Source organism: Condylura cristata, unplaced genomic scaffold, assembly GCF_000260355.1.
Source record: "Condylura cristata isolate star-nosed mole 26May11 unplaced genomic scaffold, ConCri1.0 scaffold00005, whole genome shotgun sequence".
NCBI classification, from domain to species: domain Eukaryota; kingdom Metazoa; phylum Chordata; class Mammalia; order Eulipotyphla; family Talpidae; genus Condylura; species Condylura cristata.
In genome coordinates, this window is record NW_004567106.1 from 45,010,383 (window position 1) to 45,062,384 (window position 52,002).

The 52,002-nt window shown below is 41.0% G+C and overlaps 1 protein-coding gene across 1 annotated transcript; it reads left to right on the top strand.

The window, feature by feature from the left end:
* Window positions 1-17,056: 17,056 nt before the first annotated feature.
* PIK3CG (phosphatidylinositol-4,5-bisphosphate 3-kinase, catalytic subunit gamma) lies at window positions 17,057-45,055 on the top strand. Its single transcript, XM_004676925.2, has 11 exons — window positions 17,057-17,122; window positions 19,177-21,183; window positions 24,657-24,722; window positions 24,835-25,060; window positions 26,460-26,563; window positions 27,922-28,068; window positions 29,653-29,743; window positions 30,543-30,673; window positions 31,608-31,719; window positions 32,894-33,051; window positions 44,189-45,055. The coding sequence occupies exons 2-11, from the start codon at window positions 19,189-19,191 to the stop codon at window positions 44,465-44,467; spliced, it is 3,309 nt and encodes a 1,102-aa protein (XP_004676982.1). The 5' UTR covers window positions 17,057-17,122; window positions 19,177-19,188; the 3' UTR covers window positions 44,468-45,055.
* Window positions 45,056-52,002: the final 6,947 nt, after the last annotated feature.

The window sequence follows — 52,002 nt, forward strand, 5'->3', positions numbered from 1 at the left end:
GGGGGTGGGGGGGTGGTGACCCACATGGCGCAGCAGACCTCTCTTGTCTCACCTGCTGCTCCCCTCAGCAATGTACTTTGTCAATCTGCCTGTTCTGCTCCCCACTCTGTAGAGACAGAATCTTCTCACTGCCCCTGCACCTCTGGCCTGTACTGCAGTTCTGCATGCATAAATAAATAAACCTTTTAAAAAAATAAAAAGAAGGCTATAGCTTCTCCACACTCAGTGGTAGGTACAAACATACATGTTGCCATGTAGTAGGAATTTCTTAATAATCAGCAAGCAAAACCTGGTCACTCTAAGACTCTGCTCCCCATCTTGGGTAATGCACCCCATAAGCACTTTGCAAGCAGAGTCCCTCCATGTGGCAGCGGAAGCACCTGCGAGTAGGGGCAGCACTGCCTGGTCCGTCAGGTGGCAGTGTGCTGTTCAGGGGAAACGCTGGGCACTAGACCTCGGGTCCTAACTCCAAATATGCTTTGTTGCTGGACCTGATTCTAGGGTTTATTTATTCAAGGGAGATAGAGCCAATTAACTATTTATAACTAACCACTTATTTTTAGAACTATTACGTTAGTCAATGATGTATTATTCCTAGAGTCCCTTGTGCTAATCAAATTGCCTATACCGAAACCACTGATGCTAATAACTTCCTCGGAACAGAGGCTCATAGGTCAAGGGCTTAACGTGCTAATTAACCCACCCTGCCAGCAAGGCGAATTCTTGGATGAAGCATCCTGAAATGTTGGTTTAAGGCCCCATGAATTTGGACTAATACTCATTTACACCCACATATATCACATACTGGCGTATTTTAAAGTAAAAGTCACACATAGACAACATAACATTCAGGTTCTTATTTTTGTTGTACCTTCTATGTTAAAAATAAAACCAAATCCTCACAGCATGGGCTATGTTCCAATAACCTTTTGCTACATAACAAATCATCTCAAAACTTAATGAAATCTAATGTATAGCATGGTAATAATAGCTGATATTATATACTCAAAATCATTAATATATAGTTGGATTATATTATATGTGTGGAAGTTGCAAAGAGTGATCTTAAATATTCTTACCACAATATGCCATGGAAATTATATGGCCTTGTGATGTCTTATCTAATGCAGTGGTGGCAATCCGTTTACAAACTGTATACCTTAACTGAATACCTTAAACTAGAAGAACATTATATGTCAACTGCAGGTTAAAAAGTTAATGAACTAGGGCCCTCCCTGGTGGCGCAGCGGGTTAAAGCACTGCACTAAGAAGCCTAAGCCACTTCCCCATGAGTTTGATCCCCGCCTGCCCCAGAGGAGATCCACATGGCCAGGCAGACCTCTCCTGACCCGCCCGCTGCTCCCCTCAGCAGTGTACTTCGTCAATCTGCCTCTTCTGCAACCCGCTCTGTCCCTGGTGAATCCTCTCACCTCCGCATCTCTGGCCTGTACCCCAGTTCTGTATGAATAAATAAATAAATCTTTAAAAAAAAAAGTTAATGAACTAAAACAACAATAATCGTCATAGGTTGTGCTCACAAATGCACCATCGGTTCACAGGCAGGGGCAGCAGGGACCCTTCTGTCCCCAGCTGTCTAGGGCCTCAGCTGAGGAACAACAGTGGAGCTGGAGGGGCTGAAGTCACAGAAGGTTTCTGGACTCTCCTGTCTGGTGCTAGGACTGAGTGGCTCAGACAGTCTCAAGGGAGACTCATCTGAGCACCTACAAGCAGGGGCTCATGACAGAGTGGTCACTGCATCCCAGAAGGAGCACCCCGGGGTGAACGATCCAAGAGAAGTGAAAGGCAGAAATCACACAGATTCAGTTGCACCAGGTACTGTGGTGACAAGCGAGTCAGAAGCTCCCCCCACACACGCCCTTCAAGAGAAGGGGATCAGACCCGCCTCTAGACGCGCAAAGGAGAATGTAGGATGAGCCACCACAGTCTCCATCTCTGGAAGACAGGACCTGTGTGGACTAGGACTCAGAATTCAAGGGAAACAGTCTCCGGCCTGTCCTCAAATAACTCAGAATTTAGTTGTGGATGTTGAAAAATAAACTAATAATTACAACACAATAAATCAGGGTCTTCAAAATGTCATTTTCCATTTGTTTTTGTAAGTAAACTTTTATTGGGACATAAAATTATCTGATGCTTTGTTTATGACTGTTTTAATGTTACAATGGACAAAACTAAGTAAATTTATGACAGACAGCACATGGTCTGGAGAGCCTAAAATATTTACTTTCTCATCCTTTGAGAAAAAAAAATACTAACCTTAGCATAGGTTCTAACATAAAATATCCTGACAGAATTGAGGAGGGGAAAATTAAATTTTCTGTGGGGATTTCCAAGACAACACAGAAAAGGTAACATTTACCCTTATTTTATCCAGTGATTTATTTGCATTGTTTCAGAGAAGGTAGTGTTGAAGCATATGAAAGGAATAACTAAGAGTTCACCCAGCCGACGTGCTGGGGAAGGGATAACAAGCACATAAAATATATATAAGGAAATGAAAGAGGATGGTATTCAAAGAACTATAAAAAGCACAGTGTATTAGACCATGTGGTGGACATTCCCAGGCCAGAAAAGAACGAGAGCAAAAAACAAAGTTTGAAGCATGGAAAAGCTCTCATGAGCGAGCAGCAAAGATGCACCCAGAGAGCTGGCACAGAAGTGAACGCAGGACGATGAACGCAGGACGACATACTGAAGCATGTGCACGGCACGCTTCCCTCACTCACCAGTTTCGTCTTCTCGAATCAATGGTCTAGGACAGCAACTCCATCTCACTCCTCTTTGTCCCCTTATTCTCCTTACTTTTCTTCCTAGCACTTAATACAATTACCACTATAGATTTAATTGTCCGCTACCTTATTCCCCTATCAGATAATAGTTCCAAGAGCTGGATTTGTATCCGTTTTGTTTACTGCCATCTGAATATAGGTAATACCATGGGAAGATAGGAGATTTTTTTTTTCCAAGAAAAAATTTAAGTAAAGGTACAAAATAGGTGCTCCCTGGTGGCGCAGCGGGTTAAAGCACAGCACTGAGAAGCTAAAGCCACTTCCTCATGAGTTTGATCCTGCCTGATCTGGAGGTGACCCCATGGTGCTACAGACCTCTCCTGACCAGCCCGCTGCTCCCCTCAGTACTGTACTTCATTGATCTGCCTGTTCTGCTCCCGACTCTGTCCCTGGTGAGTCCTCTCACCGCCCCTGCACCTCTGGCCTGTACCCCAGTTCTGTAAGCATAAATAAATAAATCTTTTTTAAAAAATTTATAAAGGAACCAGAGCCTATAATTCTCACAACCACCCTTCTCCCTACCCATTCAATGCCACAGATAAATCATTGGTTTCAAGATCTCCACATTCAGTTCTGGCAGCTGTAAAACTCTAGGCTTCTCTCCTGAACTTAGTTCTCAATGTCTGCAATCAAATAGTTCTCCTTTACCAAATTCGGGGTTTCTTTATCCCCCTAAGGGCTCAAGTTCAAATGACCAGAGACTGAGTAAAGACTGAGGCAATCCCTCTGTATGGCGATTGCGGTTGTAGGGTCTCTGCATATTTCCATTATTCCAAAGAAGCTAGAAATCTCTCTTACATAAATTTAGAGGATTTTTTTTAATTGGTAGCCATGATGGCAGATTTTGAGTCAACTGGGCTGAACTATAGGGCCCCACTGCCTTGCCCAAAACTAGCCTATGTATTCCTGTGAAGAATACCTGTGTAAATGTGGTTAACATCTATAATCAGCTGACTTTAAGCAAAGGAGGTTGCACTTGATAATGTGGGAGGCCTCAGATATTCAGTTGAAGGTTTTAAAAGCAAACCACCAAGGGCAACGCTGGTGGCACAGGGGTTAAAGTTTCAGTGCCGTCAAGCAATCGCCAGCCACTGCAGCAGCAGAAGTTCAATTCCGACCAGGATGCTGACCCATGTGGCACAGCAGACCTCTCCCGTCTCTCACTATTCCCTCAGCAGGGTACTATGTAGATCTGCCTGTTCTGCTCTCCAGTCTCTGATGAATCCTCTCACCCAATGCACCCCAGGGCCTGTACACCAATTCAATAAGTAAAAATATATCTTTAAAAAAAAAAAAGCAAATCACTGAGAAGAACAAATAATCCTGCCTCCAGATGTAACATCAAAATCCATTTCCAGCCAGCCATTTCAGACTTGGAGCACACATACAGATCCAAGTAAATACATACACTTCCCATTTCTCTAAAGAACCTTGATGGATAAAGTAACCAACCCAAATTTTTTGTGTAACTCTACATAGTCCAAACAAAACACATGAGCTGGTTTCACTTGTGAGCCACCAGTTCATAAATTCACTTTCCTTCCAATGCAGCCCACCTGTCAGGGGCCAGCTCCACACACACCTGGCCATTCCTAACACCATGAGCTTCTCTCCACTGGGAGAGCTCACCCCACTTTTATCTTGTTAGTCAAATCCAAGGCTTCCTAAAGCTCTTTTCTTTCAGGGAACTTTGACAATAATCAGATGTCCTGATGATGGGCACACCTTATATTGTAATGTTTGTAAACAGGAGGTGTTGTGTTATGCCACATTTATGATCTTTCAAATTGCTCTCAAAGTATGATCCCCTTGTTTCTCAAATAAAAAAGTCCTCACCTTTAGAGATTGTCTGCCATCCGTCTGTATCTTGTACTGAAGACAAATTGCTCTTGAAAATGAAGGACATGAGTGCCAGTCTCAACTCTGCTACGAGTTCAGGGGATCACCTTGAGAAGATCACCAAACATCTCTGGGCCGAAGTTTCCTCATCTGTGAAACAGAGCAGAACCATTTAATTGTTAAGGTTTGCTTACTGTTCAACTTGTACTAGGCATTATTCTACAAACTTTACATGTATTCACTCATGTAGTCCTTAAAACTTTACAAGGTAGGTACGACTGTGTAGAGTAAATTAAGACACAAGTGTGAAGAACTTGCCCAAGGTAGGCTTGCAAGCAATGGGACTTGGGCCAGAATCCAGACAGTCTGGTTCCTGAGTCCGTGTTCCTAACCACTACATCACATATAATGTGTATTGCCAAATTCCCAGAGGGTCTAAGTTTCTGATTCTACTTTCAAAATCACTTTAAAATACTTTTATTAGGACCTGTAAATCCTTCTAATAATGACTCAATAAATGTTATAAATGAGTCACCTCTTTTTTAGTTAATCTCAATTTACCAAAATGATCACGATGCCCCATCAGGTTGATTTTCACAGTGCACTAGTGATGATGGATTCTAACCACAGGACTGACTTGGCTATGTAATCCCCTGTCCTCACTAACTTTATCTTACACCATTTGTTTCCTGCAAAGCAAGATCAACACATGTCTCTAGAATTAGTTTCTAAAGCAAGGCATTAAAAATGTGTCACATACTACTACAGATCATATCAATAGATTGAATCACACAGGTAGCACAAGCTCAGAATAAAATGTAGATTTTTGCCAGTAGGAGCAGAAACAATGAACTTAAAATATGGAAGTAGATACTGTCAATAATTCACTCATCTCCCCTTGCCCCACCCCAGAGGTCTTAGAACAGGTCCACATTCTCTGCCCAAGGGTGCGCTCAGCCTTAGTTTATCACAGGCAAAAGTGTCAAAGAGCAGGGCAGCCGTCAACTAGTGAAGAATAAATAACCGACCTCTCCCTCCTCCATCAGTGGGATGGTTCTGCATATTTTCCTGGATCATTGGGTGGCTGAGCCCCCATGCCCACAAAGGTCATCAGTGTGGCCTTTGTCAGCTTTCACTCTCCCCTATCTCACCATCTCCTCCTTTCACCAGGCCTCCTGGGGTCATCTCCCAAATACACTACTTGCAACTAAATAAATCTTATTCTCAAGGTTGGAGGTACATAAATGAAGACACTGAACCTTCTCTTTCAAGTTTTCTCATTTCTACTTCCTACTTTCTAACGCTGCAATCTTCAAATCAGTATGGCTCACCGTCTCCAGAGCAGCCATACCATGAGTCTGCTCTTTGAGATGTCACCAGTGTGCATGAGAAAGCCTTGCAAGGCTGTATAAGTACATGCACGTACACACACACACATGTGCAAAGCAAAATAACTGGGGCAACATTTCTCAAAATGTATTTCCATAGAATCTTAATAAATCTTATGTGAAAAACTATTTTAATGTCAAATTCTGGAAATGCTGGGTTGACTAAAGGTCAGAGAGAGATGGCAAATACCATGATTCTGTAGTACAAAGGGAAAAAGTCCTATTTTTCATAAATGACATTATCTTGTTCTTGAGCCTCTATCTCCAGCAACAGGGAAAAGTTAAACTTGCCAATTAAAAGCCCCTCAGTCTTACCTACTGTAAAAAGTCTTTTGGCCTAAATATTTAGTCACCCCAAAGTTCAAACTTGCTGTTTGAGTTCCTGTCCTCTCAAAGGGTCAAAGTGCCTCTCACAAGGTGGCTTCAGGTGCAGAAGCAAGTTCCCCAAGCCGAGGCTAAGGAAAGGCTGGGCGGCCCGTACCCTGGAGGATCCTCTATGGAATTTGGTGAGTTGGGCCCAGAGCATCAGGACTACTGGAGACAGTGTCACAAATGCAGCCTCCAGGCCCTTTCTCTGTGTGTTTTGATTCAAGGAAATGGGAGTGAAGCCTATGAATCTATGTTTTGACAAGCTCCCTGGAGGATTCTAAGGGAGCCGGGCTAAAATCTGGCACTTGGGAAACACTAGCATAGTTCATCCTGTTTCCGACCAAGCTTTGAACTTCCTGCTGTACTGTAGAAGAGGAAAGATTCAGCCTCTTGTACCACAGTGAGGTGTATGCACAGGCCTTAGTATCGCCTCACTTTGATTCACCATGAACAACACAGGGACATTAGGGGCAGGGATATCATGTATCCACGTGAATCCTGGTGGCAAATACAATGACAGTGCAAATATGGTAATCCCAGAATTTATAAAGCAGGAGTGAGGAAACAAATGAGATAAAGATCCTCTGCTATTTATTCTGGTTATTTCAATACCATTATGATGGAGGAATTTCTATGAAAAACCATTCAAAATCCCTGAGAGGAAAGAGGAACAGCTTCATGGAGAAAGATAAAAAGAATTTGCTTTCACTAAAAACTGCCTCTAAAATTCTGAAAGTCACATCTGATTTAAAAGCTGCTGTAAAAAGAAACTATTATTTTTCTATAATCATGTAACTTCAAACATTAGCTAAAATGGTTGCTGTTCGTCTGGTGTTTTATATAATTAGAAAACTTTACAGTATCACTTGAAGCATTTTCAAATTGAATATTGTAGCTAATGAATTAAAAAGAATTGACTGTATGCCACTTAAAATTGATTTCAACAAAATCTTTCACCCAAAGAGGCTTTATAGTTCAAATCCCATAAAGTTAAATTTAACCTTATCATATCTAATCCAAAACATTATGTCTGCTTTTTTCTTGCAGGAGAACCTTCACCTCACGTACAGTCAGAGTATGTGAGTTTGGGCTGCAGATGCAAACAACTCCAAGATTTCATTCAGCAGTGCATACACCCATGCTCACCAAGGAATTCGATACTTTCAGCCCAACAGGGTCCTGGAGTACCAGGACAGTGTGTGGCTCCAAGTTCTCTGCAGCAGACTACAGGCGTTGTGGCAACCGCGAGACACCTCTGCTCATGTTTCAGTGGCCAAATGGATCAAGAGGATCACCCTGTAGTTACTAACGGTACCATAAGAATGGAAGAAATGCAGCCATTTTCAATAAAATGGAGGGAATTTGAAAGAATTAAACACAGTAAAGGAAGTCAGAAAGCTAGCAAGTACTGGACATTTACACAGCAGACAATACGACAATGTAAAACTTTCAAAAACCAGTTGTCATTAGTAACGTCCTGAGGGCTGTGTGGTAAAGAGGGAGTGAGAGGGCTCCCCTGGTGGTGCAACGGTTTATATGCAGCATTGCAAGCTAGCACAGTCACTTCAGTGTGAGTTCGATCCCTGCCCCGGAGGTGACCCACATGGCATCGCAGACCTCTCCTGACCCGCCTGCTGCTTCTCTCGGCAGTGTGCTTCATTTATCTGCCTATTCTGCTCTCCACTCTGTCTCTGGAGAATCCTCTCACCGCCCCTGCACCTCTAGCCTGTACCCCAGTTCTGTATGCACAAATGAATAAATCTTTAAAAAAAAAAAAAAAGAAGGGGAAGGGAAAGGGACAGGCTACAAAAAGAAGGGAAGTGTTTTTGTTGACTTAGACAATGACAAGTTCAACTAACTGGATTCCTTAGTAATCTACTACTCTCTCCATCCATTTATATATTTTCTGTGCACTGCTAACTAGAATTCTTAGCAAGTGAAGGAAAAGCTGCATTATCATAGAGGAGTTTGGAGAAGGCAATGGGGAGGGCTGTCAGTTTCTGATTTTGTAAAAGCCTTTACTAACACTACCTCTACACCATCCATATATTGTTTTAGAGACAAGCTATGGACATAACGTGGATGACTGCCTCAAGCTGACTGCTGTATTCTAAGCGTCTCATAATGGAAATAGCAATAGTTCATAATGTACGGCGGTACTTCCATTTCATCAAGCTCCTCTAAGCTTTGTCATTTCTAATAGTTGCCAAATTCCTTGTCTTTTGTCCCTGGGCACACAGCTAGTTGTATTTGCAACCGCCCTTGGTGCTACGTGGGTCACGTGACAGAGTCCTGGCAATGGAATATGGACACAAGAGATGTGAGCCATTCTCAGATGCAGTGGGGCACTCAAAGCCCACGGAGGGAGCAGAGTCACTCATACGAAGAAGCGAAGTGTGTCCTGAGTGAAAGCTTAGAGAGGCACCGCTCCCAGCCAACCGTTTGGGATTATGATGTGAGAAAGTGAACACCACTGAGGTTTCATTATAGTGATTAACACAGTTAGCACATCCTAATGAATCCATTAAGATCACTGCTCTTCTGTTAAAGAACCGAGGTTCTCTAAAAGGCTGAAGTGAAAGGGATGGTATACAGAACATACCTCTATAAAACTGGTAATTGAAAACAGAAGGCCCAGGGGGCCCTAGAGAAGTACTCTAACACCCTCCCCACTCCAACCCTGACTGCTCACAGTTTGCCTCTTCTGATTATTTAACTACAAAATGCTTCTTGCAGTGGCCCTGTCAGGAATGCCATGATTTGGGCCCAGCCCATGCTCTCTAAGCCTTTTTTCCATTCTGAAATACTCAAGGATCTTTCACTCTCTTCTGAACATTAACTGCTGGCTACCATCCCTACTGCTAGAATGCCCTCTCCCCTTGCCACTGCCTGCCCAATTCTACTTGTCCTCCCTGCCAACCAGTCCTACTGGGATTTTCCCTCTGGAAGTCTCAGCTGGAAAAGACGGCGTCCTATGGTGAATTTCTGTAACCTTTCCTGCTGGGTGACGATAGGTAGGCACCATCTCTGCCCCACTAAGGTGCAAGCTCCTTTGCAGACAGGGATGCCTCCACTCACGATATTCAGTAATAAATGTTTAGTGGTACCTGAACAAGGGGGAATGAACTCAGACACCTATAAGGAACTGATGGAATTCTACCACATCAGCTTGGACTCCCCTCCAAATGAATCCTAATGTGATTATGTTTCCTGCCTGACACTGCCCGTCTGCTGACCTTCAGATACATAAAGATGGAACAACCAGGGAGGTCAGTGCCTGTGAGTGGCAGATACCATGGTCCAGCACTCTCCGCCTAAAGCATCCAGATTCACACAGAGAGGTGTCTGCCAATGACTTGGAGAAGAAAAAAAAAAAGAAAAACACTCTGAAGTTAGAGAGTATGAGAAGTTGTTTAAATTTCAAATGTAAGCAACAATAATTTTTGGCAACTGCAACATTTTAAAACTTTGGTGATACACACGCAAAGAGACCAAGTGTACAACTTGAAGAAGTTTCGCTTACTGGTACTGGGGTCACCAGCCCTTCACCAAAACCAGAACATTACCAGCAAACCCAGAAGTCCCTCTCTCTCCTCAAGTCAGCGAATACTATTTTAAAAGAAAAAGAACAAACGGAGGAGAGAGGGTAGAAAAGAAAAAAGACACAGAGACTGGCGCTGCCCCAGGCATCTACTTCTAAATAAAGAGAGCCAGTCGAGAAGCCAGTTGGGGCAGCCGCCAGGGGACTCCAGTCCTGACTCAGACTCCCAGCAGGGTCTTCCCCAGCTGCAGAAAATGCTCAGTGGAACTAAATGGACCCATAGCAGGAAAAGTGCACCGAGCTTTGGTGGTGAGGAGACTTCTTCCTACGTAGAGAGCAAGGAGGACACAGAGCCAGCCCTGGCCTGGCGTACCTGCCCACGAGATGGTTTGGCCTCATCCTCAGGGAACCTACTGCCATGCGCCCCTGGGACCTAAGCGCAGGCAACAAGGTCCCGCCTGCCTGCCCTCCCACTGCAGAATTTCGTGGAGTAAGGGCTGCGCCCTGCAGTGTCCTCTCAGGCAGGGCAGAGCTCAGTTCAGACCCAGGGCCCACCTTCATCTCCCCCAACTCCTTCCAGCCCCCCTCATTCACCTCCAGTCCCGCGCCCCCAACTTCCCATCCACAGCCCACGCTTTTTCTTAACATGGAAGGCAGGGTATCCTGCCAGCGGGATATGACTACTGCCAGACTCTAAGGTGGGATCTCAGGGCTTTGGAAGAAACAAAACCCTACAGAAAGTTCTAAGGAACAGGTTTAAGGTGCTACCACGGTCCTCAGGACCAGCTTTGTTTGAGAGCCAGCTTCCTTCTTTCAAGCCAATTCTCTATCTTCCTTGCTCCTAGGACAGTCTGCTATGCCCCTGAAAAGGAAAATCCATCAATGAAGGAACGATCTTTGTAAGTTTCATTCTTCTAAACAGCAATGTCTGTCAGGGTGATGATGTGTGAGAGGTAGATAGATAGATAATTAGGCAAGTGTGTAGGTAAATATTAATAGATAAAAATACTTAGCAGTGAGTCTGGGTATCCATCATATGGGAGGACTTTTTGTGATGAAGGTATGGTACAGGCAGTTTGGGGTTCTATACATCCATCAATATTTATAACGGACCAACAAAGAACCAGCAATTTGATTCAGAGGGGCTATCACATGGCTATTCTGAAGCATTGTGGCTCCTTTGCAATGTTGGTCAAACTGCTTTCCTTTCCAAGTTCCGCACCACTTTCTTCCCCCATGTCCTGCTGGGAAGTGTGGAGAAAAGGCAGAAGTCAGGGCTTTGGGTTAGGTGGTTAAATGGGAGGGAGGGGAATGTCTGAGTCTTGACTAATCTGAGAGGACTGAGGATCACCCCTTATTCCTTTTGCTTTGCCTTAATGCTAGGAAATTGCTAATTTTCAAAAAGAGATATTCAAGACAAACCATCCATTCCATAAATATTTATGGAGACCTTCATTCTGTATGTGTTGGGGCCCTGGAGGATTCAGTGAAAAGGGCAACCACTGTCCCAAAGAACTCATACTCTGGCAGAGAATGCAGCTGAGTAAACAGCTCCCCTCCCTGGAGAGAAGCCCTGTGAATCGGGCCACTGACAGCGGTGCAGACCCATGCACTGCCGGGGGCCTCATGCCCATCACCTGTTATTGGGGATAACAGTAGCACCCCTCTCTCTGGGCTGTTGTGAGGATTTAAATAGTGAATATGCTCAAGGGCTTAGAACAACGTAACACACAGAGAAAGTGTTAGGGGCAGCTGTTTCGTGGCGGTGTTGATGTTATTGTGCTGCTGTGGTGACAGTTACGATGGGAGGAAAACTGCCTTAACCTTGTGCTTCCCTGAAGCAGGAAGCCCATGCAGCAGAGGCTATAGAAACGGAGCAGTGCAAAAACAGGACTTGGTCGAGGGGCGGAGGGTATGAAAAGAGCAGCATGGAGAGGCGCCCCGGGGTGGAGAGTGAGTGTGACTGCAGGAATGGGGCTTCAGTGTCCAGGTGGTCTGGGAGAGGAGGCAGACAGGATAGACGAATGAGGAATAGAGCAAAAGGGTCTGATGGGGCACACACAGAATTACACAGTGGAGTATCACTCAGTTATTTAAAACAGTGAAATCCTGCCATTTGCAACGAAATGAAAGGGCCTGCAGGGTGTTCTGCTTAGTGAAATAAGTCAGACAGAGAGAGTCAAACACTGTGATTTCACTCATATGTGGCACGATAAAGAAACAAATCAAACAAATAAACTAACAAGATAAAAATAAGCTTTTAGACTATAAAACTAACTGAATGAGTGTTACAAGAATAGCAGAGGGGAAAGAGTAGGGTGAGCTGAGTAAAAGGGGTCAGTTGGATGAGGTACAGAGTAAGCAGATGTTGATTCATAATGATATTCACCAGAAGCCTATGTAATGTTATAAACTAGTATTGTTTCAATTTAAAAAATCAACAGAAGCACCTTTTACAGAAAATCACAAAGCGCTTGCTAATCACTACTTGCAACATTTAACTAAATAAGGAAAAAGTACACTCAGTAGCCAACTGCTGATAGTAAGAATAGAGAACTCGTAGAATGTTCCAGTGGTTCCCAGATCTCGCTGTGAAAACCCTGGGCTGTGTTCTTACAGCTCCTTTCCCAGAACCTGCCGCAGCCCACTCTACTCTCATGACATAGCAACACCCTACCCCTCTAAGGGCATGTAGGACTGTGGCTGACCACCCCCAGCCCCCACCCCCAGTGCCCCTTTGTTGCCATCAGAGCTCAGACATTTGTTCTGATCTCCATCTCTCTCTGGTCAGTCAGGATTTACTTAGAAGGTAAATCCTGACTCGCTTAAACCATTCAGGTAATTCTAGCCCTTTCCTAGTGATTGGCTGAGGGACAGATACCGTAACTGCCATAATTCTCATCAGAGACACAGGGAACCTAGGAGGCTCTGGGAAACTATTCCTCTCTCTGAAAAAGAAAAACACAAGCTGACATGCTTCTTCTTCCTCTTCATGTTGTATTGTCAAATAACATATGGCCTCTGGAGCCTCCAACACATTATCTGGCATAGTATAGTTAGGTAAATTTATGCTCCTTTGAAAACTGAAGATTTAAAACAAGTGCCCATGAACTACATAGAGAGATTGTTGTGTCTCCAGTAGATTAGGAAGCTGAGAGTGATGAATTAGCACAAAGTTAGACCCAGACTGAACAGGAATAAGCCAAGGTTTTGTGATCACAACTGCTTTTAACACAATACAGGATTCTTTTTCATCTCAACAAATAAAGACTGAAAAACTCCATAAAGATTGGCATTTGTCTCAGACAACAAAGCAAGACATGTAGGCAAACTGTTAGTTTAAAATGCCTTTCTGATAATTTTGTTAGCATTCTGTAAGTCATTTATGTCTTAGCTTAAAGAATGTGAAAATATGAACTCTAGTGTTTTTTCTGGCTACAAGATACGTACATGTCTGAGTCAGATAACCCAGACCCTCCAAGAACCATAACTAACAACAGAACTTTCCAACCAAGGTGAACCCCAAAAGCATTGGGCTATAGGCATTACTTCACGATGAGGAGCATCTCTAGCTGACCCATGTTATAACAGTCAGTTTGGGATGCTGTGATGAAGCACCATTGACTGGGTGCCTTCTAAATAACAGAAATTTACTATTCACAGCTCTGGAGGTGACTAGTCTTGCATCATGGATTAGGATGTCACCTTGGTCAGGTTCTAGTGGGGTCACTGATGGCCCTATTCTCCTCACATCCTCACATGGTGGAAAGAGTACAAGAGTACTCTGGGGTCTCTTTCACAAAGACATGGAGCCCATTATGGAGGCTCCAAGCTCATGGCCTAATCACTGCCAAAGGCCCCATCTCCTAATACTGATACCTTTGAGATGAGGATTTCAACATATGAACTTAGGGACTAGGACATAAACATTCATTCCGCTACCCAGTGCCAGACTGTTACTGTAAACATGTGGCAAGACATAAACCATGCTTGAGAAGCACGGACCTGTCTTTCCATCTCTCCCACTGCTTCTTTTACAATCTCCCCATGTTAGCAAACTAATTTGTTCATGTTCCCCCAGGCCTTTTGGTTTAACACCTTCCCTTGTGATTCCTCTTGCCTTAAATCCAGGGCCTCCCTCTGCATATTTCAAGATGTCAATAATCCCAACCAAAATGACCTCCTCCAGTAAACTGTTATGCTACGTAATGAACAAAACATATTCTTAAAACATTTGGTCTGTACAGAATATCACATCTCACCTCTCAACTCGTTATCTGTATGCCTTGTCTCTCCAACTAGGCCAAAACAATTTCTCTGAAGCCCACTCCAAAGAGGCTGCCTCATAGCAAATAATTGCTACTCTTCTTATCGACCACTGATATATCTTACTGTGTTCTTACTTTCAAATCTGACCTATCTTGTTTCTGTGATTGTTGGATTTTTGGCTATTAGATTGTATTTTTTTAAAACTAAATGTAGGGTATATCAACTATATATAAAACATGGTGCTAGATGTGTGGAAATTCACAGTTGGGAAAAAAAAGGAAAAAGAAATGTACTAATTAAACAGAACAATGATGAGGTCTTCAGGTCATCTAACCTAAACTTTCAGGGGTAAAGAAACTCTACTGAGTAAAGAACTCCTCTGTTGGAGGATTTATCCACATAAAGGAAGGAGCCATTTGCCACTATTTCTGCCTTGGCGCATTTACTACATATATTCAAATTTTAGTGGCTATATTAGGATTTGGGGAAGAACTGAGTAGTTTTAATCCCAAACCACCAATTAAACCTGAAGTATTTGCAAGTTTAGTCACAGAACAGATATCTTTACATAATTGGACTTAGCAGAGCCCAAGAGTGAGATTGTAGCATTTCTGAAATAACTGATGAGTGTGTGCAGGGGTGGTAGTGAGTGGGGGAGGGCATGGTGGAGCTCGGGCCCCTGGATGTGATGAGCCAGGTCAGAGAAGAAATCTGTTGAAAGGTCTGACAAACACATTCTTCTATTCCCAAGTCCCTCACCAGCCCACATGCTCCTATGAGCCTTCCCACATTGTCTGAGTGAAGCACTACTTGGCAAGCTCCTATGATGGAGTTTCTTGATCCCTCCCTCAAAAAGAAAGCCAGTTTTGAGAAAGCCACTGGGCTCCTAAGGAAGTATTCTCATGTAGGAATATATATTGGGGATCTGATAAGCTGCTGCCATGTATTTGGAGACAACCTTTGAATTAAATGGTTCACTTACTGATGTCAGCTATTATAGTACTTGTCAAAAGGTAAGTTTCAAGGGTTGTGTGACAGGAGATAGATCAAAGGACCATTTATCTTGATGTTATTATAATTCAGAGGAACTCTTAATTATCGTCTATCTATCTATCTACCTACCTCTAAGAAACATCCAACCCAGCCTACCTGTTGTCCCTGGGGTTCAGCTGAAGTCCATGAGAGTGCAGGTAGGAACTCTAGTATAGGAAACCCTGGGATGGAGGAAAGAGGGTTCTGGCTCAGGATCAGAGTATATTTGGGATTCTAGACAGCATTAAGGTTACCTGGAGGATACCAAGTTGCTCAAAAAATTATTTCAGATGACTTTGCTGTGGACTCTCTTCACCCATGGGAGTCTGGCACTCTCTCCCAGTGGTTCTATCTCACTAGTGGAGAGAGAGGGGTCAGCTCTGCCTTTTTCCCATGATACTGAGACAGGAAGGGCCCCAAAGAAGGGCAGGGCAGGACTCAAGGACAAAAATTTTGCTGTTCCCACAGGCTGATAAACAAGAGGTTAAAAATGTGATGATTCTAGACCCAGGCACCTGCTGCCATAAATTTCCTTGGCCCGTTGTTTTATTTTTACCATTTCTGAGCCATCTTGCCGCAGCTTATTAAGTAAGCTTCTAAAATGAGGGAAAAAGGAATCACAGACCTTGAGAATAGACTGGTTCACAATGGAGCTGTGAGTACACAGCCTCCATGAGGTATTCACCTTGGAGAAGGTCTCAAGCCCTGCACAACCACTGAGCTGCAGCGGATGGGTGCTACAATAAGCAACAATAAATGGACATTGGCCAAGTCCACTGTCCTTGCCTTCTCAGCCAATAAAGTTTAATTCCTTTGTTCTCGGACCCCAGCCCTGAAACCTATCTAGACCTCTAACCCCAGCACCTCAGGAAGTCTTATGTACAGAGAGGTTTCCCAGAAGTAATCTTTCCTTGCTTTTTTGCTGATCAATAGACACTGACCCTATACCTGCTTCACCAATGTCTGTGGAGTCCTCTTTTCAGTTTTGACCAGAGGGTCTCAAGAGCCCTTCCCCAACTTGAGAATAGGACCCGTCGGTCCATACCTCTGATTCCCAGCACAGTGGTTGTTCTCTCCAGCTGAACCTCCTGAGTTGCTGGGGGGGTGGGACAGGGCTAGGCGGCCCCTGGATCCTCTCCCTCAACCAGTGACAATACCAAGGAAGTCCTTGTATTTTGTCTGCAGCCAACCATTGCTCAGTCTCCACCCCCAAGACCCACAGACATACATACACAGAGTAGTAGTTTCAGTTTGAACCAGGGACATATTATACTCTGAGTGCTCTGAGGAGAAAAAAGAGAGATGTTTCACCAAGTTAAGGAAGGGAGCTACCAGAAGTGTGCTCTCTCTTAGAAAATGTTCGACTGGACAACTCACTAAGCTCTTTTCCCACCCCTCTGTTATAACATCTGAACAAGTGTTTGCTGATGTTTGAATTCCACCAGGAAAAAATTAGTTGAATGGAGTTCACGGGGTTAAGGGGTTTAATTTGGCTCCTACAATCTTTCTAATTTAGTCTGTTTTTCTAACTTGTGCTTGTTAAGTCTTCTACTTAAAAATAGAAGTATACTGCATGTGGCTATTTCATGAATGTGTGTTTCTTGTTTGTTGGAGCTAAGTAATTTTAATTTCAGTCTCATGATTTTAAAAAATAGTATAATGTGTAAAAATATATACATCTATGGTAAACATTGCTGACTCTCATACTTTGCCGTCTGTGCTGTAACAGGAAATGCATTTCTGACACTTTTTAAATGAGCAATCGCACATATAATCAACTTGGTTAAAACTTCCTTCCTGGTAACTGCAACACTTCCTCTGCATCTGGATATGAAGGGAGACCCAGAAAAGCGGAAGAGCTAGCAGCCTACGGGGTAGATTTGAATTTGTTTTGTTTTCAGAAATTAAACAAATGATCCTTCGGCATCATCGCCTCCGCTGCTTTATCAGGTATTGCTTCCTTCTATTTTTTGCCCTTTGTTGGGACTGACCAGGAATAGCGATACTTCCTTCTCCGCTAGAATATTTTTATCTGGACTTGTTGTTTGTTCTTGTGATGATACTACCATTCGGTTCTTCTGAATCGGGTTGAACCTAGATGCGTGGAGCAATAGCTTTGCAGGTGCTTCAGTCCTTTTTGTTTTTATTTGGGAGGAAAAGGGACAGCACAGGGGCTTCATGATCATAAAAGTGCATGCCTAGTGTTTATTATACTGAACAGTGTTTCTAATATCCTCAAGCAAAGGAGAAATCTCCATAGCCTCAATCATGAAGGACAGCAGTGAGTATTTAGTCAAACCCATTTTCTTCTGCTTCTTCTATCTTGTAAGATTGTTTGGTGTCACTGAGGCAAAGGTACTGTGCTTTATCTGCCTGTGCCTACATTTTACTTCAAGTTAGTGTCAATCTTAATATGTCTTATCGTTCTCTTTTTGTTCTATAGTGTAGGAAAAGACCAATCATAAATGTTTCAAGTCTCAAAGAGACAGTTTTTGGGAACAGTTGGCTTCATGTATGTACTAAGTATAACTTTGTAATATTTTAAGAAAAAGTATATTGGCTTTTTAAATAAGTTTAAGATTTGAATGTAAGTTTGGAGCTAAAGAAACATCCTTATCTTTTTGATTTAACATTTCTTTTTTCAGTATACATCAAATAGCTTTTCTTGAAATAAGTAGTGTGAGTCTAACATTGGTTGTTTAAGAAAGTAAATTATATTTTGAAACATTACTTTTTGTTTTGACAGTTGAGTCTTAAAAATATATGGTACAAGGTATTAATATTAAATATTAAAATGAAATGCCTTATTCATATTTTAATTTTAATATTTTTATTATTTCAATGGTTATGAAGAGTTTCTTCCTCCCATGCTTTAAGCAGGGAAAGTATTTCTTAAGTATGTGTGGTGAGTGGATAAGCTGATGACACCAAATTTGATTTTTCACTACAGAGATGAAAATATTAGAGCAAAAGAAAAAGTTAAATAAACGACTGATGTCCAAGCAGCAGGTCAGTGGAGTCCGGAAGTCCTGCCTTCCATCCCGTGACTTCTCCACTATCTAAAGTAGATGTAATAAACTGGTACAGTTTAAATCATCTGAAAATTAGTATTAGAGAATAAAGCCTGTGTGACTTCCCTACAATATTGTCCTAATAGAGCAATAAAGTCAGAATTTCATAATTGAAAACTTAATGTTCTTGATTACAACATGCCAGTTCTGAGACTGTTCTGTTTTCTGAATGAAATGCAGACTGCCTTTCCTAACAAGAAAGAAAAAAATTGCAAAGAAAGACAGGAAGTTGACTAAGGAGTAGATTCTGGGTCTAAACAGCTTGAAAAAAGAGAACATGAAGTGATGTTGGTTAAGGTATCTGGGTCCTAAGGAGCAATGTGAGGCCGAACAATGAGGAAATAAGCCAAAGGGCTGTTTTCAAAGTGCAGTGTTTCAGTAGTTCATATTGCACCTGTACACTAGGACTTGACCCTGTGACTATACTCATGTGTTTTCAGTGTGCTCAATAACAATCACCACGCTGAACCACTGTAATATTGAACATATCAGACAACGTGCTGTGGCTAATATGAGTACTTTACGTATCTTTTTAAAAAAATATATTCAAACATAGAAAAGCAAAATGGTTCACGAACCCCCATAAGCCCGTTGCGCATACAGAATAACTATGTATTGCCTTACTTACTTCCCCCTCCCCCGCATCCGACAGAGGGACACAGGCCCAGAGCGCACAGAACTAGCCTGTCCCTCAGACACTCAGCGGCACTAGGACTAGAGGCCGGGACCCCAAAGTCCCTGTGTCCTTGTGCACCCACCATTCTTGTACACCCTGCTTCTCTTTCTGCCATCTCACAGGCAACTGTAAAGGGAGAATACCTTTCCGGTGAAAAAGCCTTCTGTTTCTCTGCAACCAGGTTGCACGGGGCATGGAGCTGGAGAACTATGATCAGTCCGTGGTTCTGAGGGAGGACAACCGCCGCCGGCGCCGGAGGATGAAGCCTCGCAGCACCGCGGCCAGCCTGTCCTCCATGGAGCTCATCCCCATCGAGTTCGTGCTGCCCACTAGCCAGCGCAACAGCAAGAACCCCGAAACGACGCTGCTGCACGTGGCCAGCCACGGCAATGTGGAGCAGATGAAGGCCCAGATTTGGCTACGTGCGCTGGAGACCAGCGTGGCCGCTGACTTTTATCACCGGCTGGGCCCGGACCACTTCCTCCTGCTTTACCAGAAAAAAGGGCAGTGGTACGAGATCTATGACAAGTACCAGGTGGTGCAGACCCTGGACTGTCTGCGTTACTGGAATGTGCTGCACCGGAGCCCCGGCCAGATCCACGTGGTGCAGCGGCACGCACCCTCGGAGGAGACACTGGCGTTCCAGCAGCAGCTCACTGAGCTGATAGGCTATGACGTCACCGACGTCAGCAACGTCCACGACGATGAACTCGAGTTCACGCGGCGCCGCCTGGTCACCCCGCGCATGGCGGAAGTGGCGGGCCGTGACCCCAAGCTTTATGCCATGCACCCCTGGGTCACGTCCAAGCCCCTCCCGGATTACCTGTCCAAGAAGATTACCAACAATTGCATCTTCATTGTCATTCACCGCGGCACCACCAGCCAGACCATCAAGGTCTCGGCGGATGACACTCCAGGCACCATCTTGCAGAGCTTCTTTACCAAGATGGCCAAGAAAAAGTCTCTGATGAATATTCCAGAAAGTCAAAATGAACAGGATTTTGTGCTGCGTGTCTGTGGCCGGGATGAGTACCTGGTGGGTGAAACTCCCATTAAAAACTTCCAGTGGGTGAGGCACTGCCTCAAGAATGGGGAAGAGATTCACCTGGTGCTTGATGCGCCCCCTGACCCAGCCCTGGATGAGGTGAAGAAAGAAGAGTGGCCACTGGTGGATGATTGCACGGGAGTCACCGGCTACCATGAGCAGCTGACGATCCACGGGAAGGACCACGAGAGCGTATTCACCGTGTCTCTGTGGGACTGTGACCGGAAGTTCAGGGTCAAGATCAGAGGCATTGACATCCCTGTCCTGCCCCGGAACACTGACCTCACAGTTTTTGTGGAGGCAAACATCCAGCATGGGCAGCAGGTCCTTTGCCAGCGGAGAACCAGCTCCAAACCTTTCACAGATGAGGTTCTCTGGAATGTGTGGCTGGAGTTCGGTATTAAGATCAAAGATTTGCCCAAAGGGGCTCTACTGAACCTCCAGATCTACTGCGGCAAAGCTCCAGTACTGTCTGGCAAGGCCTCTGCGGAGGCTCCCAATTCTGAGTCCAAAAGCAAAGCTCAGCTTCTCTATTACGTGAACCTACTGCTGATAGACCACCGGTTCCTGCTGCGCCACGGGGAGTATGTCCTGCACATGTGGCAGATATCAGGGAAAGGCGAGGATCAAGGGAGCTTCAATGCTGACAAACTCACATCCGCAACTAACCCAGACAAGGAGAACTCAATGTCCATCTCCATCCTTCTGGACAATTACTGTCACCCAATTGCTTTGCCTAAGCATCGGCCCACCCCGGACCCCGAGGGAGACCGGGTTCGCGCAGAAATGCCCAATCAGCTTCGGAAGCAACTGGAAGCCATCATAGCCACTGATCCCCTTAATCCTCTCACAGCCGAGGACAAAGAATTGCTCTGGCATTTCAGATATGAAAGCCTTAAGCACCCGAAAGCATATCCTAAGCTATTTAGCTCAGTAAAATGGGGACAGCAAGACATTGTGGCCAAAACCTACCAATTATTAGCCAGAAGGGAAGTCTGGGATCAAAGTGCTTTGGATGTTGGGTTAACAATGCAACTCCTGGACTGCAACTTTTCAGATGAAAACGTAAGAGCCATTGCAGTTCAGAAACTGGAGAACTTGGAGGATGATGATGTTCTGCATTACCTGCTACAGTTGGTCCAGGTAGGGGATGCCGGGCAGTCAGTGGCGCACTCTCCCAAGGAACTGATTTGCATGTGTACAGGCACCCCATTCAGTTATCATCTATTGTCCTTTGTCCAGAAGGTCACAGCCAGTCAAAGTAGATGTGATGAAGTTGCCTCAAAAAGTAGCAAACTGTCTTTGAGAGTTGCTAACATTTTAAGACATCAGTATTTGTCTTTTTAGAAGGCTTGACCCTTTGGGAGTACTTTGTCCTTATTTATTATATTCATGATAGGTTTAATTTATTGCGCCATGGCCCCAAGTGGTTTACATGCTTTTCCTGTGTTCTTTAACTCTCCCAATAATTGCAGTGGGCAAATTAACCTTTACATTTTATATGCAAGGAAACTGAGGCATGGAGAACTATGTAATGTGCTCAAGGTCACAGGCTTTTAAAGCAACAGACTAGAATTCAAAACCATGAGGTCTGACTCCAGGCCATTCTGCTCTTTTCACTGCCCACTCTCACCCACCTCCAGTATTCTGTGTGTTCTAGAGATAAAGCTCTTATTCTGAACATATTAGTCACAGTTTGTGGACACCTCATCAGGATGGGACCTTGTAAGCCTCTCCTTTTAGACAAACCTGGTAGTTCTATGCTTCTACTCCAGTTCTCCTGCCTTTCCCAAGTCCAGGGAGGATAAGTGATTTGCCTAAGGCTTAGGTTGGAAGTTAGAGAAAGGAGGAACTGTTCCCAAGGCATTCTCAGTTTATATTGTGCTGTTTGAGAAGGAAGAGGAAGTATGGAATTGGAATAGAAATGCTATTCTAGAGCACAGACGTGCTCATTCATTAATTCAGCAACATGTACTGAGCGCTTCCCGGTCCTGCATGCTAGAGCAATGGTGAAGCCAGTCTTAGCTGTCCTGTAGCTTGTGGTGCCATGGAGAAGACTGACATGGGTACACATACACAGACACAAATAAACAGTGACAAGGGCTCTGAGGAAGACCACAGTCAGGGATCCTGAGGGCACTTAGTTTAGGCTGAGGAAAGCAGAGACAGTTCTGTCTAGGTGCTATTTGACCTGAAATCATTGGGATTATTCAGGCTCAGTGTTAGATACTACATTGACTGGTCATTATCCATATTAATAGAAAATCACTGGAGTTTTATTTTGGATATTCTCAATTTTAACTCTGAATTTTCAGCTTCCCATTAGGCAGATTTAAAAAAAAAAAAAATCTCATTTAGCTTGTCTTCATCTGAGTCAAATACACTCAGTATTTTTTTCTACCTACAAGTTTAGATACTGGCATAACACTAACAAAACTTTTAGGACAATCAAAATGTCTTCAGTTTTCTAGCTTTTCATAACAAAAAGAACATAAAACAAATCTATAGCAGAACTGCTCCAAGCCCCAAGGCTACCATGGATTAGGTTTCATTACCATATTTACAAGTACACTTTGCACAACTGGGAATAGTGTCTTGGAAATGTTATAAATGAGTGGTCAATAAGTAACATACATTGAGTCTATGGTCATGAATTTGAAAAAGTAGTCATTTGTAAAACTGTATGAGATGTTTTCAATTAGGGCCATATGACTCATTCCTGATTAAAATGGTCTCATAGCTGAGCTCTGCAGTCTTTACAGAATTGAAACATGAAGAAGGTAAAAAAGACTCATGTTTGGGTTAGAAACTTAAGACATGTCTGAAGTCAGTACCGTGACTAAATAACCACATTTTCAGAATTAGTACTTTAACGGCAGTTACAATGGCAACGCTTTGACCACAGCCATGAAAAGCATTTTTAAAAACTTTAGGGATAATTGAAAATATTATCACCTCAGTATTGATCCCTTACAAGCACGAAAAGCAGGGTAAGAATTGGAAATTATAGCAGTGTCTTAAACATAAAATAGAATGGGAATTTCTCCTGTTCTTTGGTAAAAAGAGGATAGATTATTTCTTCTGATTAAAGAAAACACTATGCCATACTTAACTTTAAGCCTCTCCTTACACTTAATACATGACATCTATACTACACTCTTATGTCATATATATGCATCATTATAATCTGAACAACATTTTGTTAGTCTTGCTGCTTTTTTTTTTTTTTTAAGATTTATTTATTTGTGCATACAGAACTGGGGTACAGGCCAGAGGCTCAGGGGCGGCGAGAGGCTTCACCAGAGACAGAATGGGGAACAGAACAGGCAGATCAACGAAGTACACTGCTGAGGGGAGCAGCGGGCGGGTCAGGAGAGGTCTGCCACGCCATGTGGTCTCCTCCGGGGCAGGCGGGAATCGAACTCATGCAGAAGCGGCTTTAGATTCTCAGTGCTGTGCTTTAACCCGCTGCGCCACCAGGGAGGGCCCTAGTCTTGCTGCTTTTAAAATTATAAACTAGTACAAGCTTAGAGCAGAGTACAAAAAATGATAGGTCATGCATTCACCAAAATTTAATTGTATTTTGTTTCTTTGTCTTTTGTATAGAAGAACTGGGGAGTAGGGGGTACAGGGGGTGAGAGGATTAACCAGACACAGAGTGGGGAGCAGAACAGGCAAATATACTGAAGTACACTGCTGCGGGGAGTCTGGACAAGACAGGCGAGGTCTGCTGCACCATGTGGGTCAGCTCCCTGGCCCAGAATCAAACTCAGGATATAGCAGTGAAAGCTCTGCGACTTAACCCCTAGGCCACCAGGGAGGCTGGCCCTAATTGGATTGTTTTATTGGTTCTTTTTCTAAAGTCATAGACTGTCCCTTAAGTCAGTATCTCTTCTTAACCAACGGATATAAAAACCAATATAAAAACTAAATACTAATACTAATAACTAAATACTAACGGATATAAAAACTAAATACTAATAAGCTAAATACTAATAAGCATAGAAACTAGAGATTTTCAGACAAAAACTGTGTACACACACCACGGCGTGGCAATGGGTAGTGATCAGTCTGTGGGGGTGATCTAGGCATGCTGTTTGCTAGCAGTGTGAACCCATGGGTGGCTCAGTGATTTGCTAGTGAGAGGCCAAACACACCTGAGCAGAAGGAAAGCCACAACATTCTGAGACTTTTCATATCTAACAAGTATTTTTCTCCTTTCATATGCCCTGTTTCCAGTGTCCCTTTATTTTTTTATTGTTGTTCCAACATCCTCACACCTTCCACTGGTAGAGATGTGTTACAGCCATCTCCATCTGTCCCTTCTACCTCCCCAACAAATCAAGTAAGTCCTCACTGAGAGCAAAGGGTCCGAAGTGATCAAAAGCGCATGCCTGCGGCAGTTCTGGCTTCTAATCCTAGTCCTTAAACCAGAGGCTCACTCAGGCCCAAAGTGCCCTGGAAAAGAAAGGAGTGAACCGAAGTGACTGGTAAGATTCTCATCACCCCTTCCACATGGGTCCACTGCGGGGGAGCTCCACCGTCCTCCATGTCTTTTTTCCTGAGTAAACTACACAAAATGCAGTCCCACAAATGACAATGTATTCTTCCTTTAGGCTGTGAAATTTGAACCATACCACGACAGTGCCCTTGCCAGATTTCTGCTGAAGCGTGGTTTGAGAGTAAGTACTTCCATTTTGATAATAGTGTGACAAGTCAAAAGTTAGAGAGAACTGACTGGTAAGCCTAAAGCATTAGTCATAATTATGTCAACCATCTTGTTCCCACCCTCAGAACAAAAGAATCGGTCACTTCTTGTTTTGGTTCTTGAGAAGTGAGATAGCCCAATCCAGGCACTATCAGCAGAGGTTTGCTGTGATCCTGGAGGCCTACCTGAGGGGCTGTGGCATGGCCATGCTGCATGACTTCACCCAGCAAGTCCAGGTCATCGAGATGTTGCAGAAAGTCACCATTGATATTAAATCCCTCTCTGCAGAGAAGTATGATGTCAGTTCCCAAGGTATAGAGGATACTTTCTTGGTTCTCTTTACAAATGCCTTCTTCTCCAAATATCCTCCCTGTGATTCTTCTTCCTTCTGGAAGGCAAATTTCACCTTCCTAAAGGTAGCCAAGAATGCATTTTTTATTCTTCTGTATGCATGGAATAAGCAAATTCAGCGACCTTCCTTTACAAGTTTTTTTTTTTAATCAGTATACTGACATGTTCTTAGCAATAAATTTATAATAATAGATATTAAACTTTTTGAAAATTTTAAAAGACATGTAGATATGAGGGATTGTTTAAAACACAACTGTACACAGAGATTCATTATTTCCAGATCTTTACTTTTTTCTCCATCTTTCAAGTAGGCATAGAATTTTCAAATGTTCAGTCTTTTAAAGTAATGAATTATTGAGAAGCTATTTTAAATTTTTTGCATAGATATACATATATATTTCAGAGTGATCTATATACACACATATGTATGTACATATGTGTATATTTATATTCGCTGAAATTTCAAATATCATCTTCTTATTGCTGTCCTTAAAAACCCTCTCCATGTTCTAGGACAATCATTCCTTTTTTGTTTTCCCATACTACATTAAATTATAGTCATCTTTCCGATATGGTAAACACATCTTTCCGATATGGTAAACTGTATAAACTATGAAGCTAGGAGATAACTCTTACTAATTTTTATACTCCAAGACCCAGAACAGTAGTTTATAATGGACATTTACTACCATTGGGTCAGTTTTTTAAATTTCTAAATATTTTGAATTTTAATTCTTTCCTTTTGACTAATACAGCAATAATAATTTTTTCCTTTTTTCTAGTACAGTAATAAATGGTTACTTCTAAAAAAAGTAATAGTAATTTTTTTGTCTCCAGTATATCTGTTACTCAAAGAATAATTTTTAATTTATGCATTTTGCCTTTAGAATTGGAAGGTCATCATTATTATCTGTACAAAATCTAACTTCCCCCTTTGAAAAGAATTTACAGAACTCTAACTGAATGCTATTTAATCTGGCCTTCAAATATCTGTTCCCTAAATCAGATAGCAGTTTAAAGTTCCCACATTGGAAAGAAAACTAAAGTATCAGTTCCTTAGTGTTATCCTCAATGCACCCTTCTCTATCTAATTGCCTTGCTGCCCTATATATATTCACTTACTTCTTTCCCCTGATCTGGTATGTCTACATGGCTACATTGCTTACAGGAAGCCTGACTTTTCTTGCCACCTGCAAAGGTTAATTCTTCAAAAGCTGAAGCCTTTCCCTTTTTCTTTTGCTCCATATCAGATCAAATATGTAGATTATTGTGAGTAGACATGGTGTCCAGACATTTTATTGATAATATTGGTATTTAAATTTCTTGAATTCTCATGTCTTATATGCTTTGACAATTGCAGTTATTTCACAACTTAAACAAAAGCTTGAAAACCTGCAGACTTTGAATCTCCCAAAAAGTTTCAGAGTTCCGTATGATCCTGGACTGAAAGCAGGAGCCCTAGTGGTATGTATCTCCTTGATGTCATGAAAATGATTACCACATTAAGTCTAGAAGACATCCATTACCATAGAAAGTTATAATTTCTTTTCTTATAAAGAAAATTTTCAAGATGTCCTCCCTTAGCAATTTTCAAATATGCAATACAATATTGTTAACTACAGTCACCATGCTGTACATTATATTCCCACGATGTATGTGTAACTGGAATTTTCTACCTCTTGAACCCCTTCACCCATTTTGCCCACCCCTTTCCTCCCCTCTGGAACCACCAACAATCTTTTTTCTGTATTTTTTTGTTTGTTTGTTTATTCATGTTTGTTTAGATTCCACATATAAAAATAGAAAAACACTTCACCAATTTTCATGACACCCTGGTGCAGGGGTCATGCCAATCTTTTCTGTGTCATTCCAGTTTTACTATATGTGCTGCCAAGGGGAGCACTCAGCCAATATTTTTACTGTCTCCCTCCTTTTGGAGTTACAACTTTATGGAGAACATCTAGACCACTGACTATATCTGGTCTGGGCTGTAGCCTAGAAGCAACCCCTAGACAGTAAACCAAGACAATTAGACGCCTCCCCCCAACTTTTTTCCCTTCTAACAGGGCCACCGTCCTACACTGCTTATTGTTCACTGCCGAAAAGCATTGCTTTGTATATCTTGCCCAATTTCTAGTTGCTATGGGAGGATACCAATTCCTATAGCTGTTAAGTCTCATTGATAAAGGCAGTTCCTCCCTTGCATGTTTAATTTTTATACAGTTAGCAATAAACTGGCCCTATGACAAAAGCACATGTTATCTACCTCCTTTCATTTAGAGACTGGTAGGGATGATACATTTATATAGTTTCAAATTGTATTTGTTTTTTTTCCATTTAAACAGCACACTTTTGATGTATGCTGAATTCACTTTTGGCTTAAAGTCCCTTTTTTTTTTTTAATTTTCAAGTGATTGGCTATTAAACTGCACCTTGAATTTATCTAGAGGTACAGGGGTATTTCTGGAAGGGGGAGGCATTGTATCTGAGTAGTAAGGCTCCATTTAATACTCTTAAATTCCATCATATTAGATTTTACCCATTGGATATGATTCTGCAGTAATAATTTTTAGATACTATGATGGCTGTAGAACTCCTTATTCAAGTTAAATCTCAGGGAAGCCAAACATATAAGTAAAAACCAGGGAAGTTCTCTCTATTTCAGGGAAAGTTGAGTAGAAGAGTCCTATGATATATTTTTACCCAGATCATTGAAACTCATTTCCAGTGAGAAATTTATCTATAAAAGAATTTGTGTAAGAGAATTTGTGCCTTCACAATGCATGTGCATTGTATGTAGGACACGTGACTGTTTCTTACAGATTGAAAAATGTAAAGTCATGGCCTCCAAGAAAAAGCCCCTGTGGCTTGAATTTAAATGTGCTGACCCTACAGCTCTATCTAATGAAACAATTGGAATCATCTTTAAACATGGGGATGATCTACGCCAAGACATGCTTATTTTACAGGTATGTTGCCATCAATATTTTTTCCAATTAACTAAAAAAAAAAGAATTCTTTATCATAATGAAAAACACCTTCTACAGAGTTTATCTCCACATTCCTCTTTTTTGAGATAAGCAGTGATCAAGGATTACATAACAGAGTTCACTGAGAGGTGGTGGCTATGGATCACTACATCACAATCCAGTGAGCACTACAGGCCTGTAATTCCCAAGAAGATGCATATCACATTCGCAATACTTACTTCCTTTACCTAACCTCTTTTTGTATACATATTATTCCTGGTATGGTAACATGAGCTAGAGATATAGTACATAGGATATGGGTATATTTACCCCCACTCTCTTCATACTCACAGAAGCATGAGTTCATAGGACATAAGGTATGTGTGTTTGACACATCTTCTTTGATACACAAACACTAACTCAAAAGGGAATGATGTGTAAGGAGAAATAAGATGAAGATGTAGGTTACTAGGGAAACCACTCAGCTAAGTGGCAAGACGGAATAATTACTAGAGCAGAAGGTCAATGTTGAAGTCATTAGTGCTGATCATTTTCAGATTTTCTGGTATTTCTGGATAAACATTAGTTTCACAAATGTATAAAGTAATAGTCTTCATACCCTACCTAGTTGTTCAACAAACATAATTTCTAACATTTAATATTTATTTCAAATAGGCAAACCACAGTACTTTAAGTATAACCTATTTAGAAGTTGGCATGTTTTTAATTCTCTCCATTACTGTTTTTACTTATTTCCAATATGGAAACAATAAAACTCTTGCTTTTGTTTTCTTTTTAAGACTGGCATGTGTATTGTCCTGGAAGTTTTGTTTGTTTGTTTGTTTGTTTGTTTGTTTTTTAGTAAAAGAAAAAAAAATCCCTCAAACCTTCTAAAAAATTATTAAATTTTGAATAAACTTATTGAATCCTTTGAAAATGGGCACTTCAAAAACACAAAGCATCACTCTGTTGTTCCTCTCATTTTGAAGGGAAGTTTGCCTTTTTCCTTATGTGCTTGGTTTTGTTATTGAGGCTCATAGCTTGATGGGCAGAAAGGTAATTCAAGCTCTCTGTCTCAGCTTCTTTACCTTCAGAATGGAGTAATAATCATCCACACTTAGCATTAATGAGACTGATTGACAAAACTCAGCACTAAGGACATGTTCCTGCTATCATCATGATTGACAAAACTCAGCACTAAGGACATGTTCCTGCTATCATCATCATGATTTTTGCCTTGGTTGCAATCTGAGAGTGTCTCATAGATAAAAATGAGTAAGATGTTAGAGTAGAACTTTTTAACTGTGGTAAAATATAAATAACCAGAGTGAAACATTTGAATAGATGACACATGTCTGAAACCTACCCTCAAAGAAATCTGCTTGTCCCTTTTATTCTTATCTGATGGTCCAGAGTTTGCAGGCTCCTATAGAAGGAAAGCTCTAGAGAGTACCATGTTAGTAAGTAAAACTACAGGTATCACTTGCATAGTTCTTGTTTACATGAATATTTTGTAAACCTAAGAACAACATATTTATTAAGTAAATATATATTATAATGGAAACATTTCTGTTTGATGTCTAGATTCTACGAATCATGGAGTCCATTTGGGAGACTGAATCTTTGGATCTGTGTCTCTTGCCATATGGTTGCATTTCAACTGGTGACAAAATAGGTAGGTAGTTACATCGGGAGAGGAATAAAGGACTCAGCTCACTTTAAAAGATCATAATTCCTTCAGTCTAGGCATTTAATAACTCAAAAATTCCAATCATATTCCATAAAGAAAGGAAGAAAATGTCCAAGGCCAATAAATGTGACTCTCAAATTAATACAGCTACGTTGAAAAAACAAGAATGTGTGATTCAAATCCTTGTGACTATACATGGAAATGATTTTAATAAGAATTTGTTCCCTCCTCTCTACTTTTCCACCTCTAAACTTGGCCTCATTTCATTGCGTACTCAACTTCTCTCTCCCAAATAACTTAAAAGTAGACAGGAAGATCTGTCACTTATTTTAATACCCTAGAATCCCTATTACCAAAGCTGTTACTCTACTCACAGGTGCTTTTATAGACATTTAACCTTTTAGTTTAGATCAAACATTTTTATTCAAGTTTCCGATTTGAAAAACATACAAACTATTTCCATGTGACCCTGTAATCTGAGGGAGGAAAAGGTGTATAGTTTGCCAAGGGAGGAAGGATATGTTTAGCACATAAATACTCGTATTTATTGCCTTTTGAAGCCAACTCTTTCCTCTTTTCATTCAGGGATATTGACAACATGTCCCACAAACTTCCATATCCTCCTCTTTCTCTTCCTTCTATGTAAACCAACAGCATGAACCTGGAAAAAATAGCCCTGTGAGGTTAAACTAGTCTTTTTCCTCTACACAGCAAAGACAAAGCCATTTCTTGGGGTCAGACACTAAGCCCCAGATTACATCAAATTCTGTGCCTCCTTCTGTAGGGATGATCGAAATCGTGAAAGATGCCACAACAATCGCCAAAATTCAGCAAAGCACAGTGGGCAACACAGGCGCATTTAAAGATGAAGTCCTGAATCACTGGCTCAAAGAAAAATGTCCTATTGAAGAAAAGGTGATCTCCTGCTTAACAGCCCCACTCCTCAACCCAGCTCTGAAGGCTCCTGCAAGTTGTCAGTGATACAGCAACAGTGGCCTCATGTCTTCAAAGGCTCACCCAACATCGTGCTTCCTGACTTCCTGGGAGGCCCCTTCCTTTGAAGCACAGGAGTTTTAAATGCTTGGCCAGGGTGCAAAATGGCGCTCAGTTCAGAACTCCACCCACATTTGCTTCTCCTTTTATTATCAGGCATGCTTTGCATAAAATTTGGTTCTAGAAAATAGTAACTTGTTAGCCCTTTTTTATGATGATATTTGTTGTTCAGCAGAAAAACCACATACCCCGTAAAGGAATCTGTGATCTACCACTGCCTCTAATCTAATGGTAAATTATGGATGCTGCAAATGTCATTCCACCATTCCTCTGAAGTATAGATGAGGAATCCTTCACAAGCTGTGTGGTTAGGCTGTTTGGATTGTGCTGACAGGATTAGCACTTCTCATTTGCATAGTTAGCAGCCTTTGTGGAGGAAATATGATTAGTAGCATTTATTATCTGTTAAACATGTGGACATATGAACCCATGCATACTTTAAGTGGTCATAGGCAAAACATATGTTCAGCAATGAAGGAGAAATTATTATGGGTTCCATACAGTTGTTGGTAAGTGGTGCATAAAAAGGAAGTGAACCCTTTGATTAAATTATTGTTGGCCTTTGACTCTTGCTTCCTCCTCATGCTATTGTGATTCACTGAGTTTTCACCTGAAATACAGTGGAGCAATATGAAAGTCACCACTGACCATAACATTAGTGAAATCAGGCACAGCTGATTTTTAAGAACTCCGAAAATTGTTCTCTGAATGGTGTCTTTCTGCAAGTCCTTTGTAATGAATTCATGCTACTCTTTATAGCTAGAACAAACTAATATGTTGATGCATTTTTAATTAGTTTCAGGCAGCTGTGGAGAGATTTGTTTATTCCTGTGCTGGCTACTGTGTGGCAACCTTTGTTCTCGGAATAGGTGATAGACACAATGACAATATTATGATCACAGAGACAGGTGAGTTTACTATTTTTTGATTATGGTAAAATATATGTAACATAAAATGTGTCCTTGTAATCAGTTTTAAGTGTAAAGTTTAGTGGTTTTCAGCACATTCACTTTGTTGTGCCACCATCATGTACCTTCCTCTGGAACATTCACATTTTCCCCAGCTGGAACTGTGTCCCCATAGACACTAACTCCTCATTCCCTCTCACTCCCAGCACAGAGTAATTATTAAAAAGAGTTCAAGGCCAGAGCACATATCTAGAAATTATTATTGTGTAACGACTGAAAGGTTGTGGTTACCACGGGCAAGATCTATGAGTAAGAGAGGATAGAGGAAATGCCAGAATGTAGCTAGAAAGCAAGGCGAGCACTATGTGCCAGAAGCTGCTGAAGGTTGGAGTGACCAGCAGTGCCTGATGCTCCAGAGAAGCTCAAAAAAGAACTTCCAGATATCCTTGAATCTGAAATTGGGCCTTCCTGCCCACCTCAAGGGTCACTGGCCTCTCTGGCAGTGGTCAGTACTGGCTACTGACCATGATATCTGTCTCTAAGAAAATGGGACCCCTTTAAGTATGGAGTCTGGGAAAAGCACCAGCTTGGGGCAAATCACTCTTTCTATCAAAACATAATGTATTCATAGACCATACATACAATAAAGTGCCATACATACAATAAAGTGCCATGCACTCATGGAAGGACTTTGGTAATGAGGGTCATGATGATGACAGTGGTAGAAACCGACCCAAAGGACACTCTCATGATGTATTTCTGTCATGCTACTCCAAATTCAAAGGTGGGTGCCCCACCCCCAAGCAGTGGAACAGTGTGTCCAGAATTACATAGAAAACATGAGAGAGTCCTCCTGACATATGAGCCAGAGTTTTGATTTATATTTTCTAGGGATAATTCTGAGACAAGAATATCTTAATGGCATTTGACTGTCATTTGAAGAACTCTGGGAGGATATCAAAAGTACACTTAGTTCAAAAAGAGCTTTGTGGCTACCACTGCACACACCTGCTAAGACCAAAATATCACAAACTGATAAAACAATGTAAAAATAGCCCTATTGCCCAATATAGCTCATTTTCGGGCAACTTACAAACATGTCAAGAAACAAATCACGGCACTGTTACAAGTGTTTATGTTGGTATAATGATGTCACACATTTTCTTCTGTTAAGGAAACCTATTTCATATTGACTTTGGACACATTCTTGGGAATTATAAAAGTTTCCTGGGCATTAATAAAGAGCGAGTGCCATTTGTGCTGACACCAGACTTCCTGTTTGTGATGGGAACTTCTGGAAAGAAGACAAGTCTACACTTCCAGAAATTTCAGGTAAGCGGCTTTCCTCTTGGTGGCCACTGCCTGCAGCAACCAGGTGTGCTTTCAGTGCCCTCACTTCTCCCCCGGGGGCTCCTCTAGCCTCCTCCTGCCCCCCTCTGGCATGATACCTCCACTCCCTCCCCAAGTGCAGAAAGGACACTTGTCAGTAGTTCATCCATTTCTAAGCCATGAGTAAAGGGTCCATGAGCTGCGTGGCATGGCTACTGGAGAGGGCTTTGAGGGAGAGCATGAGGCCGGCAGGTGTGGCCTTTCAATGTTACCTAACCAAAACATTACCTAGAAGACCCTGACTTTACAAATATTTTTCAGGGTTCCCATACAGTCCTGAGCTTCTCTTGATTTCTGCCATATATGTATATCTGTATATGTATATATGCACATATATGTATACATGGATATTTATCAAATCACTTACCCAAGAAATTCGTATTACACCACTGAGTGCAAGTCTCATTTGTAAAGAAGAGTCCTTTCTCTCGCCTGGCAGTCTTGTCAACTTGGTAACAGGTTTTATCAAGAGCTCTGGCTTGCCGGGCTAACAGGCTCCGACGTGGCCCACCCATCTCCCTGGGATGTTTGCACCCACTTTCTTCTTCATTCCTTCCTGATCTATATCTACTTTTGATATCACATATTTCAAATCTCCAAGTAAACTTTTCACACTTGCAAATGTAACCACTGTAAAGGAACATAATTCAGAAAAATTGTCACTAGTACGGTAATCTATTTTATAGCCATGCAGACACAAGTACACGTGCCCTGGGCTCCTGTTAAAGAGTACCCCTCACATCCACACCCACACTACCCAGAGCCTCCTGGTTCGACTTGCTCTTAACCTTTCAACCAAGTCTTTTCCTGAGTCTCTTCTTGAGTCCCATGTTACTCCTAGATGATGGCATGGCCTTGAAGTTGAGAAACCTGTCTGTCCTTGTTTGTTCTCTTGGCTGGGTTTTGATTTGGTGGTTTTAGAACTTACCCTCCCATGGTCTAAGGAGAACTGTCAGAGAAACTGAGATCTTTGTGGCCAGATGGGCTTAGGGTGTTTAGTGTATGTTTTTTCAACTGGGTTTCATACTATTTCCAGGGAGTTGACACATTTCAGTCCTATTTTTCTTTAAAGTTACAAATCACATAGTGTGACACTTACTGAAAGAGAAAAATGGTTCAAATTGTTGGAACACTCAATTTTCCTCTTGAAGGTGGGTTTCCTCCATTTAGCTTCAAATACAGTGCATCCTGCCACAGTTTAAAGAACCAGACAGATACGAAGAAGATGACCTGAGGAACAAGTGGTCATTGCATCTGTATCTGTGCTGTCCAGGGATTTTCCCCAGAATGACTGCCCATCTGTCCTGTTGCTGACAGAAAGCATTCACATAGACTCCCAGAGTGCCCACGCCACCCCCTAAATCCCAGCAGCACCTCTGCATTGATCTTCTCTCTTGTTGTAAAGTTTCAAATATTCTTTAATGAAAAGATTTTCGGTGGGAGGCCAACGAAAATCCCCCTCCAGGTGGCTTCCACCTAAAGTAACAAAATCTTTGCCATGAGCCTTTTCCCATCTGTCTTTCACATCTGCAGCACTTTCCCATCTCCCATGACCAAAGCTTGTTAAACCATCAAAACCTCTTTCACTATAGTGACTTCTGGCAGTGTGCATAGCGCAAACACCAAGTGTGAATGCTGTTGCTTGTGCGTTTCTCAGTACTGGTGCTATCTGGATGCCAGGAAACCCATGCACTTTGAGCTTTAAACACGACACAGCATGGCTCTGCAATGGAGGTTGGGCTCTGGAGCAGAACAACTTGAATTTGACCCAGGCCTCACGGCTTAATAGCTGTAGGCGTGATTCAAATGACACATCTTTTCAGAGCCCTAGTTTTCACATCTGTAAAGTAGAAATTTAAGACTTACCACAATGTGGGGTAGGTTGTTTTTTGTTTTTTGTTTTTTTTTGAGATTTTTAGATGAAATGTATAGAATTCATCTATATACAATATGTAAATATATAGAACTCACCAGCACCTCGACTACCCCAGCAATGCAATATGCCCTTGTTATACTCATCACAGTGGGTCTTCAAACTTTGGAAAACTTTTAAGTTGAGACACCCTTTTGAAATGTGATCTCAGACAGAAGTAGACTATGTAAAACACAGAAAAGTGGCATGCTCTGGGTTAGAGAATGAAGGGGCCCAAACTCCACCTGGCCCCCTCCCTACCTGCTCCCTACCTCCTCACTTTCCCTATCCTTCTCTCTCAAAGCATGGAATATGATGAAGGACAGTGTGAGATTATACACCCATTTCTAAGTTTCCAATTTTCCAGCTTGACGAAATGAGCAGAAGGTTTTCATCATTTGACTCAGACCTTGTGACAATTTTTGTTTTCACCTATGGCTAAGCCTGCCAGAAAGATGATCTGTTTCTTAGTTTCATGTTCTCTTTTTGAGATGAAGTTCTTCAGGATCAGAGAGCATGTCTCTAAACTCTCTAAATAGCATCTCAGGATCTTGGGTAATAAAGCTGCCATTTTTAGGTAAGCTGGGAAATGCTGTATATATTTACATTTAGAATGAAAGCACTCTCATCACCAGTGAATCACTAATTTTGAATTGATAAGGTTAATTAATGCACGAGACATATTTGAATAACCTGCTAGGAAGGTGGAGAAAACTTGATCCACTTTTTGCTAAGGAGAGGTGAGCCTTAGACATACACAGACACCGGTGTCGTGACCAGAGGGCACAAGGACAGAAACTGAAAAGAGGAAGGGCCTTCCTTACCCAACGCTCTCTTCTTTCCACAAAGGAGTTTAACTGAACACCATGGTCATAAATTATTTCTGGAACAGAGGAGAGTTCAGGGATGAGCTGTAATCACAGAGACACTAAACCAACAGTCACTGTTTGAACCCAAGAACACCTGTGCACCTTTGGAGCACAGTATTAAACATATACTTTTCCATGGTGACGATTTTGATAAGTAAATTCTCCTTAGAAAAATCTCTCCCTACTGAAGAGGTAAAAAAGGAATTAATGTTTTACCCTCTGGTAATTCACTTTAGAAACAGTTTGTTTTCACCTTTACTGTACAGTCACAGAACATATGTCACACACAAATATAGTGATATAACTGGCAAATGAAATTTGACTTCCCGTTTATTTTTATATAAGAATATTTTCCCTAATTTTCAAAGTAGTAAATACATTTTATAAAAACAGAATCCAGCAAAATATTAAAAATAGTAGAAGGTAATAAAAACAAACCCACCTTTAAAAAATAATACCGTCAACATTTTTGTGTTCTTCCATCTTTCTAATAAATATTTGGTCTTTAGAAATTTGTAAATCAGAATTTTGTTTAAAACTGAATCTAAGACATAGATAGGAAGTTATTATTTTATTTAAAACCACTCAGTGATTTCTCATCTCCCTTTTGAACAAAATCTAAATATCCAAACATAGCCAGCAAGAGCTTGGCGGGGCACTGCCTCCAACCTTCCCCCACGTTTCTCTCTCAGGTCACAGCAGCCCCACTGCGCTGACCTTCACCACCCTTCAGTCCTCAGGGGCAGTTCCTGCATCAGGTGCATGTGGGAAGAGATTAGATAAGCCCCCAGCTTCTCCCTCCACCATAACACATTGCATTTCTGTCAGTTTAGGCAACAGTAACTCGGGCACAGAGTGATGAGCTGCCTGCCATCACATGGACATTAAAAAGCCTTCAAGATGCAGATGAAACTACTGTACAGCAGTAGAGGAAGTAAACCTAATTTGGACACATGTTTAATGAAAACATGCAAGTGTCCTGTGGCACCTACTCACATTTTTATGACCTTTTGTTGTAGAAACACTGCATATTTTCCCCTGACTGAGCAGTAATGCATGCCATGAGAAGAACATAGAGTGCATGCCTGTGGTAGGCCCTCAGTGCTGGAAGACATCCGGAGTGCAAACAGCCTGGCCTCATGCAGACAAGCCTTTTGAAGATGTTCTTTCCACACAGTAGGCACAGAGCAAATGTGCGTGAGACAAAGCTGAGAAAATCGGGAAACCAAATAACATCGTCCCAAACATCACCGGAGGCAGGCTGTCTGAGGAGTGCACTGCAAAGGCACTTGCCCTAGATGTCACTCTTAGGAAGCATTTCATAAGAGAGCTGTCTGGAGCCCATGTACTATGCTGTTTTCATCTGAAATGCCAGCTTTTCAGGCCCTGCCCACTTTCTACTGCCTTTTCCCCGATGTAGTCCCACAAGCCCTTCAACCTACAAGCTCAGTTCTGTGCCCAGCTAGAGTCCTGACTTTGGTTTTTATTCACCCAAAGGCTAGCTCTGCTGTTGTGTAGCTCTCCTTTAGGAGATGAGTTATTTTAATACTTTCTGTCTCAGTTCCTCCACCAGGGTCTCCTGCTTGTTGCCTGCTTCCAGGATAGGAGTTTTGTCATTTGCCTTGTTGGTGGCTCAAGTATTCTCCCTAATCTCAGCTACAGGGACCACCAAGCCGCAGAGCCCTTGCCAAGTGGCCCGCCTGAAGTCTGCAGTTACCTCACCATTACTTTACTTCCCACTCTCTGATGCCCTCTTGGGTGGCAGCTCCCACACTTGTCTACACCTGTAACTGTCTCTATCTGTAACCTGGTAGGCTGGGTCTTCTCGGTCTCCTGTTCCATCCTGCTGTAGACAGCCAGGCCCTGTCCCTCTAATCCTAATACACATACTGAGTAAATACCTACTAATTTTCAGGCACTAGGCCAGGCACAAGGAACACTTGGTAAAGCAAAATGTCTTCACAGTTTAGCCCCTTTGTACATGATTGCATGTATTCATCCTGATTTTACAGCATTTAATCAACCAAACTGGCCCTGCATGCTAAACATTCATTCATCACATATTTGTATTTGCTGGGGAAGGTGCCATCTCACTGCACAGCAGAAGGCGTCAATATACAACTGCACACATACTAAGGAACTCAGCCTAAGTTTGCAGAGGGAGCCATCACCCCTGCCCTCAGGATAGAAAAGCACTATGGATTGAAAGAAGGGTTTTGTTTGTTTCAGGAACTTACCGGCTAAATTCAACTTCATTTTGCCAAGGCAATACAGGGAAGGGAAGGGACATCCGGGTCAAAAAAGTAACATGAGCAAGGGCACAAGACGACTATTTAGTAGCACTAGTTAGGAACAAAAGTACATTGGTATGGTCGGAACACAGTGTGGAATGGTATTTGAATCAAGAAGGGAAATTTGGTTCAATTTGAAGCAGAATATGGGTTGGGTTGGGAGGTAAAAGGCAGGGAAAGAAGTCATCTGGAATGCAATCGATGAACCACAAATTACTATAACAAAGATCATTTATAGGTCGAGTGGAGATGACAAATCGATGGGTCAAATAATTGCCCATAATATATCAATAAAGGATTTTCTCTTGGGATTTGCACCCTGACCTACTCAGGCTCAGCTCCCCCCATTCGGGTCTGGAGACTCAGAGTACTTTACTCTTGCTCTGCTAGCCCTTAGAATATGCTCTCAGGAGGGGTCCAGAATCAGTCATTGATAGAAGTTTGTATATGCTGGTGTGATATCAAACCCACATGTGGACTTGTGAAATTATTATGACTTAGATAACCTTTTCAAACGTTATCATTTTTCTAGGCAAGATATGAATGCCAAGACTAGAAGGATCACTGGCTGAGGCCAGCAAGCAGTGTCCCTTACTGCCAAAGATACTCAGCCCTGTTACTGTTAAACATTTACCAAGAGTAACCTTCCAACTGGCACTAATCTCCCCATGTTTAGGTTCTTTTAGAGAACTGTTTTGTCTACCATAAGAATATTATCAGGGATACTAGTCACCATGTTATAAAGTGTGTTCTTTATAAAGATCCTTTTGTGAACTTCTATCAGGTCTTAGTTTCCAGAAAATTTAAGCTTATTTAAATCTTTTGAAAATTAGATAAGATAGCAGCTTAGATTTTCCTTTTGGCTACTTAATTTATTGGAAGTCTGTCCAAGGTAAATGTATAGAATTTGTAATGCTTAGTTTCTTTCCCAAGCCCACTTACTTTGTTACCCTCTTCTCTTTTCCTACCCTGCTTTGACTTCCATGTATCTAAATTCACCTTCAATCCCTGTTGGAACAAGCATAGAAGATAAATCACACAACCCAAACATAGGCTATTTAGAATATCTGACTAAACTGGAACAGTTTAATTGTAACCTGTGGGTTTCTAATTAGCTTCTCACTAAATACTTGAAAAGATGGCAACACAGCCCTTCCCCTGATAAACAGAACTATTCTGAAAATCATTCCTAAGAAGTCCTTAAAGATAAGAATCCTAATTCAAACTCAAGAAATGCACTGGCAAGTGGCTCTTCTTCTCTTCCCTTAGATTTACCAGAAAGTGCTTCTTCCTGCATTATTAAGTCCACCAATCAGTGACTTTTCTTTCCTGTGCCAAAATAACTGAAAATATGGTCTAGCTAATTCACTGATTTTTTTTTTTTTTGGTATAAAAAGCCAAATAAAACCCTCTGTCTTGGGTTGCAATACTGTACTTCTCCAGTGTTTTCATCCTCTAGCAGACAGAGGCAGCAATGTTACTTAGAAGTAGGTGAGTGCAAATATTCTTTTCGTCGAAGGATGTTTGTGAGTTCTTTTTTCTCTTCCTTTACCCTAGATTATTTTCCTGAAATTTTTCTTTTATGGTTCTGAGATTTCTTCCTCATATTTGTGGATATGTACAGTAATATTTCACTTCCACTTTGTACAGGAGGATGAAGTTTCACTTTAAGAAAAAGAGGCCTATTCCACATGACCTTGGATAGTCTAAAGCAGCTGATCAGTGGTTAAGAAATTATAGATTGTGGGTAGAAAGTAGTTTTTCAATGAACTGATAAACCTGGGTCAGTTAACACATCAAGCCAAAGTTTTGACCCTGAACTGGTAATGAATTCTTTTATTCCGAATACTTGTGGGTGTGGTAGTTTTGTAAAAACAATGCTTTGCTTTAGCACTAGATGCTGTAATTAAGGCATTTGAATCAACTATGAAATTAACACCAGATGTACTAAGGCTAAACCTATATATGTTAGCTACTAATGGAGAGTGTTTCAGCCAATTACATTAACAGTAATACAGTGATCCCTACATTCACACTCGCTAACAAATATATTAAAGTAATTCCCTGAAATTAGGTTCATCCTTTACCCCTTCTTCTCTGCTCAGTAATATAAAGCCTTCAACAGGCAGTTGAGAAGCACAGAATGAGGATGTTTGAGGTCAGTGACAGGCAGCCCTGGCAGAAGGGAAAATTCTGTTGCTAAAATCCAGTAACTTCTGTGTTCTGTGTTTCCCCCTGAGTCCCTGAGCCACATCCTCATACTCCCTCAAACCGCAGGTCGATGGGCTAGGCAGCATGACCAGTCTGCTCTCACAGACCCTTTGCATGAGTACAAAGGGCAGAAATGAAACTCAGGGGCTTGAGGGAGCAGGGCAAGTGCGCAAATGTGCCCTCAAAGCTAAGAACGCCTGCAGATGTGGCCAGCGTGTCCTTTTGCCATTCTCCACCGTACCTCAGACCCGTGCAAGGACACTCTTCCCCCTTGGTACTGGTTGGAGAGGGGGCTCAGCTCCCATCCCAGCTCACCTCACCATCGTGTTCTGAGGAGACACTTTGTACAGGGCATCTAGATGAAATGGTGGCTCTGTTTAGAGAGGTGTGTTCAATAATACAATTTCTCATGCTATTAATAACAAAAATCCACCACTTACATAACTCTTCAATTGCACCATGACCAGGTGAAATTAGTATTATTATTATCATTCCTATTTTACAAACGAGAACGTTGAGATCCAGAGAAATTAAGTAGTTTCTCTGCTGACACACGGCTTGTCAAGAATAAAGCCAAGATTTGAATCCACACAGCCAGGTATGACTGTGCTTTTAACCATTATTCCACATTGCCTTTAAACAAAAGATTAATTAAATCTTTACTATGTCTCTAAAACTACATGACCAGTCAGAATTTAAACATTGTGAAAAGATTAAAAAAAGTGAATTTAAACATTGTGTCTGGCAGATAATGAGACATGCAGTTCAATTTGGAGATGATGTTTCTTTCTCATAGAAGAAGCCCTGATGTGTGGACATCAGCACTCACTGATTAACATTAGAGTCAGCAGAAATTACTTATGGTGGTAGAATGCCTTCAACAAACAGAACAGCTACTTTTCTTTAGCATGTCTCTGTGTGCTGGGGCGCTTGGTAAGTCCGTGCACTGCCATCTGAATGTTTCCTGAGTACCTATGGATTGGTGTTTTAATAACTTGGCCACAGATTCATTTTCCTCCTCAACATTTTCTATTAGAGTTTGACCACTGAGTGGGTCAGGCAGCAGGTGTTTGCCAGAGTCTCCAGTGTACAGGAGGAAAGAAAATAATTAAAACTCAGAATAAACTCTATAATTCAAAATCAAAAGGCATCCACATCGATGCCCTTGTGGAAATTGTGCAAGATGGCAAATTAATGAGACTGTTGCCTAGGGTGAAATCGGCCTTAGGCTGTGTAATTATCAAGAAATGAGAGCAACCTCAGTGGGTCCTATGGATGAGAAGAAAATTATTTCCAGATAAGAATGCAAGAGCACTGATGCACCACAGTGCGTCCAGGGGACAAGGCTCGCCTGAGCTGCGGCAGGAGCAGTCCACTGCTGGGTCTGCTGAGTCTCCACATCACGTCAGAGAGAGATGTGGACTCACCTATCTGCGCCGGGGGTGGGGGGGGTGGCCAGAGAGCAGACTGCCAGTGACTGAGCCTTCACTGTATGGCAGCCTCTGTGCCAGGCATTGTGCATGTACTGCCTCATTTTTTAAAAGCCTTCATAGCCCACTAGTTTTTATACTTGGACAGGCAACAGTTCATGGCCTTGACAGACAGACACCAGCATGACCATCATAGAGTACCCTACCACATGCAAGTGAAACAAACTCATCAAAAAGTAAAAAAAAAAAAATCACTATGAACAGTCTGTCCTGAAAAATTGGGTTTTTTTAAATAGAAATATATCGACCACCAAAAAAGGATTATATACTACATGTATTGTTTGATACCTGCTTTGCAACTCAAACAATTTAACATGGCTATTAAATGCTCTTCTGCAGTATGATTCCAGAGCAAACAACTGTAGATACTTTCACAGACCTTTTTGATAAATCCCCTGTTGTAGGACATTATGCTTTTTTATGTTTCTACAAATTTTAAACATATTCTAATGAACATTCTTGTAGGTAAATCACTGAAAATTATTTAGTATTTTAAAAAGGTAAATCTCTAACATGGAAATTGTTGGGTAAAGGATATAAACATTTTTAAAGTCAAGGTTATTGAGGCATAATTCACATACAGTGAAATTCAGCCTTTTTATGTGTACCATTCTTTGAATTTTGACAAGTGTCATCAGTCATTTAAGTTATATAACATTTTAAAGCTTTTAATGCATATTATCAAGTCTGCTAGTAGAATTATACCTGTTCCCATCTTTCATCAGCCTATGAAAGATTAACATTTGGGTATTATCATTAGCAAAAGTATATTTTCTAATTTGGCAGAAAGTTCCAATCTCAAGTGACATTTATTTGATTACTAATCAGATGGCATATATTTTCATGTGTATTATCTATTTTTGTGTGAATTCTAACTTCTACCATGGCCTATATTTCTAGCCAACTTTCTCTCTTGCTTACTGATTTGTCAAAGGTAGGAGTGGGGAAGTGACCTGTCATGTTGCAAATATATCTTCTATTATCATTTGCCTCTTTTAACTTTGTTTATAACTTTTGTTTTCTCAAATGTTTAAAATTTCAATAATCCTCCATCTTTTCCATACAGATTCCACCTTGGAAGTCATCTTCATAAAATTCTTTCCCACTCAATGATTATTGCATATTTTTACATTTACATCTTTAATTCATCAGAAATTGATTTTGGTGTATCAGATGGTGCAAATTTTATCCCAAATGACAAGCCAGTAATACCAGCCATATTTATCAAATAATAGATATTTCCCCAGCAATTTGACAAGTCCCCTTTATTATAAGTTTTGTTATGTACTTAGGGATATCTCTGGACATTCCATGGACTGTCTTAACTTTCTGGGAAAGAAATAGGTACTGTTTCACATGATCTAAAATACTGTAGCTTTCTAATGTTCTCATATCTAGTATGGCAAGCATAGTTTCTCATCACTAAACTTTTTGAAGATGGTGTCACAGGTCCTAAGTATTTGGGCTGAATCTAGAACCATACATAAGGTCAAAAATCCAATAGGAATTTTTATTGAAACTTTATTATATATCTGCATTAAGTGAGCCAGAGATCACCAGCTCTCCTGGAATCTACACAGCATTAGGGTTTATTCCAATTTCTAAGAGTAGTTTCCACAAGGTGCTGTATTAAAATCCACTTTTGATTTTTACAAAAGTAGCATGTAGCTTTATAACTAAAATGTAACAATATGCATCTTTGTAATAAACAGTCTTGTCACTGAGAAACATACTATGTTGTTCCAGGTATTAGTTTTCTTTGACCACCACAGGAAATTTCTCCAATTTTAAAATTAGGTTCTGATTGTTTTTTATATATATTTACCCCAGGAATCCCATCTTTTTGTTAGTGTTATTTGCAGTATCTGTCTTTTCATTGTACTTTTAACTGGTAATTCCTATTTATAGTAGCCTATTTATTAATTCCATAAAATTTAATTTAATAAAAACTAGTTACAATAATATTTTTGCCCTTTCAGTGTTCCAAAAAGACAATTAAGTTCTGTGTAAATGCTAGCAAGTTACCTTAGCTTTTCTGATTTTACACTTCCTTTGTTTCCCCAGTGTTCATTATTCAGAAAAATTTTGGTAGACAATTTCAGACAGTTCCAAATATTGTTACATTTTAGTTATAAAGGTACATGCTACTTTTTTTAAAATGAAAAGTGGATTTTAATACAGCACCTTGTGATGAAACTACTCTTAGAATTTGGAATAAACCCTAATGCTGTGTAGATTCCAGGAGAGCTAGTGATCTCTGGCTCACTTAGTGACCATAACAGTAACAGCATTCTCTTCTCTATCCAGGAGGTCTGCGTTAAGGCTTATCTAGCACTTCGCCATCACACCAACCTGCTGATCATCCTGTTCTCCATGATGCTGATGACAGGAATGCCCCAGCTAACAAGCAAAGAAGACATTGAATACATTCGGGATGCCCTAACAGTGGGGAAAAATGAAGAGGATGCAAAAAAGTATTTTCTCGATCAGATCGAAGTTTGCAGGGATAAAGGATGGACTGTGCAGTTTAATTGGTTCCTCCATCTTGTTCTTGGCATCAAACAAGGAGAGAAACATTCAGCCTAATACTTGGAGCTATTGACTCAACAAACAAGTCAACATTCTAATGCTTTAAATTAGTGCATCAATCATTGACCTTATATTTTAAATGTAATAGGACATTATAAAAGCTGGCACTTCAAAAGTATAGCTCTTTTTGTAGAACGCTCTTCTGGGAGAAAAAAATATTGGCATGGCTAATTGTTTAAGTAATGTTCAGTTTTGTCTTATTTGCAGATTTTTTTCTTCTCATTTGTGTCACTGATGTTGGAGAACATTTAAACCAACTAGTCACTCCTCATTATGCTTGATATTTTGACTACCAATAACTCAATAATATTTAGAATAATTGATGACATCTATTTTCAGCAGGGTTTTTAGTTATCCTTGTGTTCCTTGTATTCTTTTTTGGGGGGGAAAGATAATCATCATACTTCTCTTAAATGATGATTCCAAATATCCTTTCAGGTTTTGTGATCTTAGTATGTATACTAAAAACAGGGAAAGAGAATGAATCTTTTCAGTAACTTTCTTTTGTAACTAAGTTCCTTTTTAACGTACAACTGAGACACACAATCATGAAATGGAAAATCTGAACTTTTGTAGCATGATGCTTCTTTGCTGGTCTGGTTCTAGAAATCTGAATAGGAAAAAGAGGCCCAGAGAGTAAATTATTATGTACAATTACAGCCTTCTCCATATAGAAAAGGAGGTAACTAAAGGGACACATTTTTCTTCTTCTGCCTTTTCCTCTCTCCCGTCTCCCCAGCCTCCTTTTCTCTTTCATTGCCACTCCTCTGCAACTCTTTACCCAGAGCTGTGAAATCCTCAAGAAGAACTTTACCCTACAATTCAAAGTTTGGCTGAAAAATTTCTCCTCTAGGATTACTGGAATGTTAGGTACTTTATTTATAGAGATATTTAAATTGTATATTATTAAAGGAGACATACTAGAAATTTTGAATTAGTTTCAGTGCTTTAATTTTAAATTCTTGTCTGAGCAGTTTTTTCTTTCCTTTCTCAGGAAGAAAGTATTAAGGAAGGAGTACTCCAAGTTAGGAAGAACACTACTCATCTCGCCATCTCTCAGTTTAAAGGATTTTTAAACTTTGACATACTCTTCAGATATCCTAAAAATAGAAATGTCTTTAAAAACTTTTAATCTCTTCAATAGTTTGCTATTTATTGGAAGTATTGCCTAAACTTAGAGAAAGTCATTATTTATAAAATATTGTTAAATTACCTGTAGCTAATACTTGACATAGAAATAAACTTTGCTATTGGTGTCTATGCTTAAGTCTAATCTGATCTACTATCTAATTTTTAAATTTTCTTTATGGACGCGTCATTGACTTTAGTTTAGCCCAAACCTTTCCTTTTATGTGTCTAAAAACTCATTGATTTTTAACACTGACTGTAAATAAGATTTACCAGGAATACATTTAAAATTCTCCTGAGCCCCATCCTCGGGTTATAATTCAACTCATCTGTGATGAAGCCAGGACACCAATATTTTCTAAATACTTGATTTTAGTGTGCAGGCAGGGCAATGGTGCTTTTTTTCCTCCTAAGGCTTTCCTGGCACAAAGGTATCTAGAAAGAACTCTTCCTTCACAACATGTCCCTTTAAAATCAGTTTCTGTCTCTTTAAAATCAGGTCCTGTCCTTCATATACCTCCACGTTAGTGGAAACCATGACCTTTTTAAACAAACTTTTTTTTTTTTTTGAAGAGCAAGAAAAGTACTGCTTTCTAATTCAGAAGAGGATGCTTTCATTATTCTAATAAAAAATAGCCAAGCTTGGGCCCTCCCTGGTGGCACAGCGGGTTAAAACACAGCACTAAGAAGCTAAAGCCACTTCAGCATGAGTTCGATTCCTGTCCGCCCCGGAGGTAACCCACATGGTGTCGCAGACCTCTCCTGACCGGCCCGCTGCTCCCCTCAGCAGTGGACTTCGTTGATCTGCCTGTTCTGTTCCCCACTCTGTCTCTGGTGAATCCTCTCACCACCCCTGCACCTCTGGCCTATACCCCAGTTCTGTATGCATAAATAAATAAATCTTTAAAAAAAAAATACCCAAGCTCAGACCTTGCAGATTCTGATTTTTATTTGAATTGTTGAAATAATTGCCTTGATAGGAGAATTACAGGTGAACATATTTATATTAAGCTTATTGGCACATGTGTATATATATTTGCTCTTCAAATGAACAGGTTCTTTTATTATACTGATTTCATATGTATGCTTATATCATGCTGAATTTGATTTTTCCATATTCTACTGAAGGCATAAGTATAACTCTACAGACTTGAAGATAAACAAATCCACCGTTGTGTGCTTCCATCCTTCATTATTACCAGGGAACCACATGGTCCATAACTTGGAAAGTGTTCTAGAATTAATGTTACTTTGCTCTTGGAGAGCTACTCACAATTCTATCTTCAACCCCAAATGAAAACAGAGATCAGATGAAAACAAGACAGATAATTCCATTCAAAGCAGCTTTTATGGCTACATAATTTGCAGAGGCCAGTGAAGAATGACAATGTGAGACCTGTCATTCAACTTTTAAAATCCAAGATGGCAACGGAAGAGAATTAAAACAAACACAAAGGCCTCTGAGCATGGGACAGTCTGACCGCACAGGTCACCAGCCCACAAAGTGGGCCACATGAGTTTGAATGATGGCTTTGGTGCTATTTTACATTTAGATCCTGTTGGCAGGTAAAGGACCTGGATCAAAATGCTTCTTCTGTTCAAATCAAAAGGCCTCATCTGTATGGCCATATATTAGGACTTAAAATACTAGAATGAAACTATGGTTACTAAAAGTAAAATAAGATACTTTAGACCTAGTCCCATATGATGGCCTTTGGTTGACTTTGGCAATACTTTGGTTAAAGTAGGGCAGAATGAATGTTATAAATAATATATAACAATTTCTAGAGGAAACTCTTGACTTTAAAAAAAAATAACTTTATAAAATATATTTCACAGGACATGAATTAGCTTGTCAAATGTTATATATAGGAATTCTGCAACATAATCTGGAGGATGAAAGTTCTTTGTAAATGGAGATGAATTATTTTTTGAATGAGTTCAAAAATAATTTAAAAAGTAAGTTTCTAGAGCAAACTCTGACTTTCATTTGCTAAGCGAGGCTCTATTTGTTGTGACAACCATGTTAATTATGTGCTAACTATGTGTTACAGTATGAAGAAAAATATAACAAATTTGATTTTTAAGGGTTCTGCTGTCTTGTTTTCTATTTACTCCAACCTGGTAATTCTGGTCAATAAACTTGATTCTAATTGGAGTCCCTGTCTGTGTATTCTGAGAAATTAATTTTCAGGCAGGTTGCCAGCACACTTGCCAAAGCACTTATTCAGAAAGTGGGACATTCCTCTCCAGACAGTCCAGTTCTCACTACCTACATTTGCATTTTAATTCAAATTGTTAAATGTAAATTCAAATAGGAGAAAGAATCTGACATCTTGAGTTCTCTGTGCACATCTTTCAATGTCTGAATGGCCAAATATTCTGGAAACTCAAATTCTCTCATTCAAGAAATTTTTATCAAGTGTCCACCTCCTGCTAAGCACTATGCTAAGTATTAGGAAGTAGAATATGGAAGAAAACTGACCCAGTCTCAGCCCTTAAAGAGTTGATAGTATGCTGGCGGTAGTAGACATTTCACACCAGTGGCTGTTGTGGGTTGAACTGTGTCCCCAAAAAGATTTCATTGAAATCCTAATGCTAAGTATCTGTGAATGTAATCCTACCTGGAAGTAGGTTCTATAGATGCAATCAAATTAAGATGCGGTCCTTTTGGTGGGTCGTAGGCCCATGCACACAGGAAGTAGAGATTGCTGTGATGTGTCCACAGTCTGGAGGCGACCAAAAGCCAGAAGATGCAGGATTTTGCCTTTCTTAGAACCATCATCCTGACAATACTTTCCTTCCAGATTTCTGGTTTCCAGACCTGAGATAGAATATATTTCATTTCTATTGTTTTAAGCCGCCATATTTGGAATACTTTATTAGGGCATCCCCCAGAAATTAATACAAAATCAACAACCAGAAATTTTGTGGAATTTTCTGAAAGAATAGGGATTTATGCACATAAAACTGGTATTTTCTGCTGTTACCAAAAATATTTAATTACATGCAAAATATGTGTCTGGGCTAATATTCATAACATCAAGATATTAAAAACACTAATGACCCACAGTAAAAGATAAACACCTCATCAGTAAATACTGAATTCATCAAAAAAAAAAAAATACATGTGGCCAATAAGCATGTGACAGCAGACTCCAACTCACTACTGACAAAACAAATGCAAACTAAAATAGGCTCCTTTTCATATTAGATTGGCAACGATTGATAATGCCAGGAGTTGGTGATAATTAGAGAGACTACTTGATCACACTGCTATTAAAAGCAGTGCAAGCTGGTAAATGCATGCCTGATATTTTGTCAGAGTTAACCAGAATTATAATATCTATTCTGTTATCCAGCAAGTCCACACACATTTTATCCTTCAGAAATTATTGGACAAGCGTGCAATGATTTTGAACAGTATTAGTCACCAGCATTATTTGTAATAATAAAAAAACTGGAGACAGCCTAAAAGTCCCTCGATAAAGTATTATTTAATTAAAACATACATATATACAATGAACTGAATGAAGCCCTTGAAAAGATAAAGTAGTCAAAATGAGCTGACAACTATGGAAATCTAAGACTTACTGACAAATGAAACAAAGGTAGTTACAGGACAGTATTCAGTACAGTCATATTTAAATTAAAATGTAGGTTTGCGTATACATTAAAAGTCAGGGAAAACATAGAGCAAACTGTTGATAAAATTCTTTTTACCTTCCATTTGTTTTTTCTCTTAGGTTTTGAAGAAGTTGACTTTCTATTATTTGAATTTCTTAACAAAGAGAAAAATCGAATATTTCAAAATAAAGTCTGCATGATAATAGAATCTTTCTCTTACATCAAACCCCATTAAAAGATCAGAAAATTTTGTTTCACAAAGGGAAAAAAATTGTGTTAAGTCAATAATTATCAAGCAGTAGCATGAAAGCTGTTGTTGGAACTCCTTGGCATAAAAATGACCGTGTCTAAGCTTCCTGTTTTACTCTACCTGATTACTTCCTGTTAAATCCCAAGACTGGTCTCTTTCCACCCCTAAAGGACAATGCTTCTGGAGAAGGAGGTTCTCCAGGAATGGTGCCTATTTTCTCAGCTGGCCCAGCTCTCATCAGTTCTGCAAACCTCACAGCTCTGTGTGACCATGCTGAGCTCTCCAGCTCACAGTAGAGATCCCCTATGGAGGTGCAAACAGCCTCATTTTCACCTCTCATGAATGTCAGGGTTTTTTCCCCTAAACATTCACTCATTAGTGTGAATTAAATCTCATTGCCTACTGCTCTGGCCATAAATTTCCTCTCTGCGAGCTGGGCTCTAAGTCTGAGTTCAAATACACGTGAAAATTTGACATGAGGGCCCTCCCTGGTGGCGCAGGGTGTTAAAGCACTGCACTGGGAAGCTAAAGTCACTTCCGCATGAGTTCGATCCCTGCCTGCCCCAGAGGAGATCCACATGGCGTGGCAGACCTCTCCTGACCGGCCCACTACTCCCCTCAGCAGTGTACTGCGTTGATCTGCCTGTTCTGCTCCCCACTCTGTCTCTGGTGAATCCTCTCACCCTCTGCATCTCTGGCCTGTACCCCAGCTCTGTATAAATAAATAATTTTTTTTTTTTAAATCTGACATGGAGGAAGTAATGGGGACAGGGACACACCAAAAGAACACAGAATCCATTTGCAGCATCTCAGTATAACTTCTTGTTACTCACACCCATGAACAGTCTGGAAAGTTTTATATTCAGAGAACCAAACTCCGAGTTGCGTTCAGTACACTTAGGAGTTAAAATAGCTCCTACATTTTGCAAGATGTACCTATGGTACCCTACCGAGTCCAGTAATGTGCAAGGTCTATAGGAGGCCATAAACACACCTGTGTGGTGGCCAAAGCCACAGCCCCAGCACCTACCACCCTGCATCATCTCCAGGCACCTGTTCTACAAAACAACTAGAGCCCCCACTGGGGAAATCCGAAAGCCACAAAACAATGTTAAGGCCCTGATGTCTCCCTGTGTATTCTACCCAATCAGTGATTCTTGAAAATAGAAATGAAAATTCTGCATTTTTGAAGAAATCCCTTGCTTAGGCAGTAATTTCTCATACTGGCAAAGCATGTTCTGCAGGCTTTTTTCAATAGGCAGATGGTTTTAACTCCTTCAAACTTGGGAGACTTATAGGAGTCTGAGACTTGAGTCATCTTGAAGGAAATGCAGAGAAAGCACACATGGCTGTGGATGTAGGGTGGACATAAGGCAGCAATTTGAGGATAATCCATTCTAGATCTGAGCCAGAGGCTGAAAGAACAGTTAGAATTGGTGAGGTAGTAAAGAAACTGGTAAGTGACTTTGGTATTGGGTCATCCAAAATTCAAGTGTTCACATCTTAAAAAGTTGTCTCCTGGGGCCCTCCCTGGTGGCGCAGCAGGTTAAAGCACTGCACTAAGAAGGTTAAGCCACTTCCGCATGAGTTTGATTCCCGCCTGCCCCGGAGGTGACCACATGGCACGGCAGACCTCTCCTGACCCACCCGCTGCTCCCCTCAGCAGTGTACTTCGTCGATCTGCCTGTTCTGCTCCCCACTCTGTCCCTGGTGAATCCTCTCACCCTCTGCATCTCTGGCCTGTACCCCAGTTCTGTATGAATAAATAAATATTAAAAAAAAAAAGTTGTCTCCTGGATTAAAAAGATGTGGTACATATACACAATGGAATATTACTCAGCAACCAAAACAAAGAAACACATGTCTTTTGCAGCAACATGGATGGGGCTGGAAAAGGTCATGCTTAGTGAAATAAGCCAGAAAGAAAAGGAAAAATACCGGATGGTTTCTCTCATAGCAGGAATATAACGGAACAGGCAAGAAAATAATGATAATGATGAACAGCTATATACCAGATATATTTTGTGGGGGTAGAGTGGGGAATGGGATCAAAAACAGTGGGGGAAGGGAAATGCACTGGACTATGGTGATGGCACATGGGTGATTTGGTGATGGGAAATCCAAGGGGATTGCAACTGAGATGGAAAAATGCACAAAATGATGTAAAAATAAACTATTATAATTTTTTTTAAAGTTGTCTAGACAAAATTCAACAAAAACAAAGTAAACAACCCTGTCAAAAAATGGGAAGATGAGTTAAAAAGACACTTCTCCGGCCCTCCCTGGTGGTGCAGTGGGTTAAAGCACAGCACAAAGAAGCTTAAACCACTTTCACGTGAGTTCGATTCCCGCCTGCCCCGGAGGTGATCCACATGGTGAGGCAGACCTCTCTTGATCTGCCCGCTGCTCCCCTCAGTAGTGTACTTTGTCGTTCTGCCTGTTCTGTACCCCACTCTGTCTCTGGTGAATCCTCTCACCCTCCGCATCTCTGACCTGTACCCCAGTTCTGTACGAATAAATAAATAAA

Coding starts and splice junctions, on each gene's coding strand:
- PIK3CG (XM_004676925.2), top strand. CDS start 19,189: ATGGAGCTGGAGAACTATGATCAGTCCGTGGTTCTGAGGGAGGACAAC. Junction 25,061..26,459: donor GTATGATGTCAGTTCCCAAG/GTATAGAGGATA, acceptor TGACAATTGCAG/TTATTTCACAACTTAAACAA. Junction 31,720..32,893: donor TATTATGATCACAGAGACAG/GTGAGTTTACTA, acceptor TCTTCTGTTAAG/GAAACCTATTTCATATTGAC.